Source organism: Papio anubis, chromosome 15, assembly GCF_008728515.1.
Source record: "Papio anubis isolate 15944 chromosome 15, Panubis1.0, whole genome shotgun sequence".
Lineage (NCBI taxonomy): Eukaryota > Metazoa > Chordata > Mammalia > Primates > Cercopithecidae > Papio > Papio anubis.
In genome coordinates this window covers 31164248-31232335 of record NC_044990.1, presented here as the reverse complement: position 1 = coordinate 31232335, position 68088 = coordinate 31164248, and the positions used below count along the sequence as shown (strand labels likewise).

The following is a 68088-nucleotide window of genomic DNA, read 5'->3' as shown; positions in this document are numbered from 1 at the left end:
TACTAGCACTGCATTTGCAAATTTACTTGAAATTACTTTTTTAAAAAAACAGGATCTCTATGGCTTCCTGTCCTTCAGGGTTCCTTCTAAGGTATGAATGCTAAGAATTTTCTTTTCAGCTGCCTATATTTCATCAGCCTAGATAATTAACCATCTTTTATACTAAATTTGCCATATGCTGACAAAGTCAAAGACCTGTAATAAACTAGACAAACAAAAACTTCCTCTTAGCGGGACTAACGCTGTTAAAGGCAAGTGGTTTCGTTTCCATTAAAACTATATTCCTGCCTGTTAAGTTACTGAGGTAACTCTAAAAAATTAAGTAGTAAAAAATATCTCCATGGGATGTGCCCTAACACAAGTTCTACTCTGCCTATTCAACCAGCACCATAATTTTTAACATTCACTTAGCACCTATGGGTAATTAAACAGGCATCATCTGAGAATATTCCAGTCGCTCAATAGTACCTCATTATTAATTAGTACTATGTCATGGCTCTCTCTGACTCTTCCTCTGCTCAGTTCTAGTAATATCTTAGCAGAGATAAAGTAGTGTTTTGCCCAAGTAGTTATTCCTATTTTGTTTCACTTCGACTGAAACAAACATTTGATTTTCTTTCATCACGTGCTGTCATATGGCGATATGGATTCAATAACTTAATCATAATGACCCCCAAGGTTAAGAAGAAAAAAAGGATCATTCAGCATCTCTCTTCTACCTTTTACTTTCCATGTTAAGAGGGAAACAAAACCTTCAAAGGAGCAAGCCAAGTAGCTTTTCCCCTTATCTAAACGTTACTGGAAATAAGGCATTAGAGGTGATTAGTGCTAATCTCACTTCTGTTCTCTCCTTTACTCCTTGACATCACTGTGTTCTACATGCAGTCCTCCAGGTCACCTGCTTCAACACCATCAGTTCATTCACAACAAAGATTTACTGGACCCTCTCTCAAACGTACTGATTCAAAATCTCAGGAGGAAAGTAATGAAGGTCTACATTTTTAAACGTAAGCTTCCCAAGTGAGGGTTACTCACCAATAAGCTTAAGAACCACTACCCTATATATTATACAAAATAGCTGCCCAATGTTATAATTTTAGTTGTCTTGATATCAGAAGGTCAGCAGAGGATTAGGGTAAATCAGCTAAGCATAGTGGTTCATGCTTGTAATCCCAGCACTTTGGGAAGCCAAGGCGAAAAGGATTACTTGAGGCCAGGAGTTGAGAGAGCAGCCTGGGCAACACCGCAAGACCCTGTCTCTACAAAAAAAATTTAAAAATTAGCTTAGTGCACTAGTAGTGTAGTCCCAGCTACTTGGGAGGCTGAGGCGGGAGGATCACTTTACTCCTGGAGTTGGAGGTTACAGTGAGCTATGATTGAGCTACTGTGTGCCTGGACAGCAGAGCAAAACCCTGTCTCTTAAAAAAAAAAAAAAGATTAGGATAAATAAGTTTTAAGAGAGAGTCTATCACCAACTATCTGAGTGAGTTACATTAAAAACCTGTTACAAACAAAAAAGTATATGAGATGACAGCACTCTGGAAAAAGTGCATCTGTAAAACCAAAGGTTTGGACTACGTAGTATTTAAGATCCATTCCAGCTCTAAAATCCTGACTTTGTTTTTGTCTCCTCATATTGACAGTGGATGGAATGCAAATACATGTTTGCATTCCAGAGGATAAGAGGTTTCAAAGCTACCTCTAGTCTTGGTAGATGGCCCATAAAAACATGCTCTGTTGATCTGATTTTAACAACTCTAAAAAAAAAATCCTATGCTACACATATTCCTAAGTCCCTGTTCACAACTGGTCATTCTCCAATCTTGCCTTGGTACTTATTCTGTTGTAACTGTACTTACATTCCAGAACAGGAAATAGCTTTGCTAAACAAAGATTAGACTCACATATGCCATTACCTATAGTTTAATGTGTTAAGAAAGGGCAGACATAAGTTGAATATTCAGGCTGAGGGCTTCTTTCCACCACCACAAGCTAAGCTCCATGAAGGCAGGGAATTTTGTTTACCTAGTACCTAGCACCTAGCTCAGTGTCTGACGCATATTTGGCAATCAATGAATACTTGCTGAGTGAATAAATGAATGAGTAGATGTCATGAACTAATTTCTTTTTCAGTTACCTGTATTATTCTATTACATACCTTAAAGTAAAAGCCCACTCAAAGAAAAAGTATATGGTTTTTGACAGCAAAGACTTCAAGGGCCTCAAGGATGTTAATACTGTTTAAAAATAAAGTATACAACCCTCATCAAAGAGGGCTTTCTAGTATTCAACCTCTCAAAATTTCTTCGGGGATTCCAGAAAAAAAATGGACTGGGGAGCAATTCAGACTTTTGTCTCCAAAGACTGGTATGCTTATAAATTGACTCACTCTCTGTTTCCAGATTGCCATATATGCTCAAACCTAATACCATGCCTGGCTTTTAAGATCTGGCCTCCCCTGTACTCCACCCAAGACATCTGGGCTCATAACTTTTTTATGAATGGAGGGCTAACCTAGTTAAAAAGTAAACTTCAGTCTGTTCCATTGAAAAACAAAACAAAACAAAACAAAAATCAGCCAGGCACGGTGGCTTACGCCTATAATCCCAACACTTTGGGAGGCCAAGGTGGGAGGACTGCTTGAGCCCAGGAGTTTGAGAGACCAACCTGGGCAATGTAGGGAGACCCCATCTCTACACAAAATTTAAAAATTAGCTGGGAGTGGTGGCACATACCTGTGGTCCCAACTACTCAGGAGGCTGAGGAAGGATTGCTTGAGCCCAGGAGATGGAGGCTGTAGTGAGCTGTGACCATGCCATTACATTCCAGCCTGGGCAAAGAGCAAGACCTTACCTTAAAAAAATAAATAAATAAATAAATAAATTTAAAAACTCAGGACACCCCTCCAAAAAATGGTATCTCAACTCCAGCCCGAGCAACAAAGCAAGACCTCATCTTTTTTAAAACAAATCACTATTCTACTTACATTGACAAATACATGATCCACTTTTAAGGGGCTGATTTAAAAAACAAACAAACAAACAAAAAAACAGTTTTAAACACTACAGTTTGGGATGAATAACTTCCAATATTTGAGTACATACTATGTGAAAGGCACTATGCTATGTATCAAAGATCCAAAGCTTAAGTAACACTGACCAAGACACACAAGGTAATACAGACACAGCTGCAACTAACCATAAAATATGTGACACCATGAGGTGTGATCATACAGGCATAAATGAGGCACCTCCACATCACAACTAGAGTGGCAATGCATTTCAGCAGAGGGCTTGGAGCAGGGAATTTCACAAGAGTACTGATATTTTAATTGAGGTCTCATAGAATGAATGGAAGAAAATAAGGGCATTCTGTGCAGTGATAAGACCATGAGCAAATCCATCCAATTCTGAGAGCCTGTTCTGTATGCACCAGGTGCTACACATACAAAGATGGAAGCCAGCCCCCACACTCAAGAAGCTCAGTCACACGGGGGAAGAAATGAATCAATTAATGTACTGATCTGACAAACAAGGAATAGATCAGCAATCTCAAGCATGCTCATGACACACTGTAGTTTTGGTATGACTCCATCAAAGGATCCAATGATGACTCAACCATAAGCAAATAACCCAATCCAATGCCACAAAAGTCAGTAACAGAGTAGCAAAAGACTAGGTTGCTTTCCTGGAGGTAGCATACAAATTCAGTTTTGACACATCAGTATGAAACTGGAGATGCCCAGGAGGGGCAGAAAAAGGAAAGAAAATACATAACATATTCAGATACAGCAGATGTCTGAACACTAAAAACAAAGAATACGCAATAGAGACTGTAAGTGTCCTTTAAAGAAAAAGTTTGACTATGTCTAAAAGATTTTTGTGTGTCTGGGAGCTTTAGTACACAGCAAAGCAGTGACAAGAGATGTGGCTAAAAATTTTGGCTGGGGTTGAATTCTGAAAACTCTTGAATAGCAGGTAAATGCCAGACTCACCCTTCTTTGAAGAATTTCAACACTAAACAGGACTGAGGGGAAAAATAAATCAAAGACTTTACACTTAAGTAGTATTTATTGATCACATAATTTGAGTCAGGACTTAGTTATTAAATCCTCACAATCCTGAGGGTTATCCAGTGTTATAAATAAGAAAAAAGTTCAGATAAGTCACTTGCCCTCAAAACACACAATTATTAAAGTATCAGAACTGGGATTCTAAGAGTCTAGATTCGTAAGTTACTCCTCCTTCCATTACAAAACAACAACTGTCTCTGTGGTGAAGTATAATTTTTTAAAGTCAATTGTTTTGAAATAGCAAACTAGTAATAATAATAATAAAGTCAAGGAAATGCACTCATTTTCTTAAGCATGTTTCATCCCCCACTGGATATATATCCTCGGCCTAAGCTCATTACTTATGAATGTGTTCACTTTTAGTCAATTCAAGTCACAGAAAAAGTTTAGAAAACAGATAATCAGTAAAAAGTGATAGTTGTGAGAACTCCCAGCTGAGAGTGAGCCCCTATTAATGTCTATACACTTGTATCTGCTGCACACTGATTCATTTGGGGTAAGAAGAAGATTGATGAACTAACTCATAAAAACGTCTATCAGCTTCTTGTCACTGATGGGAATAACAAGATAATCTGTGGTTTATAAACAGTGTGATTTTGTACCTTGCATTTTTTACAAATCCTAATAGTTTTACCTTCTGTTTTGAGCTTTGAAATTGAAATGAAAACCAGAGAATTTCGGAAGGAAGTCCCTTAACATTCTACAAACAGTTGATATTTTCTGCCACCATTTTATTTTACGACTCTTTATAAAGTGCTGCTGACAATACTTACATAACTAAGATCTCTGTAAGTAAAATTATTAAAATTTATTAAAAACTTTTCATGAACTCTTATGCTCTCCAAAGTAGAAATTCTATAAATTACAGTAACAATTGTTAACTGGCTGATATACTTTCCTCAGAGAGAATTCCAAATCTTGCAAGACTGAACTTACAACACAAAAAAAGCTTCTCTAGGATTTACACTTTCCAGCCTAGGATCTCTGATGTTATGTTACATGAAGCACTGCTCTTTGCACTTCACACACATAGATACATAATTCCAAAACCTTCAGACCAGATGAGTTTTTGAAGTCAGAATTTTGGATTTTAGAAGATAATGCAATATAGATAGACCATTAATAGTAATTCCCCTTTATCCACGGTTTTGCTTTCCACAATTTCAGTGACCCATAGTCAACTATTGTCCAAAGATAACTGTTTACATAAGTTTTATTGCAGTATATTGTATATTCTATTTTATTATTAATATCTTACTGTGCCTAATTTATAAACTTTATCATAGGTATATGTGTATAGAAAAAAATGTAGTATATACAGCATTCAGTACTGGGGGTCTTGGAATGTATCTGCCACAGATAAGGGGCAACTGCTGTATTTTGTAACAATTTCAGCAGGATCAGTGCTAGCATTCTATAATTAAACATTTAATATTTCTGCAGCAAAATCTGACTATACATATTATAAATTCAGGTTGGGTTTTATATCACTCGTCATACAAATGTGCGCGCGCGCACACACACACACTAACACACAAAACCTTAGTATTTTGAGCCTTTTGGATTAAGGTAACTGTGGAGTTACATGAATTCATTCAACTCAGACCATGAGGCATGAGGTGGATCCTATTATCTCCTTTATAAAGACACAAAAACTAAGGCACAGAGACATTAAGCACCTATCCACTGTCACACAGCTAGTAAGCAATGTAGCCAGGATGATCCCAACAGGATGGCTTCAGAGTCCACGCATTTAACCATTATGCAATACTGTCTTTTCATGTACCTAACAAAAGCATTAAATATATATTAATAGTATGCACAATTGTTTATTATTTAGAGCTTTTGTGGCTGCATTGTAGGGTACGGTTTTTAAGAAAACCCCATATAGGTATTAAGGACCATTTTCCTAACTCCTTCTAAAGAAACTGAAAATTACCTTTAGGTAAATAGTAGTGTTTCTGAAATATCTTTTTGTTATAACTGAATCCTTTAATCATAGGAAAAAATAAAGTTAATGATATAGGCAGAAGTCTCAATGTAAAAATAAAACCGAAAATTCATATGTGAAAGCATACCAAGTATCCAGAAGACTCAAGACAAGCCAAAATTTAAAAAAAAAAAAAAAAAAGGAAAAAAAAAATATATACACACACACACAAAATGCTAACTAACGTAAGTTAGGAAAAAGGAACTAACCTGAATTATTCTAATTTTATTGGAGAAATCAGTGATACACAAATCCTAACATGTCTGTAGGAATAAAACCTTGAAACAATCTCAGCATTTGTACAACGGAACTGGTATGAGAGCTCTCAAGTTAAAGGAAAAAAAGAATTTCACTGACATCACGTGCCAGTCTTCTTACACATGCAACAGTTGTTAAAGGTATACTGTTTCTCTGTAATCTGGATTTGAGAAAAACATCACCCTCTCAAAAATCACACTACTTCTTTGCATTACTTTCTGTATGAGGCAAGAGATTTGGATTCCTAATAAGCTTTCCTACTTAAAGTGAGGCTCTCTAGGAACATATCTTCCCAGCTCATATATAAGAATTAGTTCTTGGCTGGGCACAGTGGCTCACACCTGTAATCCCAGTATTTTGGGAGGCCAAGGTGGATGGATCATGAGGTCAGGAGTTCAAGACCAGCCTGACCAACATGGTGAAACCTCGTCTCTATTAAAAATACAAAAATTAGCTGGGCATGGCAGTGTGGCAGCACACACCTGTAACCCCAGCTACTGAAGAGGCTGAGGTAGAAGAATCGCTTGAACCCAGGAAGTGGAGGCTTCAGTGGGCCGAGATTGCACCACTGCATTCCAGGCTGAGGAACAGAGTGAGACTCCGTCTCAAAAAAAAAAAAAAAAAAAAAAAAAAATTAGTTCTTTAACTTGCATATTCTCTGCTTCCATTTCCAGTCAGCTGATTTGGTAATAAAAATCATTCATTCCACATCTGATGAGAAGACTGCAGTTGTATGGGTAATGGAGTCTGACAGGTCTGGGTTCAAATCCCAGCTACTGCAATTACTTACTAGTAGAGTGACTTAGGCAAAGAGCTTTACTTTGGCCCCATTATCTTTCTGATTTGCAATAATGGGATGCTATTGAAGGGCTATTAAAAATGAGATAGTGCCACCCAGTCCATAAGAAATGCTAGTACACAGTCACTACCACTATTTGCAGTAACGGGTTAGAATTGTATATGATTTTAGCTGACTTGGAGTGGCAACTTTACTAAGGTAGGAAGTGAGGCTAAGAGTTAAATTAATCTCAGAAACAAAACACAAGGATGGCTCCAAATAGTAACATTTGTAGGTAAATCAATATTTTCCCCACAAGTTCCGAAAATAAAATCTCTCGGTGTAAAATGATCTTACGATTTAAAAAATGCACAGATGGAGAATGGGAAACCGCATCAAAAGAGATGATCCCTTTTATTTAAAACTACGTATGACCCTTCCCTGCACAGAAACCAGCATTTTGTCCTTCTAGCTTTTATCATCTCTCTAGTTCCTCTAGGCAGAAATAACTTAAATCCATACTCTCATATGGTTACAGTAGCAGGTATGAGCAAAAGATGTACTTCTTTAGAGCTAGTTACAAAGGGTAAGTGGCTCTAGGAACTAAGAAAAACAACCACCACCTAGAAACCTTCTACCTTTTTTTGGAAATGTCAGTAAAGCTACAAGTTCAGAGAGATGCACACTAATCTGAACAAGAAAGATTCCAAAGGAATTTAAGTGCATTAGGCCGATTAGATGGTAAATTAATATGCAGTTTTGCTCTGGGTCAGAGATATATCTCAGAGATCAATAATCTAATCCAATATGTAGGTAACTGAGGAGGGAGTAGAGAAAGGTAAAATGGGAAAGCATAGCCAAAAAATATTTAAGTACTGAACTAAATTAACATTTCTATCTAAATAACTCATAATAGCATTGTGATATATCTCCATTTTAAACATTTACTTGAAGTTCATGACCGGGCCACTGTAGTGGCTCACTCCTGTAATCCTAGCACTTTGGGGAGGCTGAGGCAGGAAGATAACTTGAGCCCAGAAGTTCGAGACGAGCCTGGGCACACAGTGAAACCTGGTTCTACAAAAAAAAAAAATACATAAATTAGCCAGTCGTGGTGGTGCATGCCTGTGGTCCCAGCTACTCAGGAGGCTGAGATGGGAGAATCATTTGAGCCTGAAAGATCAAGGCTACAGTGAGCCAAGAAAGAAAATGTGGGCCAGGCACAGTGGCTCACACCTGTAATCCCAGCACTTCGGGAAGCTGAGGCAAGAGGATTACTTAAGCTTAGGAGTTGGAGGCTACAGTGAGCCATGATTGTGCCACTGCACTCCAGCCTGGGTGATACAGCAAGACCGTGTCTCTAAACACTTTTTTTAAAAAGGAATAAAAATGTTCTTAAAAGCTAAGTTATTAATGCAAGCTATCCTCTTTCTCCATTCCATTTCATTCCCTATAGAGAGAAAACAGATTGGCCAGTAAGTGTCAGTGCTAAAGACTGAGTTTGTTAGTTAGCAATCAACTCTGAATGGGTATTAAGACGTAAGACAGGAAATTATCAAAATTGACCTTGATGTTTCAAACTTGTGGTATAGATACCTAACGAGATTACTAGATAGCAGAGTTCAAAGCAGCAGATAATTCTCTTTGAAGACAGTGGGAGAATTCTGGAGTCATCAAGGTGCCAATTATTACGGAAATCAGAAGAGATGAAGTCTATAAGACCAAGAAAGATATGTATTCCAGGGCTAACCTTAAAAGGGAAAGGAAACACTTAAGAGGAAAAATATATACATTCTGAATAAACAAAAGGCTACTAAGAGCACTAAGAGAACCAAAATTTGAGAAATGAAAATTGGAGTCTAGAAACAAAGAGGGAACAATTAATAGCTATAATGAGATAGCAGAGAATAAGGATAGAGTTAAGAGGCTCTCAATCAGAATGAAGTTTTTTGTTTTAACTTTCTGGAGGCTTACAAGCTTCCATTATCTAAGCAGTACTTTAGAGTGGGATTCTTGAGCAGCAATCTAGCTTACTTTTCAAAATTCCCTTGACCTATAAATCTAATGTATTTGACAAGGTGCGTTTTATAATGCTTTCAGTCATGTGTTTTACAAACTCCCTTTAGACCAGCAAAATCTCAAATCCCACAACACTTAGCAAATCTAGCCAATAGGTAAGCATATTCTAGATAATATGTCCTTTAAAAACAACCAAAGATAGTATTATATTTTTTTTAAAAAGCAGCTATTTTATTTTTTTTGAGATGGAGTCACCCAGGCTGGAGTGCAGCAGCATGATCTTGGCTCACTGCACCCTCTGCCTCCCGGTTCAAGCAATTCTACAGGTGCATGCCACTACATCTGGTTAATTTTTGCATTTTTAGTAGAGACAGGGCTTCACCATGTTGGCCAGGCTGGTCTTGAATTCCTTACTTCAGGTGATCTGCCCATCTCTGCCTCCCAAAATGCTGGGATTACAAGCATGAGCTAAAGCACCTGCTCAAAACAGCTATTTTAGTAGTGTCATTTTTAATAAAGAAAAAGTTAAACGGCAAAAATACGCTTCTGTATTTAGAATCATGGACCTTTAATTATAACACTTAAGACTCTATGGATTATTTACAAAGGAACTAAGAAAGGCCTAAACCTGTTGAAGATTATGAAGGCAGCAATGACAGAAGATCTGCTAGAGCTAAGCATTCCTGTTTCTGGTGTAGTGCTGTACGTCCTCAACTATGCCTCTGCAGCAATAGCCTTCCTCCTCATCTTAGGATTATTGGTACTGAGAAAATTTAACACACAGAATACAAAAGTCACTATCCTATTTCCCTAAGGAGAAAACTTTAGAAATCCATCCAACCAAAAACTTAATTTTGCCTTTTCCTTCAGTGTTCAAGAACAAAAAATGTATCTAGTAGCTCTAAGTGGACAAAAGGACACATGAAAACTCTAGAATGCTTAATCAAGCTATAACAGGTTTGGGCACTATCTGGTATCACCCTACTGAAACTTTCCTTAGTAACTCCCCTACACCCCACAACAAAGGACTAGAAGGAAGGAGCTGAATTCCTACTGTTTTGGAGGCTGAAATGATGACCTGTTTGCCTCCCACTCACCCTGCTCTGATGGTACAGGGTAGTGCTTTGCCATAAAAATGTTACTGACACCTAACAGAGCTGAGACCAACCTCTGGGGTATTACAGTTGAGAAAATTATGGTGAGAAAACAAAGTCAGATCTACAGGTCATCCATAGCCTATACTTTATAACAGCTTAGACTGTAAACAATTTTAATCACAGAACACTTTCCTGTCCCTAAAGTGTATTTATGCTGAGTTCAGCATTCAGTCTTTACACAGTTCCTTCATGAATGTTATTTTTTCCCTGCTACATTTATAAGCTCTTTGAAGTTAATAATCATGTCTCTTACTTTTTGTATTTTCATGATATCTATATATTCTAGGCACAGAGTAAATAATAAACATATACACATTAATTTACTCACAGCAGTTACCATAAACCAATGAAACCAAAGTAATCATGGGGACGTGACAACAGAGATTTTCTAATAAAGAAGAAAAAAACACACCAAAAAAACCCACCAATGCTGTAATTTCAGGAATCCTGCTGTGATAAAAGAAGCAAGTGGAGTTGGGCTTTCCTAGAACCTTCTTTGCCCCACCTTTGCAGATTACCCTTAGTATAAACTTGCAGTGTGTTAAAACTCAGGTATCTATGTTTTATACAGAAATTTGCAAGGTAAGGACCAAAATATCTCAGTGCAATTAAAATTACAAATTCTTCCCATTAAAAGAACTAAATGGGAACTCCCTGTGATAATTTCTCAAAGTTCTCATTAAAAACTTAAGAAAAAGGTAAATAAACCAAACGTCTTCATAGAAAAATTGTATTTACAACTCCATTCAAAAGCAGTTTTTAAAAGCAAACACAATGTAACACTGAAGGTGAAAAATCTATGCTCACCCAAAGCTGCCAGATCTAATAAATTACTGACAGAATACTGCATCAAAAATAAGGCAATAACCCAAAATATACCATTAAAGATTTCTCCATCCCCACAACTAGATAGAATGAATCTATCTAGGAGCAAGTGATACGCTTTATTCAGTTTCACCATGTCTGAAATCTTTAAGGACAGAAGTGATAAAATGTTATCTTCATTCTTCATTAGACTTGAACACTTGAAGGAAAATAATTTCTAAAGCACAAAGAGGTAAAGAGGTATAATCTTTCAAAAAGATATTCAGTGTTCAAAATTCAAGAATGCAATATCAATACACAACGGGCATTAGGTGAATATACATAATACAGTGAGAGCAAATTAATTTATTTAGTACTTTTTCCATTCCATATCATCAGGAGGGTTGATTTCAACTTTCCTTTTACCTACATCAGACCAGTTGGTACTCAAAACTGTACCACCCGACTCCATCTGCAATGAAAAATTAAAATGAGATTAATTCCTGGACGATATAATCAAAACAGAATATTTTTCTAAAAATGTTCCAAGCATAGAGCCCCAAATATTGGCTATTATATACAGCTCAATATAAACTCTATACAATACATATATATAACAGATTACACACAAAATACATAGCTCAATATAAACTCAAAACAGTATTTTTATTTAATTTTAGGCATTCCAGAGGTTAACAAGTTAAATAAAATCTGAAAAGGAAATCCTAAAGTAGTCAGGGAGGTGCACTACATCCTTTGCTAATGAGCATAGACATATATGGGGAAAGACAACCTTCAAATGAAGGTTCAAATTAAACTACCTTCAATTATTAGCTCCCCCAAAACAGTGATTATTGTAATTTCTTTTGCTGAAGACCATAAAGACCAGTCAAAATAATCTCTTTCTATATCAGCTGAAGAGAACTTTAAGGCCTCTACTTTGTGCTCTCTTTGTGCCAAACACAAGCAAGTTTATCCAAAATTCTTTAAAAATCAAGGTACATATATGCAGGTATAGAAAGTCAGTGTCTCAGTGAAAAATTGGTCATTTATTTACCATCTACTGAATATACCACCCACTAACAACCCAAGAATATTCATTAATATATTTAAAAAACATCTGGACGTTTCTTATTTTAACATGATAAAAATCAATGGATTTGAACCACAGCAAAGAATAGTGCAAATTATTAAAATATAAACACTTAAAAATAACCAATTGGGTTAGTGGCCAATGTATACAGTTACACATCCTACACACTGGAACCTCAATGTAACCCCATGTCCGACACGCTCTACTGAGCTCCCTTACATGGGCTTTTTTGCACAGCTGTGAGTTTTTGTGTCCTTAGTCATCTTCCAAACATGAAATGTCATCACCTCTCCGTGGCTTTACTCTGACCTCTTATTTCTCTATTCCTGTAAATTGGTCTACGTAAGCCTAATTACACTTACATAACATGTGTCCCACTGCATTGTTGCAATTTAAGGTTCTGTCTTCTTATATCTGCTTTCCACCCTCGACTTCAACTAATGCTGAGAGCTCATTAAGGACAAGGAGTACATTTTACTAATATTCATATCCCAGTTCTAAACACAGTGGCCTAGCACATAGTAGGCTTTAAATAAAATGACTGAATTACATTTGACAAATCTGTATAATAAACTACCCCAAGGTTGAGCGTAGTGGCTCACGTCTGTAATTCCAGCACTTTGGGAGGCTGAGGCGGGCAGATCACCTAAGGTCATGAGTTCAAGACCAGCCTGGCCAACATGGTGAAACCCCGTCTCCACTAAAACTACAAAAATTAGCTGGGCGTAGTGGCACGCGCCTGTAGTCCCAGCTACTCCAGAGGCTGAGTCATGAGAATCACTTGCATCTGGGAGGCGGAGGTTGCAGTGAGCTGAGATCGCGTCACTGCACTCCAGCCTGAGTGACACAGCGAAACTCTCTCTCAAATAAATAAACAAACACACACAAACTACCCCAAGAGGACCTTCAGTTATAAAACTGAAAAAAAGTAGGTTAGTTTACAATCTGACCATATTCGCTGATGACACTTATTGTGCTCCACCCCCTGCCACCGCATCTCTAATAGACTGCAGGGCAATTTAGCATTTCCCTGTGATTATTTTGTATATGTTGGTCTTTTGTCCCAACAAGATAAGGAGATTACAGAGAAAGAGGTCTAGTTTCTTTCGTATTCCCACAAGGACAGAAGCCCCTGGTATAGTCCAGATCAATGTTGCTGCACAGATGGCTTATTTTATGGGTATACATAATTTGGTTATAATTGTCAAAGTTTCTATATGAAAATGATTGCAGATTCTATCTTTGATCTTTCATTTGATGTGACTTGACATCTTTGATCTGACATACTGCTACTTTTGTCTACCATACTTTCAAAAGTCAAAAGTGAGAACGACTTCTCCTGGGAAGATCGAGTAGATGTACTTTTCCTATTCTTCCAAGTAGTAAATCGACTAAACAGCCTAGATGCTACATATGAAACAAAGATAAAATGACTCTACAAGGGGACAGGTGCAGTGGCTCACACCTATAATCCCAGTATTTTGTGAGGGCAAGGCAGGAGGATTGCTTAAGTCCAAGAGCTCAAGAACAGCCTGTTCAACACAGCGAGACCTTATCTCTATACAAAAAAAAAAGAAGAAAAATAGCCAGGTGTGGTGGCACACACCTATAGTGCCAGCTACTGAGGAGGCTCAGGTGGGAGGATCACTTGAGCTCAGGAGTTCAAGGCTGCAGTGATTCATGATCGCACCTCTGTATTCCAGCTGGAACAACAGAGCAAGATCCTGTCTAGAAAAAAAAGTAAAGACACCAAAAGGTAAAGTGAAGACAGACCTACCAAGGACCTTGGGACTCAAGAAATGACGTGGTGGCAAATTCTGGGTTTTCCTTTTGCCTCATATATCCTAGACTTGGAGCTGAAGAAGCTGGAAACACCAAGGAGGACAAACAAGAAAAAAAAAGTCCCAACAAACCCCTGCTCTCTCTTGCCAAGAGATCAGGAAAGGACGCTGCCTAGGAAAACAGAAAACTTTCAGACAACAGGCCAGGCATGGTGGCTCATGCCTGTAATCTCAGCACTTCGGGAGGTCAACATGGGAGGGGACTGCTTGAGCTCAGGAGTTCAAGACCAGCCTGGGCAATATGGGGAGACCTCGTCTCTAAAAAAATTAAAAAAAATTAACTGGGCATGGTGGTGCATATCTGTGATCCCAGCTACTCAGGAAGATTACTCGAGCCCAGGAGGTCAAGGCTGCACTGAGCCATGATCGCACCACTACACTCCACCCTGGCGACAGAGGGAGACCCTGTCTCAAAAATGAGTGAATACATAGAAATAGATAGTAGATAAATGTACATCTTAAGAACCTAAAAAAATAAGAACAAAATGCACCTAAAGCAAGCAGAATAATAATAATAATAGAAATGAATAAAATGTAGAACAAAAAATAGGGAAAAAAATGAAACAAAGAGCTAATTCTTTGGGAGAAAAAATTCAATAAAATAAGCAAATCTAGCCGATGGGTAAGCATATGCTAGATAAGGTGTCCTTTAAACCTCTAGGAGACTAAGAAAAAAGAGAAAAGACACAAATTACCACTATAAGAATGGTAAAAAAGTATCACTATAAACCCTGCAGACATCAAAAGAGTAAGCAAGGCCGGGTGCGGTGGCTCACTACTGTAATCCCAGCACTTTGGGAGGCCAAGATGGGTGGATCGCTTGAGCTCAGGAGTTACAGACCAGACTGGGCAACATGGCAAAATCCCATATCTACAAAATAAAATAAAATAAAAATACATTAGTTGGACATGGTGGCACATGCCTGTAGTCCCAGCTACTAGAGAGGCTGAGATGAGAGGATCACTTGAGCCTGGGAAGCTGAGGCTGCAGTGAGCTATGATCATACCACTACACTCTAGCCTGGGCGACAGAAAAATGCCATCTCAAAAAAGACAAAAAACAAACAAAAAGAATAAGGGACTAAATAAACACTGACAACTTGGACACAATGGATCAGTTTATCAGAAACACAAACCACAAGTCACCCATATGAAATAGACAATTTGAACAGTCTGATAAAAACTTTAGGTTAACTAAATTCATAACTTTAAATCTCCTAGTAAAGAAATCTCCAGTTTCACTGGTGAGTTCTGCCAAATACTTAAAAAAAGTTAACACCAATTATACACAATATCTTCTAAAAAATAGAAGAGGATGAAATGCTTCCTAATTCATTTTACAAAGTATTACTCTGACGCCAAACCAAAGATAGCACAAAAAGTACAGACTCATATTCCTCATGAATATAGACACAATAACCCATAACAAAACATTAGAAGATAGAATTGAGAGATACACTATATGACAAAGTAGGGCTCACGCAAGACTGTCTCAATACTTGAAAATCAATCATATTAATAATATAAAATCACATTAACAGGCTAAGGAAGAAAAATCATATAATCCTATCAACACAGAGAAAACATCTGACAAAAAGTCAATGTTAAAAGTTAATGATAAAAAAATTTCAGAAAAATAGGAATACAACAGAACTTTCATAACTTGACAAAGATCATCTACCAAAAACTTACAGTTAACATTCTACTTAATGATGAAACAATAAATACTTTTCCCTTAAAATGGGAAGCAAGGGGGATGTCCACTCTCACTACTCTTACTCAACACAGTGCTGAAGTTGCAGCCAGTGAAACACAGCAAGAAAAGGAGATAAAAGGCACACAGATAGAAAAGGATGTAAGAAAACTCTATTTGCAGATAAATAAAACTTCCATATTTGAAGATGATTGTTCACATTAAAAAGTAACAATCCAAAAATATTCCTACAACTGAGTCCAGCAACGTCATAGAATACAAGATAAACATAAAATTAACTGTATGTCTAGATTCTAGTAATGAACACCAAAATTACATATACATCACTTTATTTTAAAATTTACACAGAAAGACAAATGAGTTAGAGTATCTAAAAACAATTGTGAAAATAAAGGATAAAGTAGGAGGAATGAGTCTGCCCAATTTCAGACTTATACAGCTACAGTTCAAGACGGTGGGACTGACAGAGGAACATACATATAGATCACATACAGCTCAATCTAACAGAACGGGGAACTTAGAAATAGACTCACACAAATATGCTCAACTGATTTTTGAGAAAGGTGCAAAAGTGATTCAATGAGAAGAGATAGGTGCCAGAACACTTGAACATACTATCCACCCCACAAAAAGGAATCTCAAGTTAAATCTCACACTTGACATAAAAATTCAAAATGCATCACAGACTTAAATGTAATATGTAGGCCAGGTGCTGTTGCTCACACCTGTAACACTAGCACTTCAGGAGACCAAGGCCAAAGAACTGCTTGAGGCCAGAAGTTCAAGACTACCCTAAGCAACACAGAGACCCCCCCCCGGATCTCTACAAAAAATTTTAAAAATTAGCCAAGCATGGCAGCATGGATGTGTAATCCCATCTACTTGGGAGCCTGAGGCATGAGGATCACTTGAGCCCAGGACTTTGAGGTTACAGTGAACTGTGACTGTGCCACTATACTCCAGCCTGGGTGACAGAATGAGACCCTATCTCTAAATAAAAAATAAATGTAATATGTAAAACAATATTGCTTTTATTTATTTTTTAAATAGGAGAAAGTCTTTGAGATCTAGGACTAAGCAAAGAGTTAACAGACTTGAAACTAAATGCATGATCCATAAAAAGCAGTAAATTAGACTTAATCAAAATGAAATATTTTGGCTCTACGAAAGACCCTGCTAAGAAAATGAAAACTACAAACTGGGAGAAAATATTTGCAAACTACATATCTGACAAAGATTGCCAGATGTGTGATCATCAGGGATCATGGAAGGGTAGAGGTGGGGTGAGTATGGCCATAAAATAGCAACATAAGCGATCCTTGGAATCCATGAAAATGCTTTCTGTATCTCTCTCTCTCTCTTTTTTTTTTTTTTTTTTAAAGAGATAGGGTCTCACTTTGCTGCCCGGGCTGAGTGTAGTGGCATGATCATAGCTCACTGCAAGCTTGTACTCCTGGGCTCAAACAATACTCCTGCCTCAGATGCCTGAGTAGCTGACAGAGGCACAACACCATGACAACAAGCTAGTTTTTAAATTTCTTGTAGAGACCAGATCTTACTACATGGCCCAGGCTGGTCTAGCCTCAAGGGATCCTGTGGTCTCAGACTCCCAAAGCACTGGGATTAAAGGTGTCAGCCACTGCATGCAGCCACGTTCCCTATCTTAACTGTCAATATCATGGTTGTGACATTGTACTATAGTTTTGGCAAAATGTTTCCATCAGTGGAAACTTTGTAAAAGGTAGAAAGAATCTCATTTCTTAGGATTGCATGTGAATCTACAATTATCTCAAAACTAAAAGTTTAATGAAAACTTTTTTTTTTTTTTTTTTTGAGAGGGTCTCTGTTGCCCAGGCTGTAGTTCAGTGGCACAAAAAATAACCCACTGCAACCTTGACTTCCCAGGCTCAAGAGATCCTCCCACCTCATCTTCCCAAGTAGCTGGGACCACAGGCACATGCCACCAGGCCTAGCTAATTTTTTTTTTTTTTTTTGGTAGAGATAAGGGTCTCTCTATGTTGCCCAGGCTGGCTTCAAGATCTTTAGCTCAAGTGATCCTCCCACCTCAGCCTCCCAAAAGTGATGGAAAAAAAAACTTTAATTAATAGTGAGGCTGGTTGAGGTGCCTCACGCCTGTAATCCCAGCACTTTGGGAGGCTGAGGTGGCTAGATTGAAGCCAGGAGTTCGAGACCAGCCTGGGCAACATGGCGCAACCCCATCTCTACAAGAAATAAAGTAGCCAGGCGTGGTGGTGTATGTCTATGGTCCCAGCTACTGCAGAGGCTGAGGTAGGAGAATCACTTGAGCCTGGCAGACAGAGGCTGCAGTGAGCCAAGATCACGCACCGCACTCAAGCCTGGGCAACAGGGCAAGACCTTGTCTCTAAATAAACAAACTGTGAAAAGCACAATCATGACCAATTACCACATATTTCTTAAGTGTGAAATACCTGAGCCTCAACCACATTAACTAAATATTAAATTATTAAATACTAATTTTAACTTTCTACTGTAAATATGAATGTCTTACAAGAGTCATATTTCCAGAGCTACTGGTATTAATAAAAGTCACATGATTACAACTGCAAGCTAAATAATCTATAAAGTTCTACAGTGATGAATTGTTACTAAAATCTTGAGGTCTAATTTAGGTATTTATGCTGCCCTGACAAAAAGCCTGAATTCTCTTAATCAAGAGAGTTGTTAAACCAATGAATAATGTGCACCTTCTACTTGCAAACACTATTCTGGAAAGTTTCACATCTGTATTCTTCATCTCTAACATTGACACTACATACGAATCTAGAAGGGACACAACAGAAGTTCACTCAGCTACTGTGATAAATCCAAGTAAGATGACTCCATATCAATCTAACTCACTGATAAAAAATACCTACTTAGGATAAACTACTTGTTTCTCATCTCTTCCACAAGTTTTCAACTTCCTCAAAAATTACTCTTAGAGCAAAAAGAAACGTTCAGACAGACCTTATTCAAAAAGTTCTCCCAGCTATAGTACACGCAATTTGGTCTCACATTACCAATTTTCTCTTTTAAAATATGTAAAATTTGCTCCCATATATATATCTTAAAAAGTTTATATTCTTACAAAGGATTTGTTCATGGCACGTTTCACTTCATCAGAACCATCTGAATAGATCTGCTGAAATAATCTGTTTAAAGCTGCATCTCCCTCCAACTTTTCATTCTTTTCTTCTTCTTTGATCTCACCAACCAATTTATCCCAATTTCTTGTATAAGGAGATGATGATGGATATAGGTTCTTTACATCTGTGAAGTAAAAAAGGCAGAAGTAATTAATCAACATATTTCAATTATGTCAAGAATATGTAAACTTTGTGACCATGTATATGGAACATCTTAGCAAACAGTTTAGGTTACTGAATTTCATGTATGCAGTTAAGTGTCTTTCTGGTATACACATCAGTAACAAAATTTACATTTCTAAAAACTGAGTCAGTTACCATATTGTAAAATCTGGGGATTTCTTTTGAGTACAATAACTCAATAAAGTGTAAACTTCTGACACATTATATAAAATTAGATTACATTAAAAGCAGATTCTTCATGCTGATAACAGGAGAAACTAGATGAAAAATATACAGAACTTTTATGTTTTCAGAAAAGTTGCAAAGACAGTACAAACAATTTTAAAAATAAAAGTTTTTTTAAAGGATACCTATGAAATCTTTCATAACTAAGATTTTAATAAATGTTAAAAATGTGGCTTTTTCTAAAGTATTTAGTATCTTTCAGAGTATAAATAGCCTGAAAATATAAATAATCATCCATGCCACTGCATACTCTCCCCACATCAAAAATATAAGATTATTTCAATAGGCAATAACAATAAGTAATGCCTAAATGTTTAAAGTACTACACTTGATGATCTGAAGTTCAATGTCCACATGCCATACACCTAGCAAATAACAGTATTTGTAGGGCACACTGGGGTTTGTAAACAGAGGCTGCTTGCAGCCAGAAAGGCCACTGGCCCAGGGGCTCGGGGTACTGCCAAGATTGCTCCAAGGACCAAAGGCATCAAGATCTTGGCACACAAATACTTAGAAAATAACTAGCCAACCTAGTAGCTATAGGAGCAGCTCTGTTCACTGTCCAATAAAAATATGACAGCCTCAAATGCGAGTCACATATATAATTTTAAAATTTCTAGTAACTACATTACTAAAAAGAATCAGGTGAAATGCAGTTTAATAATATATTTTATTTAACCTGATACATATCACATATAGTATCATTTTGACATGAAACCAACAGAGGCTGGGCATGGGGGCTCACGCCTGTAATCCCAGCACTTTGGGAGGCCAAGGTAGGACGACTGCTTGAGGCCAGAAGTGTGAGACCAGCCTGGGCAACATAGCGAGAACCCATCTCTATGGAAAAAAAAAAAAAAAAATTAGCTGAGCATGGTGGCACATGCCTGCAGTACCAGCTACTTGGAAGGCTGGGGTGGGAGGACTGCTTGAGTCCAAGAGGTCGAGGCTACACTGAGCCATGACAGTGCCACTGCATTCCAGCCTGGCTGACAGAGCAAGACTCTCTTTTTAAAAAAAAAAAAAGAAAGAAACCAAAAACAACAAAAAGAATATATTTTACATTCTTTTCTTTTTTTCATACTAAGTCTTCAAACTGTGGCATATATTTCACATAGCAGATCTCAATGCAGACTAGTCATATTTCAAGTGCTGAACAGGTAACGTGTGGCTAGCAGCTACTGTGTTGGACAAAACAGCTGTAGTCTTCAAAAAACCCAATTCAAAATTTCCCCATCAGCATGTATTAGGATACATTAATACTAATCTAAATGTTCCTCCCAATACTGCTCTCTATATCCCTTTTGTCAAAATAGCTGAGAAACTATTTAACATCCACTGTTTTTCTACGCTTTCTCTTCACTTGTAAACCGACTTTCTCCCTGCCCATTCCTCCTCAAAACAAGACAAAACGACACACACACCACCAACACAGTTTTTTTCAGGGCCAAATATATTGTTTTGAAAATCCTATCCACCTTCCTTCTACTAGACATCCTTCTATCTTTGTACATTTTCACTAGAAGCCAGATAAAACAAAAAAATGCATGCCATGGTAAGTTAAGAGCCCGGGAAACATGGATTTAATTAATCCTAACGCTGACTCCCAGGAAGCATGAGCACAGAGGTTTTAATCTCCATTTTACAGATAAGCAAGCTGGCTCTCAGATAGGTTAAGTGACTTGCCCTTATCTACAGTCTCCAGCTTGCAATACACAGGAATCTGACAAGCATATTAATTTCTTACAAAAACAGGACAGGAAGAATATCATCTTGAATATCTAAAGTGTTGAGTTTAGAAAAAACATGGTAACTATAACACTAAAAAACCTTGATCTTTAATCTCAGAAAAACTTTTAACACCTGGAGATGGTAGAACTACTACTGAGAGATGAGTAACCTCCCTGCTCATTCACTGTAATATCAAATAACTGGCCAGGCGCAGGGGCTCAAGCCTGTAATCCCAGCACTTTGGGAGGCTGAGACGGGCGGATCACGAGGTCAGGAGATGGAGACCATCCTGGCTAACACGGTGAAACCCCGTCTCTACTAAAAAAAATACAAAAAACTAAGCAGGCGCCTGTAGTCCCAGCTACTCCAGAGGCTGAGGCAGCGTAAACCCGGGAGGCGGAGTTTGCAGTGAGCTGAGATCCGGCCACTGCACTCCAGCCCGGGTGACAGAGCGAGTCTCCGTCTCAAAAAAAAAAAAAAAAAAAAAAAAATCAAATAACTACATAGATACTCATGTCGGCAAAGACTGTTTCCATTGTTAGAAAATGCAACAACAAGCAGTATGCAACGAGTAGACAAGGGGTTAACAGAGTAACCGGAACCAACTGAGAAGACCTAGATTTTAGTCCTAGACAATGAGAACTGCTGGATAATCTTGAGCTTAACTTTTCTGAGCCTGCAAAATGGGAGGAGTACTAAGGGGCTGCCTGTTATGCACGGCTGTTAGAATCAAGTAAGATACTACATTTAAAGTGATTATATTTTTTTAAACCTTTCAGCTACATATAAACCTCAGCCTCAAAATCTCTTGGAGTCAGTCCTAAAAGAAGCACATATATCTTTCCAATAAAGTAGGAAGCAGATGCTTAACTAAATACCTTAAATACCAACTAGATATACTTCAGTCCTTAGAAAGTATCTGTTGGTGTTAATACCCTGATTTTGAAAATTATACCATAGACTACTTAAGAGGTAATCACTGGACTAGTTAAGACCCTATCACCGGGGGAAACTGGGTGAAAGCTACATGAGAATCTCTTATTTTTGAAACTTCTAAACATCCAAAATTATTTCTAAAGAAATAACTACATACATACACACACACACACACACACACACACACACACACACACACACACACGAATGATCTGTTGAATAACCTGGTGTTTTCTAAAAGGTGCCACAAGGAATATGTGTTTTCTGTTACAGAAGAAAGCAGTCAAAATCAGAAAAAGTAGCTGAGACACATGTTAGCTTGTTTCAGTCATTAAATCAGACTATTACTTCTAATAAAAAGAAATTTCCCTCCACTCATTAATGAGGCTATTGCTATAAAACATAATCTTAGGTTGTAGTTCTGAGTGTGCTGTGAATTAGTCCATTACAAAAATTCTTATCTAGTTATTGCATATACTTAAAATTGACGTCAACACAAAGTTCTGTCTGTTTCTTACAGGACTATATATACAATGAAGCCTGGTTTTCTACTCTTTTCCTAGACTTTCCTTTGGCATTTATTACCTATTTGTGTTCATCTCTAAATTAGCAATAAGAAATGGGGTAGATACCGTACCCTGTAAAGCCCTGAAAATTCCAGGAAATCAGATGACAATATCAGTAGAAGGAATAGAAAGGAGTAAGTGAGAGAGGGAGAGGGAAGAGGGGGAAATACATCAGCTGAGTAAACCAACTTACAACCCAAAAAGAAACAACAGGAGGGGCCAACACACAAAAATAAACATCCTCCAACTGATGTCATAAACTTTACGTGGTAAACAATAAATCCCAACTCCCTCTGGGATTTTGCTGCCATTCATTTTATTCTTAGAATTTGAGACGTTAGAACTTTCAACAGAAAGGCTACTTTATATTCATTATGGAGCAACCTTATTATACTCAATGTATCTCATCTTCAGAACATAAATAATGAAAGCAAAAAGAATGTTCATTACTATTTAATTTCAGTTACACAACACAATATGAATACAAAGCTATCAAGGCCAGAAAACAAACCTGCTACGAATTGTTTTGGCGTAGGCACATCTCCTTGCCCCTCTAGCTTTTCCCATCTCACAGCCTCTGGCTTTTTCAGTTTAATTTCAATCTGGAGGAAACACCAAATAAAATCCATTACTCGATGTAAAATACACAAAACAGTAAAAAATGCAGTTTTCTTAATAGTATCTTTGACAGTTTCCTTAAATTACACAAGGTTAAATTTGAAGAACTATGAAACAATTTTGTTTCTACACTCAAAATTCACCCTTGAAAAAAAACAACATACTATACATAAGCTACAATCAAGAAGAGACTTGAAATACATATGCTTTTTTTCATCCAAAGCAATCTGAGCCAGGGATGATTCTGCCACCCAGGGGACATTTAGCTATGTCTGGAGACACTGTGGGTTGTCATACTGAGTTAGGGAAGAGGTGGTAGTGACATCTAGTGAGTAGAGACCACGGTTGCTACTAAACATCCTACTATGTACCAGGCAATCCCCCAAAACGTCAATAATGCCACTACAGAGAAATCTGATTCTAAAAGAATTACTGCATTTACATGTGCATTAACCTGTTTTACGGTGGAGAAACTTATTTCACTGTATAAACATAATACAACTAACGCTAACATTCTGGCAATCATTCATTCAACAAATAATTACTAAGCACCTGCTATGAGACAGTATAGTCTTCAAGGCTGTGGGAGATTTTTGTTTTATTTTTAGAGACAGGGTCTTGCTCTGTCTCCTAGACTGGAGTGTAGTAGGACGATCACAGCTCACTCTAGCCTTGAACTCCTGGGCTCAAGTGATCTTCCAGCCTCAGGTTCCCAAGTAGCTGGGACTACAGACAACTGCCACCACTCCTGGCTAATGTTTTTAAATTTTTTTGTAGAGACAGAGTCTCACTAGATTGCCCAGGTTGGTCTCAGACTCCTGGCCTGAAGCCATCCTCCCACCTCAGCTTCCCAAAGTGCTAGGATTACAGGCATAAGCCACCATGCCCAGCTGGATTTTTAAAATACTAAACACACATCCTCGACCATTTCGAAGTATGTGAGATACTTTAAGAAAGTTACTAAAGTTGTAAATAAGTAAATGTTCTAAAAGCTCAGGAGAAGCACACCTGACTGTGAAGAGGAAAGGCTTTATATGCCTTGAAGGGCTTTGAAGGGTAGAAGCGTTTGCAAGAGTGAAGGCGTAGGTCTGCAGAGGCACAGGGAATGGCCTAACTGGAGCACGGGTAGAAAGGACACTGCATCCGGGAGCACTGTGAAGACTAAGTTCACTTATTTACCGAAAAGACTAAGTTAACTTATTAAAATGAAAAGTTGGCCAGGTGCAGTGGCTCACGCCAGTAATCCCAGCACTTTGGGAGGCTGAGGCTGGTGAATCACGAGGTCAGGAGATCGAGACCATCCTGGCTAACATGGTGAAACCCCATCTCTACTAAAAGTACAAAAAATTAGCCGGGCATGGTGGCAGGTGCCTGTAATCCCAGCTACTCAGGAGGCTGAGACAGGAGAATGGCGTGAACCCAGGAGGCGGAGCTTGCAGTGAGCCGAGATCACATCACTGCACTCCAGCCTGGGCGACAGAGCCAGACTGTCTCAAAAAAATAATAATAAAAATACAATGAAAAGTTAATAGTATCCTAATGGTATCTCTTACTCTAATTAAGGCTAGCCCCCAGAGTCTATCTTTACCCCTAACACACACAATCACATAGCATTTTATCTACCTTTTGTTTTCTTTATTCAAATAATGCTCCCACCTCTATTTTAACAGGCTAAAATCAGCATTTTTAGTACAAATATTAAAGCAAGGACTACAATAAACATTATATGAAACACTTTAAATGAGCAATTGAATTAGAATTTTATATTCTCATGTTATTTTCCTATGAAAAGGATCACAACTTTTGTAAGCAGAATTAAAAAATCAAAAGGCAGACTTAAAAAGAGAAGCCTATTCACCCTTTGGTTCTTCTATCTTTTATCAGATGACTCATTTAAACTAGCAATTCCTGGTAATATTTATACCAAACGCATTCAGCAAAAGGACCTTCAAAATTTGCACCTTAAAATACTTTAACAAGTGCTAACATAGAGAAAACTGCCAGTATTTTTAATCACAGATAAAATGATGGTATATGTATGTGGCGTATGTGGTCTCAAGTGTTTATTTTTATTTTCTTTAGGAGCAAAGAAATGTAATAAACAACTGTTTTCGTAATAGGAGAAAAATATGAAACAAATGTCACTGGGATAAGAGCTAAGAGTAGTAATCCCGAATGTTAGGAGGCCGAGGCAGGCAGATCACCTGAGGGCAGGAGTTCAAGACCAGCCTGGCCAAAATGGCAAAACCCTGTCTCTACCAAAAATACAAAAAGTAGCCAGGCGTGGTGGCAAATGCCTGTAGTCCCAGCTACTCAGGAGGCAAAGACAGAATTGCTTGAATCTGGGAGGTGGAGGCTGCAGAGAGCCAAGATTGTGCCGCTGCACTTCAGCCTGGGCAACAGAGCAAGACTCTGTCAAAAAAAAAAAAAAAGTATAGTATCTTTGGTGTAATTTACTTGTTTAAACTCTACATACATAAAAACATATTTCATAAGAATTTCTAGAATTCCCTAAAGTAAACTACAATTAATTTTTTATAAAGTAATATACCACCAATATTTTCTGTACTCCGGTTACTTTGTCAATGCTATGGTATTTATTAAGAGGGAACACAAATCAAATAGATGGCAATGACACAGCAACAGTTACTGAAAAGAACTATTAATATTATCTGAAATTAAAATTGCATCTTCTTTAATTTTCAGCTCATTTAAAAAATGAGGGTCTGGAAAATACTGTGTACATCACCACATTAAACTTGGCCACAGGCCACCCTATATTCACACTTCATGTTCCTGTAACTATGAACATACTGTCTATAAAAAGTTCCTTGTTTCACCTGAAGAGCAGCACAGAGTAGCATTCGCATCTACTGAAAACCACTATAACCTGAATAACTGTGCAGTATGAAGAGGACTTTATAAAGCTAAAGGCAAAGCTCTTAGTAACAACCTGCTTCAGCTGAGACAAGCTGACCTCAACTTGAAATTACACTTAATACATTCATTAAAATAGCTGCATGTAATAAACCACTTAAAGTAGCTTTTTAAAAAAGGTAAAAGGGGCCAGGTGTGTTGGCTCACACCTGTAATCCTGGCACTTTGGGAGGCTGAAGTGGGAGGATCACTTGAGCCCAAGAGGTTGAGGCCACAGTGGGCCATGATCACTCCACTGCACTCCAGCATGGTCAACAGAGTGAAACCCTATCTCCTCCAACAAAAAAAAAAATAAAAGAAGGGAGGGACTATTTTCTATGAAATCCTTTTTACCCTTAATTCACTTGCAATGTTCGTACATGCTTTTAAAAATGAAGTTTTAAGTCTTGATGATTCTGGCACATAGGTCTAGAATTAGGACCAGTCCAATTTCAGAGGTTTTTATTGCAACCATTAACAAACCATTCTATTTTCATTTAAGTCAAAAATACTTTAAAAGTAACTTAAAACTTTGGTAGTTTGCTTGAATGTTGTTCTCATATGTACAGGGAAGGCTCTCAAGGTGCTAATATCCCAAAAGAGTATTCACAGTTTACACATAAGAATCCTTTCTGTGCTGGATCATTAGTTCTCAACAGTATATGTATTACCATCCACTTCTAAAGTCTCCTCTGCATAGCAGACAGTTTAATTCTTTCCAATGAAAGAAATTTCAGATTTAAAGAGATGTCATTACGCTTAAGCAGTCATGATATCCTGACACCACCATCTTAAGTGGTAAGTCAGATCCCACCTGCCACTACAGACTGACATGAAGGGATCTTTCCCAGAGACTAAAGAGCTGGGCCAATTTATTGGCAAACTTTTGAGACCCATACACTTCAAGACTGTACTCATTAAATAATTGTTCCTCTAATCTTCAGAATACAGTCTTCCCAACATACTCTTACTGAGCTGTTTGCACGTTTAATTGCTACATCAAATTCCTTTGTCTGAGAATAGCTCAGTCTTTGAACCCAGACTAATACATCTACCTTGATTTTACACTAAAATATTTCTATTATCATTTCTTAAATGCAAAAAAAATGCCAATGAATGGAGAAGACTGAAAGATCCTCTCCAAACTTCTAATAGCTCATTTCAAATATTTGCTGAGTAATGACTCTGTGCCAGAAACAATGCTGGTACATAAGGACACAGCCTCTGTTCTTAAATTAATCAATCAGGAGAGACATTCCCATAAACAAAAAGATTCCAGTATGTGTCAGGTGTAGTGACTGACCTATGTATCAGGAAATATCGAGTTATCTGAAAGGAAACATGCCAGAATTTCATCTGAGTGGTGAGTCTGAGTGATTACTTCCTAAACTCCTTTATCTTTTCCAGATTTTCTATGATACGCATTTGCTGAGTTTACAGCCTGAATAAAAATCGAAATAACTAAAATAAAACAATAAGAAAGGTACTAGTAACATTTATTGAGCTCTTATTACATATCCTGTGTGCTACATGCTTCACATATATCATCTTACTTAATGGAATCACCCTACAAAAAAAAAGACTTATCCATATTTTAGAGATGAAGGAGCCAAGATATGAAATAATTTGCTGTAAGTGCCTTTTTCAGCTAGGATTTTTACTTATTTCCTCAGAAACAAGCAGGGGTTGAGAATAAGACAAAAACAACCAGTTGTATAATTAGAAGAGTCACAAATAGGTGTCACTGGTTGGATGTATGATCACAAGCAAGCAACTCAATCTCAGGGAGCCTCAGTTTCTCCTATAAAATGAGAACAGTAGGCCCTGACTCATTTAGGGTTCTCAAGAAGATTAAATGACATTATGTATGAAAAGACTAAAGAACCGTGTCGGCAAATAACAACAGAATGATATTATCAATATCCTGATCAGTATAATCGGTTAAAAAACCTGAGCAAATTATTGAACATCTCTGGGTTAAGTTTCTCTACCTGTAAACTGGGGATAAAAATACCTACACCATGCAGTAACTATGAGAACTACATGAGATAATACACAATACAGTGCCTGACGTGATAAAACAGTCAAAACACCTATTCTAATTCTCCACAGGTCAAACAAAATGGGACTGACTAAATAAGCTACAGTATATGCATATGCCGAAATGCTTTGCTGTTGAATATGTAAGGATGTGATAAAAATATCAACAAAGTGTAGCTGTTTGAAAATTATGTAAATTATTCTTTTAAAAATGTATGAATATACATTACAAAATATACGAAAAGAATACATTCCAAGATCTACAACTGGTGATCTTTTTAAACTAATTCAGTTAAAAAAAAAATCAAATCTCACTATTATCACCACCACTGTATTAAAAAAGCAAAACAAAACAATAATTTTAAAAACTCCCATATTTATGTATTCAGACCAGCAGAAGCATCACGCCCAAATACCCCATTCCATTACATTATTACCAGGACTTTTCTTTAACATACATACATTCTTCTATGAACATTAAGAAATAGGATTCGCTCTAAAACTTCTCAAATTTTAGTGGGAGAAGAAAAAGGAGGCTATTTTGTTTCTAAGATATACATTTTTATTTCTCACAATTCCAGGCCTTCATATTTTATATTGTATACATTACTGTGACTAAAAATAAGAACACAAGAACATTTTCACAAGGACAAATTCACCCCAAAAGACTGAGAATTCTAATTCTTTCTTTTCTTTTGGAGACAGTCTCATTCTGTCACCCAGGCTGGAGGGCAGTGGCACGGCATGATCTCGGCTCACTGCAACCTCCATCTCCCAGACTCAAGTGACTCTCCTGCCTCTGTCTCCCGAGTAGTTGGGACTACAGGCACCTGCCACCACGCCCAGCTCATTTTTTGTATTTTTAGTAGAGACAGGGTTTCACCATATTCACCAGGCTGTTCTCGAACTCCTGACCTCAACTGATCCACCCGCCTTGGCCTACCAAAGTGTTGGTATCACAGGCATGATCCACCTTGCCCAACTTGCAAATCCTAAATCTTAAAGAGAAGGAAAATTAATTTTTAAAATGCATGTTTCACAATATGGGTGCCACTAAAGTCACAATTCTAAGACTGTGACCAGAGAATATTGTCATGAAATCAACAAGATGAAATGAAAGACATATAGTTTCTTAATTTCTAAAAAATTAATAGGCTGACATTAAAGCTGATATTCAGTAAAAAGTAGCAATAACTATCAGAGATACTGAAAAAATATGAATCCTGGCTTGGAAAAACATATTGGATACTACATTGTAAAATAGTTGAGAAATGCTATTTCATTAATTTCAGGGTTTTACCTCTTACTACTTTCATCACTAATTACGTATCACTCAAATTAGTAATATTTAACCACCACTGGTTATACATGGATATGCAACATTCAATCTTGAAGGTGGGAAAGAAAAGAGAATTCCCGAAAGCAAAGAAATTGCCCTTTTAAGCTGCAAATTTTACAGAATCTCTACTATTAAGCAGATTCTCCTCTGCAAAATGCATCCTTTCTCAATTCACAAAGGTCCAAGACATTAGAACAATCAAGATATCTGAATACATGAAAAGCAAATTATTTTAGTACTGCTGTCTCTTAAGTGTCCACGAAGTAAGCCTCAGTAACCCAGAGATTTTACTTTCAGTATTTTAATATCTTCCTCTACTGTATGAAAAAGGAAATTCAAAGATTTTATCAATTATTTCCCCAAGACATAATTAAGAAAACTTCTTTCAATTTGCTTCCCCCCAAATAGCTTAAGAGTAATCTAACAAGATTATGTGTGTACACACACACACACATACACGATACATAAAATATGGAGATTCCAGGGTCAGGACAAGAAAAATAATAATTCTTTAGAACATATCCTTAGAATCTAAGTTCTCCAATTCAAAACTTAGAAAAACCTAAGCAAAGATGCACTAGTTTGGTTGGCAATCAGAAGTGTATCTATGTCTTCTGGGTCAGGCCAGACAATTTACTTAACCAGGTAAACTTGGGGAAAGTATTTAAAGTCCATTAACCTCAGATTTTTTTTCCACCTGCAAAACTAAGAATAAAAATACTCTGCCAATGTCATGGGACTAAAACCAAAATCCAATTTTAATTCATTCACTGAACTAAGCACCCACTGTACAATGTACGTGGTGAGGGCTGCCAAGTTTGACAAATAAAAATATAGCATGAAACATATTTACATAAAATATTCATTGTTTATCTGAAATACAAACTTAAGTGAGCATCTTGTACTTTATCTGGGGATCCTAACTGGGGCACATACAAAGATACAAATAAAACATGCTTCTTATCCTCAAGGACTTGCATAGAAATGAGGGACATGAAATGTATACATAAACTATTATACAAGAAGGAAAAGCAGTCACTTAGTATTTAAAGAGGAAAGGGGCAGAAGAGGCAAACTGAGAACATAGTAGTATGGTTGAAGAATGGTTAAAATTAACAAATCCAAGACTCAAAAGAGAAAAAAGAGGTAAGAATGCTTAATTATCCTCGACTCTTGCCACACATCTGTGTATTTACCACACATGATATTCTTCCACCATAGGAGGTGGCTCAGTAATATAAGTTCTTAAGTCATTTGTCATTTATTCACACTCGATTTAAATAACTCCAAATGGACATGCATTAACTCTTTTTTTTTTTTTTTTTTTTTTTTTTTGAGACAGAGTCTCTCTCACTGTTGCCCAGGCTGGAGTTCAGTGGCGTGATTTCGGCTCACTTGCATTAGCAATCTCGATATAGACATATCAAAAAAAGTCAAATTCATAATTTTCTGAACTATATCCCTCTCAAATCTACCTATTTTGTGCTTGATTACTCAAAATAATTCTTTTATTAAACAAATTCTATACTATGTGGATAGGACCAGTGACAGACCAAAATCCTGGTAAGATTTCGTCCCTTTCCTCAATTTCTACTGTCCCAAGCAGCTATTTCAAAAATCTGCCTCATAATTAACCAGCTTTGTTCTTGACAATCTTCAAATAAATAGGCAGATCCTTTTTAACTAGATGCAAAAACTACTTCACTTTGCACTTCCTTCTCCAACACCCTGCAGCTGTCTCCTTTCTGCAAGCCCAACTATCATACTTCACGACACAGGCCAACTCCGATCCTGTTCCACAACAGGAAGCCTCACATGTCCTTAGAGCTTCAACCTAATAAATAGTAGCACAGTATGCTGCAGGACTTGTGTATAAAAAAGTAGTAGGCCAGGTGCGGTGGCTCACATCTGTAATTCCAGCAGTTCGGGAGGCCAAGGTGGGCGGATCACGAGGTCAGGAGATCAAGACCATCCTGGCCAACATAGTGAAATCCCGTCTCTACTAAAAATACAAAAATTAGCTGAGTGTGGCAGTACGTGACTATAATCCCAGCTACTCAGGAGGCTGAGGCAGGAGAATCACTTGAACCCGATTCAAGGAGGCGGAGGTTGCAGTGAGCCGAGATCACACCACTGTACTCCAGCCTGGTGACACAGCTAGACTCCATCTCAAAAAAAAAAAAAGTAATGGAAAAAGCCTACCTATATCATTTATTCCCATTAACTCATTTATCATATACCTTCACACAATTCTACAGCTGAAAGGACTCCAGAGTTCATTTTGTCCACAGCCCTCCTTTCAAAGGTGCTGAAAATTCAGTCTTATAGTCATTTTGTGCCTAGACTAAATTCACAGGGCAAGCAAAGATCCAGAGTCAGATTTTTAAATTTTCAGTTCAGTATTTTTCCTACTAAATTACACTACTATCTACATCTTTTGAGTGATACTCTCTGAACATTAATTCTATTGTATATCTCTACTTCTTTTAGAAACTATAAAGGAATCTAAAAACTACTCAAACTATAATTTATTCATTGTTCCCTCATTACAAAGTAACCTAAAATTCATTTTAATTAAAAAAAAAAAAAAAAGGCCGGGCGGGGGGGCCCAAGCTTTGAAACCCCAGCACTTTGGGAGGCTGAGACGGGCGGATCACGAGGTCAGGAGATCGAGACCATCCTGGCTAACATGGTGAAACCCCGTCTCTACTGAAAAATACAAAAAAAAAAAAAAAAGGACAAGGTCAGGACCTGGAGACCAGCCTGGCCAACATGGTGAAACCCCATCTCTACTAAAAATACAAAAATTTAGCAGGGTGTGGTGGCACATGCCTATAGTCCCAGCTACTTGGGAGGCTAAAGCAGGAGAACTGCTTGAATCCAGGAGGCAGAGGTTGCAGTGAGCCGAGACAGTGCCACTGCACTTCAGCCTGGGCGACAGAACAAGACTCTATCTCAAAAAAAAAAAAAAAAAAGATTCATCTTTATAGTAGTTTGTATTTTTAACTGCATGAGGTAGGGTGAGAAAAGTATTTGTACATCAAAACAAACAAAACTGACAAGTTCAAGAAAAGAGACACTGTCAGTATCCAAACTTAAAAGATAGGCTCATTATTGTATCTTTTTAAAAAATATCTTTATTGAAAAACATTGTATCTGTTTTAATAAGTGCACAAACACCACACAAGCTAAGTGGATTTTTATACTTTACTGTACTAGAATTTGAGAGGTAAAATAACCCTTACACTCAAAAGTTATCATTCTTCTTTTCCCTGTCCCTTGTAAATATAAAAGGCTGAAAGAATCTACAAGCTCATAACACATTGGTGATCAGTTCACTAGTATTTCTATAATTCTGAAAATATTACTAGCAACAAACCTTCTCAATTGTCTTACCTTTGTTGAAAGTACTTTAAACGTGCTCTGTTCTGGTATTATAGGATGAAGAAGTTCCAGTTTCAAATTGTAATCCTCTCCAGAAGGAAGTTTAACCAAAGCAGACAACTAATGAACACAAAATTACCATCACATTTTGCAAATGTATATAATGGAGGGTAAAAAACCTAGACAAAATAATTATAAATCTTCAATGTTACAAATTATTTTAAACATTACATATGGGATTTTAGATTTAAGAACCTCAAAAGGTTCTGAAAGATTTAAGAACCTTTTTTTTCCATCTGTTATCCTTGACATGAATTCTTATATATATCATTAAACAGCAGAAAAGAATAAGTTTCATAATATTTGTCATATAATCACACCTATTTGACATTTAAATCACAAGAAAACATACAAAAGCAAAATGATATATAACAAAAAGTAATTCATGTGCAAAACATACAGCTCTATCACTCTCTTCTAAATTATCTATTAAAAGGTTCTCTACTAAATGCTAAGAAATCAAGTTGTTAAAAGTCATACTCAAGAGGCTGGGCACAGTGATTCATGCCTCTAATCCCAGCACTTTGGGAGGCCGAGGTGGGTGGATCACTTGAGGTTAGGAGTTCAACAACAGCCTGGCCAACATGGCGAAACTCCATTGCTACAAAAATTCGCCAGGCACAGTGGGATGGGCCTGTAGTCCCAACTACTCAGGAGGCTGAGGCAGAAGAATTGCTTGAACCCAGGAGGAGGAGGTTGCAGTGAGTCTAAATCGCGACACTGCACTCCAGCCTGGGCAAGAGGGACACTCTGTCTCAAAAAACAAAAAAAAAGTCACACTCATTTAACATGGTTAGTCAATTCTAAGACATGTGTGATCACAAAACTAGATCTTTTTCATGAAGTACACCACATAAGTATAAACAAATCACATTATCTTACTAATGTAACGAAATTCTGCTCTAAATTTCAAATCTGAAGGAAAAAAAAGCACATCCAGCTATAACTTACCAACATACATATTCTTATCTCAAAGCAATGGCTTCAGATTTTACTCAGCGTTTTCCACATCATCTCAGGAAGAAATGACATTTATCTGATAAAGTGTTATAGATTATTCTGCAATATACTAAATTTACAAATAATAGTAATTAACATTGAAAAATGATTCAAAGTCTACTGACCTCTTTTTCTGAAAATTCCACATTTACATCATTCTTCTGAACATTCTTGATCATAAGTGTAATAACTACTTGAGATTCGGTTTGATACCAGTCATACCTATTTAAAAAAAAAAGAAACTTAAATAACACTTCTAATTTTCTTAAAGCTATTGTCAAAACAAAAACTAGTCTGATAAACAACAAGAGCTCCATCTGGAGGAAGAAAACAGCAAAGCAGCTATTGATTCACAGAAACAACTTTACTTAACTAGTTTTTTATGCTCTGTACTAAAGGAAAAAAATGGTAAGGTAGATGATGCTCACACCTTTCCAGCAGACTTAAATACTTGCATGATTTTCTGGGTTCTGACTCATCTCCAACACTGTTGTGCTTAAACTAATATAAATATTAAAGATGCCATTTATTTTAAACAGCTAATATTTACATGTCATTAACAGAGTTTTTACACTCATGTCATCCAAATACTAAAGATAATCACTTAAATCCCTATTTTACAGATGATAAAACTTAAACTCAGAAAGGTGAAGCAATAAGCCTGAGTCAACACTCCAAGCTCTCATAACTAAAGTTGGAAGCTGATAGACTTGAGCACAGGAAACAGGGGCAAATGAGCTAAAATTAAAATCATATAAAGTTTAACTATGTCAGGCACAACACCATATACAACACTTTCCTTCAATTTCAAGATACATGGGAAGACTAATGGGTCTAGATTCTAATTATGTGCACCTTTTGTACTGAAACTCTAAGAGTTTTTTCCTACTAAATTACACTACTATCTACATCTTTTGAGTGATACTCTAAAAATGTGAAGAGTTTGAAACTCTAAAAACAGAGTTTCAGTACAAAAATAGGGAATTCTCACTTTCAAATTAGACTAGATTAAAAACTCCCTGAGGGCAAAACTGTTTATCCTGTCACTATTATATTCCTAGGACAAAGCACAGTGTCTGGTACAAGTAAATTAAGTCAGATGTTGGATTATTTTATGCTCTGAACACCTTATTATTTCATAGTTATGTGCCCTACCCCTGCTGCTGCCGCCAGGGCAAGTCAAAGTTCCTTATCTACTAGGTACTTGGAGTTTTATCCTGTATCTCCCCACAATCACCATGAATAGATTGTTTTTAACATTTCCAGGCCATTTTAGGTAATTATATCCAAAACCAACTTGATTAAAGAAATTAACTTTAAGAGTCTCAGTTTCCCTTTGCAATTCAGTAAGGATGCAAAGCTACAGAGCAATGGCTTGTGTTTCTGTTACAGTCCTAAGAATACAAGCTGTACACAGGCTAATGAATAATTAAAAGTCAGAAACTTGCTAGTTGCTTATTCATTATTATAATTGCTGCCCTCAGCAATTAACTTTCAACTCATAGAGAATGTTCCTATGAAAAATTTGCTCCAAATACAAAAGGCAGGGTAAGTTACAATTCTGTTAGGTCTACTACTAACTTGTTTATCTGTGTAGTACCATAAACTTAACTGGAAGAGACGCTCCTTAACATATGCAAAAGCAACATAGTATGAAATCAAGTGAAGCAACTTTAAAGATGAGAAATGATTTGAATTTAACTTAAGTATAAATATTATTTCTTAAACAGCCTTAAAATTAGCTTTACATAAAGCTATTACCACAATCTTAGAAAACAAAAACTTAAAAATCACATGGTAAGAATTTACTTACTATTAAACTACAGGGTTTCTTCTTCTTTAGGAATATCTATCATGCATTGTTTTATGAAAAAGAAACACTTACTTGATTTTTGACTGGTGAGTCCACTGGGATGCAGATTGATTTCGGCAAGTTGAAAGAGAAAGATTTTTACAAGTCAGTTTAGCAACTGTATATTAAAATGCACATATTATTAATTTATCCAACACTGCAGTTATTTTGATACAAAATAACTACATGAAAATTTTACTCAAAGTATGGTAATTGTAATTGTTAAATACGACTAGTTTTCAAAAAAAATTAGAATGTTCAGCACTTAAAAAAATCTTAGTTTCAATTTCATAAAAGATTTTTCCTCTAAAACAACAGAGCTTTAAATAACAGAAAACTTCGAAAGGCATGATTAGAAAAGGTTGCTTATATAAAATGGCCAGTTCTAAGATTGAGCAACTCCCTAAACTAAAACAACATTGTTTTAAAGAAACAGAGTATATTAGCCAGGTTTGGTGGTGTACACCTGTAGTCCCAGCTACTTGGGAGGCTGAGGTGGGAAGACTGCTTGAGCCCAGGAGTTTGAAGCTCAAGTGCACTATGATGGCACCACTGCACTCCAGCCAGCATGACAGGGCAAGACCCTGCCAATTTCCAATTTTCTTTAACTTTTGTCTTAGACTATCACAAAAAGCCCTTCAAGTGATTCAAACTGTTTAACCTAAATAAATGCAATAAGGTTTTAGCAACAAAAAGATAATCATCCTGACCATACTAAAACACACGAAATCAACTTTAACCACACACTAAATTCATTAAAATAGGCCAATAATTTTCATGACTGGAAACTTCTATATTCATCAAAAAATGATTTTATTTCAGTTCCTAGAGGAACCAGCACTTAAATGAAATTACTCAATATTTAATTATCAGACAGCTCATCCTGAGTCTTGTCTCAAATATATGTGGTATTTGAAATTTAAAATAATAAAAACATGAAGAATGAAAACTGTGGACTTACCACCTCAGATTCTGAGCCTATTAAAACATAAAAAGGAAACATTTTCAGGTAACAGTGCATTTATAAGCAAATTATTTATATGATTCCTATAGCACAAACATACTGATTAAGCAAGCAAATTCTACATACTTTTCAACTAAAGAAAACTAACCAAAAGACAGTGGTTTCATTTTGCATTCTGAATTCATCTTAGACTCCTTATAATTTCTTACTGATACACCACATAAACAAATCCACCCTAATCTCCCATTCAACATAAGAAGCTATGCAAAAACCAGTGTATCTTTGGAAGTCCACATCTAAGGAAACATATACTATTTAAAAGAAATTATAAAGGTAAAAACAAATTTGTTTAAACTGAAAAAAATTCAGATGTTTATTTCTTTTTAAACTAAATACCAAGGGAGACCCACATACCATTCTGAGCTTCTTGACACCTTTTAATCCAGACACTGAAATTAGCATCTGCACCTAGAAAGAAAAAACTGACTATAACATCACTCATCTGCACAACCTATTAATCAACAAATACTTACTGAATACCTACTATATCCCAGGCACTGTTCTAGGCACTGGGGAGTCAGCAGTGAACAAAATCTGTCTTAACAGACCTTATTGCCAACCCTTCTATAGTTATCAATATACCAATAGTTTAACATTTAGTTGTTCATCATGAAACATTTTGATTTTTAAAAAATTTTAACTACAGTCAACCTTATTAATTTCACAGATAAAAATAATCTACATTTCCCCCAATCTCGCTGCTCTTAGAGAAGTTTCCTCACACACACAACAAAATTAGACGTAAATCAAACTCTCAATATGCCATCAGTTAGGGTGGGGAGGAGGCTTGGTAACTGGGAGCTGAGTTGAGGTCCAAAAGCCCTTCCCAGCCCCAGCTTGCTCTTCAATGCAGATACCTATTCAGTCCACTATTCTCTCAGTGGCTTTATCTGTTACCATGCCCTTCCTACCAACACTAAGTATCCTTAAATTCTGTGAAGTTTGTCATATCTCCAAGTTACACGGCAGTCGAGGGGCTATAGGTGATGTATTATATATTTACAGATAACAGTGTAAATGAATGCATAAACAAATTATTCATTTCTGGAGACACAGAACAATGATTACATTTAAACAGTCACTGTACATAGTAAGATATGTTAAAAATATTAAAAGTACTCTAAAGAAAAGCTTATTAATTCAAGTTAACTTCAGGGAAGATTAATTTGAAAATTTTAAGTTAGAAATTTCTTAACAAAAATTTCTACTTTACTAATATATAAAAGAAATTCAACTATACCAGCCTTAATAAAAATTCTAAATACACTCTCTCACACACACTGTATTCCAGAGAACTATTATATCAAAATCTTAGATTTGAGTAACCTATTATTTTAAATAATCAGTAACTAAAACCAACCAATCTATCACACAAAGAGGGGAAAAGGTGAAAATTCTTTACCCTGTCTGATAAAAATAGAAGCCTAAAAGCTTAACTTAACTTTTTCCCAGATTTTGGCCGGGCATGGTGGCTCATAGCTGTAACCCTAGCACTTTGGGAGGTCAATGCAGGTGGATCACTTGAGGTCAGGAGTTTGAGACCAGCTTGGCCAACACGACGAAACCCCGTCTCTACTAAAAATACAAAAATTAGTCAGGCATGGTGGTGCATGCCTGTAGTCCCAGCTGCTCAGGAGGCTGAGGCAGGAAAATCACCTGAACTCTGGAGGCAGAGGTTGCAGTGAGCCAAGATCGCACCACTACACTATGGCCTGGATGACAGAGTGAGACTGCGTTCCAAAAAAAGAAACAAAAAACAAACAAACAAAAAAACCCCAAAAAACAACAAAAAAAAGTCTTCTGGATTTAAAGACAAATTTATTTTTAAGTGAAATATCCTCAATAGCAATTTTACCAAACAGGTCCTCTTCTGAAGGCCACCTCTGAAATAACTAAAAAATAAATGTCAATGGCATGATATTAAGATCTTACTCAAGAAAAGAATTCAGGGGCCAGACACAGTGGCTGGTGCCTGTAATCCCAGCACTTTCGGAGGCCAAGGCAGGCAGAACCCTTGAGTCCAGGAGTTCAAGACCAGCCTGGGCAACGTGGCGAAACCCCATCTCTGAAAATAATAAAATGCAAAAATAAGTCAGGTGTGGTGGCATGTGCCTGTAGCCCCACTTACTCAGGAGGCTGAGGTGGGAGAATCACTTGAGCCCAGGAGGTGGAGGCTGCAATGACCCGAGATCGCATCATTGCACTCCAGCCTGGGCGACAGAACGAGACCCTCGCTCGCTAAAACAAGAAACAAAAATGAAAATGTAGAGAACGGTATGACTCATGTTTCTTCAAGATTTTCACATATGTATCAAGGCACTACATAATTTGACTCTAGAATTTGCTAAGTATCAAAGCACTACATAACTTGACTCTAGAATTTCCTAAGAGTGCAGATGCCCTGTTTGCTGACTGAATAGCCCTAATTATTCATGTACCAAAACTGGGATAAGCAAGTTTGAGAATAAGCCTTACCACCCAGACCTCTCCTTTTTTAATCTGTAGCTTCCATTTGCATAATCAGTGCTAAAATCCTTTTTTCTGAATAGGTACACAACAGAAAAGCAAACATTCAAAACAGTAGAGTAAGAATGTAACATAAAATACTAAGAGTGAAGTTTCTTATTTTCAGCACTACCGACATTTTGGACCAGATACTTCTTTGTTAGGTAGAACTGTCCTGGGCATTATAGGATATTTAGTAGCACCCCTGGTTTACACTCATTAGATGTCAGTAGTACATCCCCCTCCACCATTCATGATCATCAAAAATCTCTTCAGACACTGCAAAGTTTCCCGGGAAACAAAATTGTTTCCAGTTAAGAACCCCTTCTTTAAGAGAAATGTGATAAAACTCTATCATAACATAAAGATAAAATGATAGTACAAGTAGGATTATGTAGTTACCAATTTTCTGAGATTACTCACAATCTCTTAGTATTTTTTAGATTTAAAAATTCTTGGCTCTCACAATTTCTGTATGTCCAGATATCCCTACCACTGTGATACTTTTCATACATTTCCCTCAAAAATGTAACATTAAAAGTCACAATACTCTCAAAACTGTGTTTCTTCTGTACCCTCTCATAATTTATTCAAATATACACTTCACTTCTCCATAAAAACCTTTAATGTTAAGATTTCACATCTCAGCAATCTGAATAACGTAAAATGAACAGACTTCTGACCAAGAAGGCAAATTAAACTTTCACTTCTCCATTAGAAAAAAAAAAGCCAGACTAAGTAGAGACAGCATAAGTGTTTCCATAGAGTTTTTTACTTCTAATGGTAAAGTTCATCTGTGATTTAAATGCCAAAAGGCTAATTTAATCAGTTTTAAGTGATCTCATATCTGCAATCAATATGAAATGTAATTAAGATGAGAAAAACAGGTATTGGGTTTCTACAATTAACCTGAAATTAACATTACCAAAATTCAGCTTTGGTATTTAAGACAGAAATACATAAGTTTATTAAAGTATAATTTTTAATACTTACTATCTAACTTTTGTCCTTCTGTAAAAGTTTCTAGGGCAGCAGCATAGTTTTTTTCATGGTATTCACATATTCTGCATGAATGTATTTAAAACAAATTAAGACACACAAAAAATCTGGAAAATAGCCTTCTTTCTAAATAAAGAAACTTAGTATTTTCTACTGTTGAAATAAAAAAATTTATTTTAAATATATGTTAATAAACCAAGAGACTTTCTAATATACTCTTAACATCTAGTACAATTCCTAGTAAAATTCAGTTTTGGAACTCACTTCAGAAAGAATCTGACTTTAATTACACAAACTTGCTTACTCCAAAATATAATTATACAAAGGAATTAAAGAAGTTTCTTAAAGAATAGTTATACTTATCAACAGAAACAAGATGGGACATAAAGTACACAGATATAGAGCTTTCACAGCATTAAATGTCACCTATTTGGCTTGGCAGAATAGGATGCTGTCCAGTCAATTAAATATAGTAAATTCCAAATGATTAAAAAAAAAGGAATGTGAAATCTATCAGCTTCATCTATACCTTTCAATTACTTCAATCATCCCTTTTAAAATTTATTAAGTATAGATCTCATATTATGTATTATGGTTAACAAAATAATAGAACCATAAGTTGTATTTAAAATTGAATCATATCTCTGCTATATAACGTATAAATACAGAATTTTACAACTTATATAAAGCTTGCAATGAACTCATTCAACAAATTAAACACCTACTATCTATACTAAGCTCAACAAGAAGAATAGCTATTGCATACCCTTTTCTCAACATAGCAGTGGAATTATTTGGATTGAGTTTGAGAGACTTCTTTGCATCAGCAACAGCAACTATGTAGAAAAAGACGGGTTTTTAGTCAGTTATTTACAGATCCTAGCAAATACATATAACATATAAATCAGTTTTAGATTTCTAAGTTTTCAAGTTGGTAGAAATGCCAAATGGTTTTAAATTAGGAAAAGCTAATACAAGATAGAATTCAAATAAATTATTACTCTTGTATCTTCCTTTTGGCTTAACATTTAGCTTCCTTCTTAAAGCTCTTCAGTCAATGAATACAGCTGTGTCACAAAATTCACCTCCTTGTCTCATTAACATCGTCTACGTAATTTTACTCAAGGTATTCGGTTTTACCCTATTCAGATTCTTGATCAGAATAATTTTTTAAAGTTACAAAACACAGAAATATATTACTTTTTAAATATAGGTGGTCTTGTTATGTTGCCCAGGCTGGTACTGAACTCCTGGGCTCAAGTGATCCTCCTGTTTTGGCCTCCCAAAGTGTTGGGATTACAGGCGTGAGCCACCATGCCTGGTCATTCTTTTTTATAAAAAAATACAAACAAGCATTTCATTTTAATACTCTGTCAAATAGTAAATGTGATGCTATTTTTTATCAGCATACTCAGTAACTATGAATGAAATCTGTATACATTCTCCACCCAATGAAGGAAAAAGCGACATCCATAAAATTTAAATGGGTGTTGCTCAACGTGTCTGTCACATTTGAGCTACTTTACCTTGTATCAAAGACCAATTTAAAAATTCTCAAAGACAACCTTTAATTTGTCATGGGTAAAATGTGTAAGTAACTTATTAAAAAGGGCAATATACTTTATAAGAAAAGTTACCACAGTAATTCCCAAGAAGAATGTGACAATAAGCTCTTTGACAATAATACTGTGCATCATCTGGTTTCTCTTCCAAAGCCTTAGTCAGCTCCTACAAAAACAAACATGTTGAGTGTCAGTAAAAGTTTGTAAAAAGCCATCAAATTCTAATTAAAACATAATTTTTAATCAAGTAACTTATTGTCAGAAGCTATTTGGAGGAAAGCTAACAGGGATATAACCTTGGAGTTTTTCCTTATAAAAGGATCAGTATCTCCCCCACTTCTCTTGCCCCTCCTCCCAAAAATAGACAATCTAATGTAGTATCTGTGTACCATAAAGTATTTAGTTCCTGGTCGACAGAACTCAATAAATGATCATTATTATCACCTCATATATTCTTAAGAGTTTAATTGTTATACATTGACCATTACAGATTTCCTCCTCCTAATCTGAAGAAGATTCAAACACCACATAGAATTTGAGATTCCTAGAAAATGTGAAGCTGTGCAATAAAAAAAGACTAGAAGTTAAATCTAGCACTCAGGGAGGTTAAGACAATCAATACATACACAACAAGCTTACCTGGCCCTCTCCTAGCCTCTATCAATAGCACACAATTCTAATAAAACCCAACTAAATATTCTGTTCAAAGCCCAGGCACAATCTAATAGATGGCTATGTCAACTATCAAGAGTTAACATTAGAGACTGAAACTTTTTCAACCCGTGCAGTCACAACATATAGGTGTGGTAGCTGGAAAAACAATGATGCAAAAGATTACACAACTTGGGAGATCAAGGACAAGTGCAGGAACACTTTTATTTTCTGCCAACTGACTACAAACTCTAGGGATTTGGTAGTTTTCTTTAATGGTAAAATTATTTCAAGAGCCACATGTATCATTGACTTTGCTTTAACCTAGTAGTGTGACTCTCACAAAGCAACATGTACAGATGCTCCTCAAATTACATGGGGTTACAATCAATCAACAGAAAGTGTGGCTCAAACCAAGAAAGCAAAGAAGCTGTAACCTGCTACTTCAAGGGCCTCACTTTGTAGGCTGTAGACTGTATAAGGAATTTGGACCTTAGGTGTGATGGAAAGCCATGGAAAGTTCACTGTAAGAGCATGGTCCAATTTACTATTTTTTAAAATGTCATTCTGGCTGCAGTCTGGTGAATACATTATCAAATCAGGACTGGAAACGGAGACTTCTTAGGAAACTACTAAAGTCTAGGTTAGAAAAGGATGTTAGCCACAGAGGTGACGAAGAGAAATATAGTAAGTTGGAACATATTAGAAGCAGCGAGACTTGCTAATGGGAGAACATGTGAGATAAGATAAATTGAAGATGACTGCAGGGTGCTGGGCTTGCCTAGATCTGTATGTGGCATCCAGTAACCATTCAATGAAAAGTATTGGTTTTTCTCCTTGCAGATTTTTTTTCAGACCTTTCCCTGGTCTCTACTTTGACCTCATCTTCTTTGCCACAGAATACAAAAATATTTGCCTCTCTAGTCTTAATCTTCTCAAAGTCACTAATAACCCCTTATCAAATCCAACTGATTCCTATCTGACTTGATCTCTCTGTGGCCCTTGACAATAATAACCAGGCCTTTCGGCTTACCATTCTGTTGCCTCTTAAAAACTAATGTTCTCCTTGGGCTCAGTACTTAAGGCTTCTTCCCCTCTAGAAACATTCTTTGATTCCTTAACTATTGGGGGGCTTCACATATGTGTTGATGCATGCTGATGACTCAAGTCTATTTTGAGCCTAGACAGTGCCCCTGAGCAACAGCAGCACATAGTTTTCTCTAGACTACCTGAAATGTCCCAGGGGCAACTCATGTACAAATATTCACAATCTAAAACTACTTTCTCTCCTCAAACCTATTCCCCAATGCTGAATGCAATCTTCTAAGTGCTATCATCCTAAATGCTATCTAAATGAATAGCACCAGTTCCTACTACATTCCCCCAGCCAGAATCTCAGGAGACATCCCTTATATTCCAATTGTTACCAAGTCCAGTGCATTTTACATAAAACAACTCCCCTTCATGCTCTCAATCACTACCCTACACGCAGATACTATTCTTCGATCCGGTCAGCACCACCATCTTCCTGCTATCCACTATCCCTTGTTCCTCCTCCAATTAACGATCTATTCTGCTTTTAAAGTAGGTTTTGTAATTCAGAAAATTTCATTTTCCTTTCTCCAAATTCTTGACACATCTCCATGATCATGTAAAACTGAAAACCCTGTGCTGGGATTTAATGCCTTTGATGGCCGGACCTCACTGTCACCTGGACTGGAGTGCAATGGCACGATCTCAGCTCACTGCTACCTCTGCCTCCAGGGTTCAAGCGATTCTCCTGCCTCAGCCTCGCGGGCAGCTAATTATAGCTGCCCACCACCACGCCCGGCTAATTTTTTGTATTTTTAATAGAGACGGGGTTTCACCATGTTGGCTAGGCTGGTCTCAAACTCCTGACCTCGTGATCCGCCTGCCTCGGCCTCCCAGAATGCTGGGATTACAGGTGTGAGCCACCGTACCCGGCTGCACTTCTAATTAATTGCCAGGTGATACTACTACTGCTGGTCCAAGAGCCACACATTAAAAACCAAGGTACTAATACTAGCCACATGACTATCCTAGGCAATTCTTCTCCTAGGTACATACAACCAAAAGAAATGCATGTGTTCACCAAAATACACGTACAAGAGTATTCACAGAAGCTTTATTTATGCTAGCTAATAACTAGAAACCCAGATGTCCACTGTTAGAATAAATTGCGCTGTACTTACAGCTATACAACATATATTTATACAATGGAATATTACACAGCAACGCAAAAGAACTACTGCTTCACACAATATGAATGTATACTCACGTAATGATTAAAGCAAAAACAGAGTGCCTACATTCAACAAAGCACCTACTGTATGATTCTGTTTATGAGTAAAGAACAAGCAAAACTAATTGATGGTGATGGAGGTCAAAACAGGAGTCAGCAGGACAGTAAGAAGAATTACTGGCTCAGAAGGAGCACGAAGGAGCATTATGAATGGAGATACTCTGTATCTTAATCTGGTGGTGTAAACATATGTGAAAATTCATCAAACTATAGATTTAAAATTTGTGTTATTTACACATATCATATATGCCTCCATAAACATTTTTAAAAGTACAGTAAGATGGAAAGTGACAATAAAATTCATTATGTTAACATTGTTTAAAAGCAACTTTTATATAAAGCGGATTTCCAAACGAAGCACTAGGTCTAACAGGACAATAACAAATGTAAATTAAAAGTAATAGCTGTCTAGCTAATACAAGGAATTATGGAGAAAAATTATCAGTGATTTCTGTAACATTATCCCCAAACTGATCCCAGAAGCCTTACTCCCAGTATCTAAAGGTCTATATATTTAGGTACAAAAAACACCTGGACCCTAAAAGGCCTTATAGGACCTGGCTCCTAGTTTCCTGTCCAACCTTATCTTTTAATCAAATGGGCCCTCTAATAAAAAGAGCCTTTTTGTTGCTTCACATACAGGCCAACTTCATTCCTACCTCAGGATCTGCACTGGCTCTTGGTCCTGCCTGGAATACTCTTCCCCCAGAGCTTCCAAGTTATTTCCCTTGTTGCTTCAGATCTCAGCTCAAAGATCTTCTCAACGGAGGCTCTAGTACCATGTGGCACATTTCTTATAAAAGTCATAGCTAGAAAAAACGCTGTCTTGCCTCAAAGTGTTAAACACAACAACAAAACAGGTTTCCTCTTCTCTGTGATGTAACGCAAAAAACAAACTCCTGGCTAAATTCTGTGACCCACACCATCATTTATCTTTAGGTTCTCCTCTAATTCTTATTATTTAACTCTTGCTCTTTTACATTCCTTTACAGCTTTATGGTTTGTCTTCACTGCACACCTACAAAAAGTGATTTCTAAGTTAGCTAAGTATATAACGAAGACTTTAACCCATAGCAATCAGCGCCTTTGCACACTGCCACTCAAAAACAATTTTTGATGTATTATACAAATGAGTGAATAATGAACTGTGATAAGACATCTGGAAAGTTTCAGGGACGTGAAGGAAAAGGTTTTTGCTCCAATAAACCGACTTCATACCGACACTTTTACATAAGAATGGCAAGAATGATTGTCAAACGAAAAAATTAACTTCATCGAGCCCAGAGTCCACTTTTCTAGTCACAAATGTCATTAAAAAAACAAAAATCCTTTCAGCCCAGCCCAGAGCCCACTTTTCTCTTCTAGTCATAAATGCCATTTAAAAAAAAAAAAATTCTTTCAACCCAACTACAAATGCCAACCATGCTCCCAAGAAATACAGGTTTTTCTCAGGAGCTGTAGGGAGTGGAAAGGCCGAGATAGGAGTCTAGGGTAACGCGGCTACCGTAGAACAGAGAAAGGAGACCCAGAATCTCAATACCGGGGCTGAGACGCAGCATCAACAAGAGCCTGGGTCCCTGTCCGGCGGTGCTGGGAGAAGGCGAGTTAGCCGGGCCCCGAAGTGGCCCAGTTCCCCTAAAGAGAGTGGAGGAAGCAGAAATGGGCTCTCTCACCTCTAACGCCGTCTGGGGGTCCTCGTCGATTAGGGCATCCGAGAAGCTCTGGAAAAACCTGTCAGGAAAACAACGACTTCAGCACGGCTCACTAGCCAAGGAAAGGGGGATAAAATAAATAGCAAAGGGAAAGAAAAACACGCACCTCTGGGATGTTGCAGTTCCTGCTGCAGCCGCCGCCATCCCTCGTAGTCACTGTTGCTGCCGCCGGAGTTGCTACTATCGCGGTTACCACCTCCACTACCGCCCAAGGGGGAAACTTCTGGAGAAACACCAACCGAGCTTCCGTCCTAAATAGCCAACGAGCAGCCACGCAGCGTGCTGCTAGCGGAAAGGGAGGCGACACGCCGGCGCGGGGCCAGCCGGGACAGTGGAGGACCGATTCCTCCCAGCCCCACCCCGGCCCAGGACCAGCGCTCCCAGTCCCCGCCCCTCGCAGCCATGGTTACTGAAGCCTGGGGCGTACACGTTCTCCCTCCCTTCCACGGCGCCCACGCCAGCGGGCACTCCCACGGAGCTTTCAGTAGTAGTTTAGCAGCACTTTTGTAACGTACTGTCATCCCTCAGGAACGTGTGGCGGTTAGGGGCGTTTGTATGTCCGTTAATAACGCAAGCTACTTCGAGCTTCCATTTTCCCTAGTTTTTATCATGGCTGCCACAGGTAGCCAAGTCCTTTCGCTTCCATTACCTCATTCGCGGCTGCGTTGTCGCTTCCGGGAGCAGAGGCCCGGATGACGCTTGGATTCCCGCGATCTTTGGGCTGGGAATCCTAAACGGCTGGGACTCGCCGGAAGTCATTCTGCCCTAATAGCGGCAAAAAGCCTTCTGGTTCCTGGGGCAACGCGCCAGGCGGCCCCACAGCCCAGGATTTCTTTAGTGGGCTTCCCAGACCAAGAAGGGAAACCTTTTCCATCCGAAGGTACTGAGGGGAGGAAGGTGGCCTAAGTTATCGCAGTGCCGCTTTGTTTCCCACGCCAGTCGGTCAGCCCTTCCTCAGCGCTCTTTACGCTTGCAGATCGGATGGAGAAAGCTGCCAGCATGTTCCAGGGATGGGGGCAGATTGAGGAGCGAGAGGGAGTAGTGTTTGTCTAACTTTATACCAGTACCAAACTGTGTTAACTTAATGTAGTTTTATAATAAATCTTTAAGTCCTGTAACTTATTCTCCCAAGATTGCTTTGGCTCATTCTACGACCTTTGTATTTCTAGGTGAATTTTGGAATTAGGTTAAATTAAAAAATGGGACTTTTGCTGGACTTGCATTGAATCTATAGATCTGTTTGGGGAAAACTAGTATCCTAACATTAAGTCCTTCAATCCATGAGTATCATTCTACCCCACCATTTATTTAAGTGGTCTTTAATTTCTCCTGGCAATGTTTTGTAGATTGCCCATATATCTATATTTTAATGCAGCTGTGCTTGGATAGATTGCAGTATAGAGATGATACATATCTTTCATTAGATTTATTATGTTAAATGGCATTTTGACTTTTTTATATTCTGCTTGTTGTAAGAATAAACAATATTGATTTTTACATACTGATCTTATATTCAAGCATCTTGCTAAGTTCCCTTGTTACTTGTAATAATACTGTGTAGATTCTTTCGGAATTTCTGCGATCAAAATCTTGCAATCCACGAATAAAGATGGTTTAACTTCTCTGTAACCTTTATACCTTTTATTTGTATTTATTTTTGCCTTTGGTTGCTGGCTAGTATTTCCACTATTGAGTAAAAATAGTGATAATGGACTTCCTTGTCTTGGTCGTAACATCAGGAGGAAAGCATTGAATATCAAGTGCTTTTTCTGCCTTTATTGAAATGTTCATTTGTATTTTTTAATGTTACTGTGAATTACACTGGTTAATTTTCAGATGTTATCTAAATGGCCAATTGTTCTTCTGGACCCACTGACTTGGGATGGCACTATAAGAAGAGAGGCAGAGCCAGTGAAGGAGACAAGGTTTATTCAGGACTTGCATACGAGGGTGGTCCAGTGGTGGGCTGGCCTGGAGAACTGCTACCATTTGTAAAAAGCATGTAGTGTATATACCATTTTCACTTAGCACCCTCCTAGCAACCTCCATTTAACCCAAAAACAAAGGGCCTTGATTTCCTGTACAGCCTAACATACGGGCCAGGGATGTGGATGTCCTTCATAGATAAGGAGTGAATCTCTGGGTTGGCTATTCCTAGATTCCTCAGCCCAGGACTCCAAACTTAGGTTCTTCTTAGACCACAGGGTTAGTCTCAGGTATGCTCCAGTTATGGCTCTGCACTAATGTGTGTACACCAGCCTCTGCCATGCACCAATACACATAAATGTATGGCCTCTGAAAGGGTGTATTCCAAGACCTATAGGCCCAACATGAGAAAAAGTTCTATATGTTATGGACACTGAAATCAATGAGATACCAAGACTACCACCAGAATGGCTTAAATTAAAAGGACTTCCAATACCAAGCATTGACAAGGATATGCAGCAACTATATCTTTCATATATTGCTGGTGAGAGTTTAATCATTTTGGAAAACTGTGGTACTATATGTCTGTTCTTGCATTGCTATAAAGAAATACCTGAGACTAGATAATTTACAAAGAAAAAATGTTTAATTGGCTCTTGGTTCTGCGGACTATACAAGAAGCATAGCAGCTTCTACTTTTGCAGAGACCTCAGGAAGCTTCCAATCAAGGCAGAAGGCAAAGGTAAAGCAGCCATCTTACATGGCAGGAGCAAGTAGGGTGGGGGGAGGTACACATTTTTAAACAACCAGATCTCACAAGAATTCACTGTTGCGAGGACAGTACCAAGGGGGGTGGTACTTAACCATTCATGAGAAACCCACCCCTATGATCCAGTTACCTCCCACCAGGTCCCACCTCCGACATTGGGGATTACAATTTGACATGTGATTTGGGTGGGGACACATATCCAAACTATATCAGACACTACTAAAGCTAGTTATACATAGACCATAACCCAATAATTCTACCACTGGGCATATACCCAAGAGTATTTATTATTTATGATCATGTAGAAGAATATTCATTGCAGCATTACCCAAGGTAGCAAAAACTGGAAATAATCTAAATGTCCTTAGATAGGAGAAAAAATATTATATAGCAATGAGTAACAATGAACGACTACTACACACAACGATATGGATGAATGTTATATACATTAAGTTGTGGTAAAAAAAAAAACAGAGTACATCATGATTGATTCCACTTAGATGAGAGGTATCATAAGGGAACTTCCTGGTTGTCAGGGAGGGTGGGGAAAAGGAGCATGAAGAAATCTTCTTGGATGCAGGAAATGTTACATATCTTGATCTGGCTGGTAATCACAGCAGTGTATTCAAACATAAAATTTTATCAAGTTATGCACAAGATTTATGCAGGCTGGGTACACACTCACGCCTATAATCCCAACACTTTGGGAAGCCAAGGCAGAAAAATCACTTGAGCCCAGGAGTTCAAGACCAGCCCAGGCAAGGTGGTGAGATCTCGTCTCTACAAAAAATAAATAAAAAAGCATTAGCCAAGGATGGTTGTGCGTGCCTCAGCTACTTGAGAGGCTGAAGCAGGAGGATCACTTGAGCCCAGGAGGTTGAGACTCTTACCGTGTTACTGCACTCCAGCCTACATAACAGTGTGAGTCTCTTAACAACAACAACAACAAATTGTTCACTTTGATTTTGCAGATTCGTTTGAGAAGAAATGGTATCTTTCCCTTGTATTGCCTCTTCCAATCCATGAACGTAATTGCTTGCTTCATTCAGTTACTCATATCTATCTTTCAGTAAAGTTTTTATAATTTTCTCCATAAATTCTTGGCATCAGTTTATTGAAATATTGGGAGGAAGGAGAGACAAATGCTTAAGAAGTCATTAATAAAATGTTTTCGGCCGGGCACGGGATTACATGCCTGTAATCCCAGCACTTTGGGAGGCCGAGGTGGGCGGATCACCTGAGGTCAGGAGTTCGAGACCAGCCTGGCCAACTTGGTGAAACCCCGTCTCTACTAAAAAATACAAAAATTAGTGGGGCCATGGTGGCAGGCGCCTTAATCCCAGCTACTTGGGAGGCAGAGGCAGGAGAATCATTTGAACCCAGGAAGCAGAGGTTGCAGTGAGCTGAGATTGAGCCATTTCACTTAAGCCTGGGAGACAAGAGTGAGACTTCTCTCAAAAAAAAAGTTAAAAAAAAATGTTTTCATATGCAAATGACATAACTAAATATGCCAATGTACTTAGCTTTGGTAATTTAAAGAAGGGGAGGAGTAACCATGCTGGATTAAGTGGGCATTTATTGAAGGATAATTCGTCTTCAAACTGAAGAGTGAAAATAGTCATCTATACTGTGTTACTTAACATCTTCCTAGGAAAAGGATCCTTTCATTTAAAAGAGAAAACCTTCCCAGTCTAACATTGAAGCCATCCTTAAGTGTATTATACTTGATAATTTCAAACTGAATCTAACAAAATCTCTTATTTGTGTCTTTTTCACAATAAAGCTTTCCCAAAGAGAAGTTTTTTCAAAAAAAGAAAATTTTAAAAAGATTTGTGCACTTTACAAAGTTTATATTTCAATAGAAAAAAGATTTAAAACAAACTCAGTAATAATCAAAATTTAAAATGCTAAAAGCCATGACATTTATAGTAACATCAAAATATTAAATACTGAAAAAAATCTGACAAAAGATATGCAAGATGTGCACTGAAAACTAAAAACTTTTGCAGCCAGGCACGGTGGCTCACGTCTGTAATCCTGGCACTTTGGGAGGCCGAGGTTGGTGGATCACCTGAGGTCAGGAGTTTGAGACCAGGCTGGCCAACATGGCGAAACCCTATCTCTACTAAAAACACAAAACAAATTAGCTGGTTGTGGTGGCAGGTGCTTGTAATTCCACCTACTTGGGAGGCTGAGGCAGAAGAATTGCTTGAACCCGGGAGGCAGAGGTTGCAGTTAGCCGAGATCGGGCCATTGCACTTCAGCCTGGGCAATGGAGCAAGACTCTGTCTCAAAAAAAAGAAAAAGAAAAAAAAAACAACATTGCCGAGAGAAATTAAAGAACACTAACAAATGGAGAGCTCCTCCAAATTCATGAGTCAAGAAGACTCAATATTGTTGAGATCTCAGTTCTTCCAAAATTGACCTATAGACTCAACATGATCCTAATCAAAATCCCTAGTTGGGCATGGTGGCTCATGCCTAATCTCAGCTCTTGTTGGGGCTGAGGCAGGAGAATCGCTTGGAGGCAAGGAGTTCAAGACCAGCCTAGACAATAGAGACCCCATCTCTGAAATAAAATACATTCAAAAATCCCAGAGCTTTTTCCTTTTAGAAGTTGACAAACTGATTCTAAAATTCAAATGGGGGAAAAATTCAAACGAAAATGCAAAGGACTTAGAATAGCCAAATCAGCTTTGAAAAATAACAAAGTTGGAGAGATAACATTACTTGATTTCAAGACTTGTCAACCTTGTGGTATTGGCGCAAAGATAGATTAATGCAACAGAGAATCCATAAACAGACCCAAACCATATGTAGACAACTGATTTTTAACATAGGTCCAAAGGTAATTCAGTGGAGAAAAAAAGAGCTGAAAAGGAGAGACTTTACAACAGATTGGATATACATGTGCCAAAAAGTGAGTTTCAATGTATATCTTGCACCATGTAAAACAATTCACTCAAAATGGATTATAGGGCTACAACTCCTATAAAACTTCTAGAAGAAGAAAATCTTTGTGATCCTGGGTTAGACAAAGATTTCTTAGCACACCAAAAGCATGATCCATAAAAGAAAAAATTTGTAAATTAGACTTCACCAAAATTTAAGAGATTCTACACTACGAAAGTATTTGCAATCACATCTCTGATGAAGAGTCTGCATCCAGAATATCTGAAGATCTCTCAAAACTTAGAAACTGTAAGTCAATAGGGAAATAGAAATTAAAACCACAACCATATACCACTACACACCCATTTAAATGGCTAAAATGAGAAAGACTGACCATGTCGGCAAGGATGTAGAGCAACCGGAAGACGCATACACCACTGGTAGGAATGTAAAAAGGCACAACCATAAAATGACTTAGACCGCTGCTACACAATTAGCACCCAAGAGATATGAAATAACATGTTCATGCAATGTTTGTACAGGAATGTCTGTTTATAGCAGTTTTAATGGTTAACAGTTGAAAACTGGAAACAACCCAAATGTACATCAACAGGTGAATGGATAAACAGTAGTACAGCTGGCCGGGCACAGTGACTCATGCCTGTAATCCCACACTTTGGGAGGCCGAGGCAGGTGGATCACCCGAGATCAGGAGTTTGAGACTAGTCTGGTCAACTCTGTCTTGTCTAAAAATACAAAAAAATGTGGCATGCACCTATAGTCCCAGCTACTCAGGAGGCTGAGGCAGGAGAATCGCTTGAACCCAGGAGGCGGAGGTTGCAGTGAGCCAGGATCACGCCTGAGTCACAGAGCGAGACTCCGTCTCAAAACAAACAAACAAACAAAAAACAACAGTAGTATAGCCAGTATAGCCATACAATGGAATACTGCTCAGCAATAAAAGGAATGAAGTATTGCTACACACTACAACATGGATGAATCTCAAAATTATGCTAAGTGAAAGAAACCAGACAAAAATAGTATACTTTGTATGATTCCATTTATATAAAATCCTGAAAAATTTTAAAACTCATCTGTATGACAGACAACAGATCAGTGGTTTACTGGGTGGGAGTGGGGGTTGGAGAGCAGGGTGGAATTTTAAGAATAAAAGGGGCATTAGGAAACATATTGGGGTAATAGGTATGTTCACTATCTTGATTATGGTGATGATTTTACGAGTGTATACATATGTAACACTTCAAAATGTACACTTTAAATAATGTGTGTGGTTTGCTTTATGTCAATTATAGCCCTATAAGCTTTTTTTTTTTTTTTTTGAGATGGAGTCTCACTCTGTCACCCAGGCTGGAGTGCAGTGGTGAGATCTCAGCTCACTGCAAGCTCCACCTCCCGGGTTCACGCCAATCTCCTGCCTCAGTCTCCCAAGTAGCTGGGACTATAGGTGCCCACCACCACATCCAGCTAATTTTTTGTGTTTTTAATAGAGATGGGGTTTCACCGTAACCAGGATGGTCTCAATCTCCTGACCTCGTGATCCGTCCACCTCAGCCTCCCAAAGTGCTGGGATTACAGGCGTGAGCCACCACGCCCGGCCTAAAGCTATTTTTTAAAACACATTTAGAGCTGTAGATAAGAGTTGATAGTCATAAGCATATGGACGGTGGTAAGCAACATGAGAACACTAGCACAAGGAGGCCAGGCATAGTGGCTCACACCTGTAATCCCATCACTTCGGGAGGCCAAAGCAGGAGCATCCCTTGAGTCTAGGAGTTCGAGACCAGCCTGGGCAATACGGTAAAACACTGTCTCTACAAAATACATTAGTCAGATGTGGTGGTGCATGCCTGTAGTCCCAACTACTCCTGAGGCTGAGGTGGGAGGATTGCTTGAGCCCAGGTCGAGGCTGCAGTGAACTGTTACTATGCCACTGCACTCCAACCTAGGCAACATAGCGAGACCCTGTGTCAAAAAAGAAAAAAAAAAAAGGCAAGAAGAAAATTTAGTTTTTTCACTTAATAAATACTGAATCCCTACTATGTACAGATATTATGTGAGGTATTAGGGATACTAAAATGACTGCAATCTTGGTGCTTAATAATCTAGTGTTGGAATCACACATACCAACAGGCAGTTATTGCAGTGTCATATATGTCTAAATGGGAGAGAGTAAAGGGTTCTGTGAGAGCAGTCAGAAGATTCTGAAAGCTCAGAGGAAGTAATGTCTCAGCCGAAGCCTGAAGAACCTATAGGAGTTAACCAGCATGAGATAAACTGCTGAGCAGAGTGGGCTGGAAAGCAGAGGTAGCCCAGTGATTTGGGAAATACAGCTTCAGGGATGTTTATTTGCAAAAGCCCCTTCAAACCCTCTATCTAATTTGTTAATATGATTTTGTATGTATTTTTCCTAAATAAATCCCCTCCCCACTCCCACAACCCCACCAAATTGTGTAAATTTTGGCCCCACAAAACCTGGCTTTGTCCTTAAGTAGGTCTTTCTTTTGGGTTACTTAGAATTCAGCTCTTTCTTATGTTTGGGGAATTCCTTGAGTCTTCCCACTGAGCCAGTCTCCCTTTATAAAAGCTGAAAATGCAAACGACTTAAGTTGAACTTGTACATACTTTAAAATTGGTAGCTAGTTAACAACAATAAATCAAGGAAGGACCTTAGTGTATCCTCTCCAGATGCAGTAGCACATGTGTCAAGATTAAATTCCCAAAGCAGCAGATAGTATTACAAAGCACAGTGTGTCAGTGCTTGGCAACAGCGGCTACAATCTCCTCACCCAACCAGTTATGCAGTATAGTTCCAGGATTTATTCCCAGCCGTGTGGCTCAGACTGATGCTGATTCTCTAGTCCTTTTGGCCATTCTGCGAGCAGCACAATATTCTTCTAATACAATTTATCTTATGCTGAAAACCAGAATCCATCTCTGTTGCTTACGACTAAAAATCCAAACTGACAGACAATTTGGTATTTGGAAGTGGAGTACTACCAAACAGACCTGGAATGGTGTGCAACTGGCTGAGTGGAAAAGGCAGGATGGAGGGCAGAGACACAACTGTTTCGGGCTAGGAAACTAGTGACTCTGATGAGACAGGACACCAAGGTCACACAATCAAGAAATGTACTCTAAAGCTGAGCAGCCTTAGAAAGAGTCTTCCCAGTGCTCATATTAGATGTGGCTGTTGAGGACAGAACACCAGAGAGCCACAGCCACCAGTTGAAAAAGCAGCCTGTGTATTCCACCAGAGATCTTAGACATGAAGCTGGATAGAGTATCTGGATGAGATTCTGGTTGATTCTCTTTGGGAAGCAAATACATTTTTCATATGGGCATGAACATTTTTCAGTGTATGTACAGGAAGGACAAGTATACCTAACAGTAGGATACTTCACTTCTCCTCCCTTCTTCCTTGCTGTGGAGCCCCAATTTTGTTTCTCCTGCACATGACTAAGTCATTTGTGGTAATCCCACAATCCACACTATTGGGATCCCCAACCCCACAGTGGCCATTATGGCCAACAATATGGTTTATGAAGGGGTATATAACTAATCTAGCCATTTAGGCCATGCATGAGATATCTGCTCAGGGATTCTGGGAAAGGTCTCCTTATTGATAAACAGAAACATAGAATAAATTACTGCAGCTACCTTTAGCAGTAGCCATCCTGGAAGACCAAACCAATATCCCAAGGAAAGTTAAAGCAGAAGGATGGAGAAACCTGGTTCCTCAGTGTTACCACTGAGCTCCTGAGTTAACCAACCCAGAAGCCTCCAAACTCTTGACTTTTTGTTTTGTGTTATTTAATAATTTTCAGTTAGGTTTTTCTGTTTGCTTCTTGCAATTGAAAGCATTCTTATTCTAATTGCTATTATGTCTGGGAGTGTAGAATTTGATCATAAGGCTGGTGAAATAAAGAAGAGGTGAGACCACATAGGGCCTCAACTCCATTTGAAAAGACTAAAAAAACCACTGAAGGCTTGACATAATTAGACCGACACTCCTGTTGCATTGGGGAGAACAGATTGGAAGCGGACAAGTTGAAAGCAGAGAATAAGAACAGTGACCTTTAGACAAAACTTGGGAGAACTCCAATCTTTGAAAAAGTCTCTGAAGCAACCCAAAGGGAACATTAGGAAATTATTTTTTACATGGTAAAAGGGGGAAAATATTACAGAAGCAGGAGGATAGGAGAGTTGGGCACTTCAGATTGGGCAAAACTGAAGGCAATAGAGGGTTTAGAAGAAAAGTGAGTTATGAAAGGTTATCAATTGATCAAGAGGTCCAGGAAGAGAAGGAAGGATGGGATTCAGCAATATGGAAATTGGTTACTCTTAGTGACCTTTGCAACAACAATTTCAGGGTAATAAGTCAAATGCAATACTACAGCGGGTTAAAGAATAAATGGAAAGTGAGGAAGGCAGCAAGTTTACAGGTTAAGGACAGTGACAATAGCATCACAGGTCCTTCCTTAATAAACAATGTTGAGTTAATGATTTGGTGTGGAGAGGCCAAGTACTGAGAGCCATGTCCTATTCAGGAGCTGATGACTAGATTATGTTAGGGCTACAGAGAGTCAAGACGTAATATAGGGACAGATCATGCTGGTCCTTGTAAACCCTGTTCAGAAGTTTGCATATTCCTGGTAAGAAATCATGGTAACTTAAACTAAGGTAGAAACATGAAGATGAATGACACATTAAAAGCTTTTGAGGAGGTAAATTACCTGGGCTGCATGATTGATGGGCTGTGGATATCAGATGTGACTGAGCCATGGAAGTAGATGAGATTCTCAAAGGAGCATGTGCAGTGGGAAGAAAGCCAAGAATGGAATCTTAAGAAATACCAGGACATAAGGCAGAGCTCCCCAACTAATGTACTATGAATGGGTTATGGCTGTGCCCAAAATACTGATCCCTTTCGTCTAAATGGATGGTGAGAGTCACTGGCTGGTCACACGCAGCAGTAAGCAACTTCACTGGTTAACCCCAGTGTGTCTCTGGAGGGCAGACATTATATTCTGTCAACTTTGTACTACAAGTTCCATGACTATGTGGAGCCATCCTTGATACCTTACCCAATACATGTTGGTTAAATGAATAAATGTAGAGCAACATTGAGGGACAAACTTAAAATGATAGGTTGGGGCCAGATCAGTTATTCTTAAACTTCCAAGTGTACATTAAGATTACCTAGTGCTTTTCAAACTTGAATGTCTATATTATTCTGATTCATTAGGTCTGGAGCAGGGTCTGGAGTTCTATTTTTCTAAAATGTTTCCAGTGATGCTGATGCTAATTTGGGACCACTCTGAGTAGCAAGAAATAAACAATACTAGTTAAAAATACAACTGTACAGCTTTCCCATGAGATACAAATTCAGTAGGTATGGGGTGGAGCCAAAGAAGTCACATTTTAAGAAAAACATCAGCTGGGTGCAATGGCTCACGCCTGTAATCCCACCACTTTGGGAAGCCAAGGAGGGGTGGATCCCTTGAGCCCAGGAGTTGGACACCAGACAGGGAAACATGGTGAAAACCCCTTTCTACAAAAAATACACACATCTATTAGCCAGGTATGGTGCAGGCCTGTGGTCCCAGCAACTCGGCAGGCTGAAATGAGAGGACTGCTTGAGCCCTGGGAGGTGACACTTGCTGTGAGCCAAGATTGTGCCACTGCACTCTAGACTGGGTAACAGAGCAAGACACTATCTCAAAACAAACAAACAAAAACAAACAAACAAAAAAACAAGAACAACATTAACTCTGCAATAGTTGGCCTAGGAACCCAGTTTGATGGAGAAATTTGAACGTTAAGCTAAGGATTCTGGACTTTATCCTACAGGTAGCAAGAAAGGCGTTGAGGTTTTCCATATACAAATACTACGTATTCCCAAGGGATATTATTTATTTATTTATTTATTTATTTATTTATTTATTTATTTATTGAGACAAGGTCAAAAAGAGAAGAGAACAGAAAAAACGAGAGAAAAATAAAGGAAGGCCAGGAGTTGGCAAGCAAAGACACACTCAAGAGTGCTTCTCTTTGCTTCCTTGCCCTCTGAACTGTTCAATAAATAGTGAAGAACACAAAGCTAACTGCAGTATTTATTTCAGACCTGCTGCTGCTCTCCAATTTAAAAGCAATACAGGTTCCATTAAATTTGTCACAGTTGAAACTGGTAAAGGTAGACCTCTACAGGTGCTTCTCAACTTACAATGGGTTTATTGGGAGGGGAAATTATCGTAAGTCAAAATGCCTTCAATACACCTAACCTACTGAGCATCAGAGCTTAGACTAACCTACCTTAAACGTACTCAGAAGACTTACACTTATCTACATTTGAGCAAAATCATCTAACATAAATTATTTTTTATTATAGAGGGCTGAATACCTCATGTAATTTATGGGAACAATGTCCTAAACATGAAAAACAGGATAGTTGTATGGGGACTCAAAGTTCGCTTTCTTCTGAATGTGCATCACCTTTGGAACCATCATAAAGTCAAAAAATTTTAAGTCAAACCATCCTAAGCCCCAGACCGTCTGTATATGAAGTGCTCCCTAAGGGGCACTATGCCAGATACTATGCCTAAGTGTTTTCCAACTTTCTGTACCACATTCAAAAGGAGCATCTTCATAAAGATGTTACTGACATCATGGAAAATATTAGTCCTTCCTTTCTTTGCAGCTGACAGGATTTTTAAAAGAAGCTCTAAACCACAAGCATATTCCAGCAGCTGTTTGTTCTTCCTGGTGTGAGTTACTTCCTCCCTCTGCCACCATCGCTTGTATTCTGGTTTGAGGAAATATTAAGCAGCACAGTAAATCGGTCTGTTTTCAGAAATTGCTTAGTCCTGGAATTAATACATTTTACAAAGCAGGTTTGCTTTAGCTCCTTAAGATTTGGTTACTTAGAACAAAATCTTCCCAATTTAATAGCCAATTTGCATACATGTATAAATACATGAACTTTAAAAGCACCTTCAGGATTAAGAGGGTTTTGTTATCTGTTTTTACAGAATGTAAAGCTGATTACCTCAGCAAGTTTTAGAGCAATTTTAAGAATAGTAATAACACAAGAATCTTAAGATAATACATTCTTTAGAACCAAGAATCTAAGGATAATACATTCTTTAGAACCAAATGTGTAAATGGTTAAATAAAGGATGTTTTAACAACATGGTCTCAACTGTGGAGGTATCATCATCTTTCAAAGCTACCTGCAAAAAAGGGACAATGTCCTCACTGGCTAGTAAAAATCAGAAAAATTTAAGAAATTCTCAGCAAATTTCTTATCTTTTAAAATACCCATGGTCATCCCCTAAGAGGGTAAATTCACGTGTCATTAATAAGCAAGTAAGTGAGTTCATAAGCCATACTAACCTCCAGGATTTTTAATTTCTTGGTAGGGATAACGGACATTAAAAGGAAGCTTATACTTTCCTATTAACAAGGAGATTTATTTACAACAAATTTCTACTTCAAAACACTTCCAAGCATATAACAAATACCATCCTTAAAAGAGGGATTCCCTATTTGATTGTCTCAGTTTATTAGAATATGGATAGTCTTTTCATTCTAAATAACATGTCCTTTGTTTGCTTGTTTTTGTATAGGAATTATCCTGGAATCTGATCACGCTGGGACCCTACTGATGGCTAGGCACTGCGTATCTTCGTTATGTGCCATTTCCATTCATTCCTTAAAATATTATGAAACATTGTTACAAACAAAAGAATATCATGTATAATTATAATATGGATAACACATATTATAGTATAATATATACAACATATAATAACATAAAAGCATGATGAAATGACCACCTGTGAACCTGCCGTCCAACTTGAGGAACAGAATGATAGTACTGTCGAAGTCCCTGGGTGTCCCTCTTCAATTACTCTGCCTTCCTAAAATACCATGTTATGTTGATCATTTTCTTTATAGTTTTATCACCTTTAGAGCTAACAAAGTATATTCAAAATTTGGTTTTTGAATTTTATAAAATTCTATTATATTGCATGCATTCTGCTGCAACTTATTGTCTTTAGGACACCGTGAAGATATCGACAGAGTGTTTTGAAATTCATCTAAGTATCTACACTCTAAAAGTGAATATCTGACAGAAATAATCTCAATCAATGAATGTTATAAACCCCGGCAATTAACACTTACCTGCTTCATTGTCAATCGGGAACTCTCAGTTTCCCCTCTTTTGTCCACTGGATCAGCACTGCAATCTCATTTTAAAGGGGTTGTTCATATTCTGTGGCTAACTGCTTATCAAATTCCATATCCCAAAGTGAAGGTGATGTGTCTATAATAAGACATTTTAAATAAGAACAAGTCAATGTAAATATCTTTTTAAAAAATGTTATAACCAATCCTGGATTGATCGTGTATTTTTCATAACTTGACACTCATAATTACAGTATATAACAAAAAGTTACTCACTGAGAGATAACAGCAACAAAAATTATAGTAAAGATTATAACTAGGCTGGGCACAGTGGCTCACACCTGTAATCCCAGCACTTTGGGAAGCCAAGGTGGGGAGATCAGGAGTTCAATACCAGCCTGACCAACATGGTGAAACCCCATCTCTACTAAAAATACAAAAAATTAGCTGGGCACAGTGGTGCGCACCTGTAATCCCAGCTTCTTGGGAGGCTGAGGCAGGATAATTGCTTGAACCCGGGAGGCGGAGGTTACAGTAAGCCAAGATCGGGCCACTGCACTCCAGCCTGGGTGACAGAGCGAGACTCTGTCTCAAAATAAATAAATACATACATACATACATATACACACACATACTACAACTATAATAATGGCAAGCTTAACTTTGGTTTTACCACAATGTCAGGTAATCACTACCCCTTCTACTGGAAAAAAATAAATAAATTTGTATTTTGTTTAAAGGTATTTTTGTGAATATGAATATTTTTATACAATATGTGACTTTGATTTTTAAAATCTAGGCTGTTTACTTTTTACTCTATCAAAATTAGTCACTAATGTACTACTGTTCACAACCAAAATTAGATCAACAGAATAACAATAAAACTGCTAATGAACACTGAGTACTTCCTTTTTGCTTAAATGTTTTTTATGCATTAGTACATTTAATCCTCACAATCAACCCTATGAGTTGGCTAATTACCACCATCACATTACGTTTCAATAACTTTTTTACTTTTGAAATTTCTGATCATCTTCTGAGAATGAGCCATATTCCCACCAGTTACTGCTGCTGGGAACATAAAATGGTACAAACATCTTGGAAAACAGCTTGATGGCTTCTTAAAAAGTTAAAAATACGTCTATTATTCATCATAGTTATTTCATTCCTGGATATTCACCCAAGAGATAATACATGTCCATACAAAGACTCGTACATGAAAGTTCATGGCAGCTGTCTCTGTAACAGCCAAATGTGGGTTGTAATTTGGGAAACAATCCAAATGTCCACTAACAGGTGAATAGGTACAAAAATGTAATACATCGGCAGGGCGCAGTGGCTCGCAGCTGTAATCCCAGCACTTTGGGAGGCCGAGGGATCATGAGGTCAAGACGGATCATGAGGTCAAGAGCTCAAGAACAGCCTGACCAACATGGCGAAACCCCGTCTCTACTAAACATACAAAAATTAGCTGGGCATGATATGGCAGCTACTCAGAGACTGAGGCAGGAGAAATGCTTCAACCAGGACCCAGGAGGCGGAGGTTGCAGTAAGCCTAGATCGCGCCACTGCACCCCAGCCTGAGCTACAGAGCGAGACTCCGTCTCAAAAAAAAAAAAAGTAATACAGCCATACAACTGTATACTATTCAGTAATAAAAATGCATTAGTAGTACATGGAACAACATGGATGAATCTCAAATCATTAGCTGAGTGAAAGAAGCCAGATGCAAAAGAGTTCATACTGTGTGATTTCATTTATGTACAATTCTAAGAGATGCAACCTAATCTATTTTAACAGAAAGCAGATCAATGGTTGCCTGCATTGTGTGCCTGTGTGTGTGTGTGTGTGTGTGTGTGTGTGTACTGTAAAAGGATATAAGGAAACTTTTAAGAGTTATGAAAATGTTCACAATTGAAAGTGGCAGTTTCATGGGTGTATCTATTTGTTAAAACTAGTCGAGTTACATACTTTAAATGTGTGCAGTTTGTTGCACACAAATAACTTAATAAAGTTGTAAAAGGAAAACGAATATCAATATCTATCCCTTGGCTACTTTTTTCCCTAATTGTTGGTCCTTAATTAATTTTTCAAACATTTTTTATCTTTCTGGGCTAGAGGTATACATTGCATATGATTTATCCTCCAGCCTACCTGTTTATACACTTTTGTCAAGCCTACTAAAGCATGTCAACAAATGGCTAGCTCATTTACTCTTCCACGTGGGTAAGCCTTATTTTATCTATTTGCTTTTTCTGAATCTGTTTCTATGAGCCTTTGTGTGCAGAGATGTGTCTAACCACATGCTGACTAGTAGATATTAAGTATTTTGGCCTAGATCATCTGATACTGAGTAACTATTACAATTGTTAGCCACATTTACAGAGCAATCACATCAATAATATAACTATCTCAGTTATCTTTTACTTGGTGGACATTGACCGACCTATGTCTTTTCTATCATCATTAGGATCATCATGTGTTTACACTTGCTAATAGTTGCAAACATTTATTAAATGTGTACTATGTTCCAGGCACTGTGCCTCACACTTCTCAGATGACCTCATTTAATCCTGGAGATGTATGTACCAACCTTTATTTTACAGCTGGGGAAACGTAAGTGCAGCAGAATCGGAATTTGAATCCAGTTCTACACAACACCAACACTCTTTCTGTTAAGCTATACTGCCTGTCGACTCTAGGATAACCAGTAGGGCCTATGACTATATCCTTTGTAGCAGTGTAAGAATTTAGTGGGGAACAAGACGTGGGAATCATGGAACAGAATAACTCATTCAATCGGTCAATAAAAAAATTACTGAATGCCAACTATATTTCCAGCATTCTTTGGAATGGTAATATAACAACAGTGAACAACTGCTAAATTTAAGTTTCCATATTTTGCTATTCTTGTACTTAACTGGAAACAAAATCATTCTTTAGACTCATGAAAGTATAGCACAAACAGTACCTTCATTAGAGTAAATTATTACATAAATTTGTGTGCTACTTTCCTCACTACAGTATAATCATTTGATACTGTTTTATAAAATACATAAAATTTCAATGCCTCCTTGCCAACTAACTTCAGTTTTAGAAATAAGATTATTTTAAAAAGCAAGCTGGCTCCTTCAAGAATCCAAGTGTCTCTTTTGGCTGGACAACAGCAGCTGCCCTGACAAAAAATTCCTTTCTGATGCATACTTAACGGACACGATTTGAACAGGGGAGAGGTGATTCATTGTCCCTATGCATTTTGCATTTCCTTTTTATCATACACAACAGAATGCAGTTTTTGTAATACAAGGGGGTTGTTCTTTTAGCTTCACCTTCAGTTCTAATGAACAAACATTAATTGAATTAACTACTTTCCTTTAGAGATGTATATTTTATAGTACAGTTTGTTCAAAAAAGAATTTAAGATTTAAGATAACTAGTTCCTGTGATCTGTAAGCCACATGAGTAGATGCTACAGGGTATACAGTCATGAATGAGATCTAGCCTCTAATATAGTTTATTAAATAGGGGGAAAATCAGAAGTTCATATAAGTAACTGGTAGAAAGATTAAGTGAGCCATTGGAGGCTGGCCTAGGAACTTATCTATCACATATAACATTTTTCCCCCCTTTGAGAGGGGGTCTCGCTCTGTCACTTAGGCTGGAGTGTTATGGCACAATCGTAGCTCACTGTAGCATCGAATTCGGGGCTCCAGTGATCCTCCCACCTCAACCTCCCAGGTCGCTAGGACTATAGGCATGCACCACCATACCCAGATAATTTTTTTCTATTTTTTAGAGAAAGGATCTCACTATGCTGCTCAGGCTGGTCTTGAACTCCTAATCTCAAGCCACCCTGTTGTCTCAGCCTCCTAAGTCCATATACAACATTATTTCTACCAAAATCCAAAAAACTAACTTCTATTCATAGAAATGCTCATCACTTACACTCTGGGGAACATCTGTATTGAGTTTCTTCATTTATATTACTAGTAAACCAAATTTAATGTCAAGCAAGAGGACACTCATTTCTCTTTTAGACTTAAAATGGTAAATTTCTTACCCAAAGAAAAGGGGAAGAACAGAGAACAAAGACCAACCATGTGTTAAGAAAAAAACACTACAAGTCTGTTATATTCCTTCAATGTTCTTCCCATCTCCTGAACAATCACTAAATCACTTCAATAAGTTATTTTATAAATGCTAGCTCCTCTTCTAGATAGCAAGCTGCCTAGGGGCAGGAACCAGTATATCTTTATGTAATAGCATAGAGATACGCTGCAAATGATAGGTGATTAATAATGTTCTAACCCAAATTAATGGCTAATCTGGACCTCTGGATTCATGTAATTGGTAGTACTTACCTCCCATTGTCTCACAGAATGCAACATTTCAAGGGGAAAACCGAACCACAACTAGCAATATCAACAACTGTAGTGTGGTATGTCTCCCACCAGGTTACTGAAGGGTGTATATGTGTTGCTTGAACCCTGAAGGCTCGGCAAGGGAGCCAAGGCCATAATGCCTAGCTGAGGGGCAGGTGTCCCTGAGAACCCAAATATCCCAGGGCATACCTCAAAACATATCAAGCAAAACAGTCTCATCGTGCACACACAGTAGGCAAATAGCCAGAATATAAGCTTAAAAACAGCTTAGAGATAAGAGGCAGGTTGACTCCAGAGCTGCCTAGAAAAGTCCAGTATGTAAATCCTAGTAAACTCATCTATTCATCAAGCTGGACTTGCCCAAATTATTCTTTGGTCTCTCGATGCCTTCCCAATTTGGGGGACGTTACAGTCCCAAGTTTTCCTTCTAACAACCGCCACATTCATGATTCGAATCCAGACCAATGACAGGCGGGAATATTAAAATATCCAACTATTACACCATCAGAACACTAAGGACATCCTGAAAAGATGGAATATTTTTCCACCTGAGAAATAGTTATTCTTAACAAACCTATTCAGGTGCTTATCTTTAGTAACTGCTATAATGTTAAAACTATTACGTCTCTTCCCTGTGAATATATTTTTCCAAAAAAATATATATATATTTTAATGAATATAAACTGTCAACAAAAATTATGAAAAAAAATTCAGTGAAATATTATACGTAAAAATTAAAAATAATTCCACTGATGCACATCAAACGTCTTAGCTAAACTGCCACATTTTTAGGACTGATAGACTGAAAACAGAAATGTTCACTTGAAGTTTTGCTTCATAATACAACAAATCAGTTACAGCAATTTAATTTCCAAAATATCTAATTGAAAAGATTAGCTTAATTTGCCATAATTTTTATTTGTTCCCTTTTATATTAAGTTTTAAAAACTCCATGTTGTGAAAAACTATAAAATTATGCTAAAAAGAAGCTGTTAAAGTCAACATTTGTTTTTAAGGGCAGAAAACACTGCAATGTTTAATTACAAATTATAATTATAAAAGATTGCATAGGTAAATCACAACATTCCCTTTCATAAAGCAATCATTCTGTAAAATAATTAACTTTCTTTACATGACTATTTTTAATGATTGAAATTAATATCAGTTAATAGGTAACATTTTCTTGCACACTTGATAATCAACTGCTTTATGCATCAATTTACATATTTACTTGGATATACTTACTGGCAGATTAAAATTCAGTTTATAAACTGGAGGGTTATTTTTAAAAATTTTAACTTCTTTTTTTATAGACTAAATTACTTTTCTCTACTAAACAGAATTAACTGGAAAAAACGGAAATATCATATGAACGTTAAATAATGTGATCTCAAGTCATACAAGTTTTCCTCTAGCAGGTTCCCAAGTTACTTGTAAACAAAGGCTTTTCTGCTCCAGAACTTTCCTCAGTCCTTGCATTCTTCTCCCTCAACTGTATGTCCGGTGAACAGGATGGTGGATTAAAGCAAGTCACAGTAGACAGGGAATGCCTTGGTAAAGCACTGAACTTCAAGAGAGGAATGTACAACAAAGAAAGGGAATGGACATTTGCTGAGCACCTACTATGTACCAGATAGTTGATACGTGTTTCTTTTCTATTCCTCAAGAAAGCCATTTAAGCTAGGTTTCACTTTCAGCATTTTATAGCTGGGGAAACAGGCTGATGGAGGCTATAAAAGGTGCCCTGGTCACAGAATTAGTCAGTGGCAGTGCCAACATTCTGAGGCAGGCCAGTGTGAACTGTCAATTTCCAACAGAAGCAATCAGTCCAGGCCTGGGTTGTCTGGGGTTGATACCCTAGACCCTGCCCAAGTCATAGCAGCGGGAACAACTTGGCATCACACCACTGCTTCCCCTTACTCCCCTTTAGCTGGCTTCTTAACACACTGAAGGCACAGGAACCCCTTTCCTACTTGTTTTAGCTTCTCCTTTGCCACTTAATTTTCAAAATATTAAATATCTAATATTAAAAATCAAATATGCCATCCCGATGTAGTTGCACAGTATTATATGCAATACGAATAAGTTCAATTTTCTCGAGTATTAAGTGACTCAGTTAAATATTCTAAAGTAAAACTCCAAGAACACTTTCTACTTTATTCAACAATATCTAACAGATACTAAATCACTTTAAATTAGTAATTCAAATAATATTCCAAAGTCACCATAAACTCTTGAACTTCCTGTGTTAACTGCTGACCACCTTTTCCAACTTTCCTCTATAAATCAGTAATTTAACACCCAGGAGTTAACTCAAGTGCCTGATTTTACTTAAAACAAATCTACGGAATACACAATGTATTGAAAACACTCCAATTGTGAGCATATCCAAGTATAAAGACAGGTTAGGCCAGGTGAGGTGACTCACGCCTGTAATCCCAGCACTTTGGAAGGCCGAGGTGGGCAGATCACTTGAGGTCAGGAGTTACCAGCCTGGCCAACATGGTGAAACCCCATTTCTATTAAAAATACAAAAATTAGCTGGGTGTGGTGGCACGTGCCTGTAATCCCAGCTGCTGGGGAGGCTGCCAGGGGAATCACTAGAACCCAGGAGGCAGAGGTTGCAGTGAGCCGAGATGGCGCCACTGCACTCCAGCCTGGGCGACAGAGTGAGACTGTTTCATAAATAAATAAATTAATTAATTAATTAATTAACAAACAAATAAATAAATAAATAAAAGACAAGTTAATTTTTGTCAGGCCATGCCAAATATCTGGGTCCTCCTTCGCAACTACCACTTTCAGGGTTTAAAGGAAAGAAAGAATAGAAACTTTATGTAAATACAGAACAACTTTAGATTCTAAAATAACTATGTAAGACATGGCTCGGCATCTTTAAGAACTTCAAATCAGTAATTTCAAATGGCCACAAATAATCTACCATTTTAAGGTATAGGGTGCAGTGGCATGATCTTGGCTCACTGCAACCTCCGCCTCCCAGATTCAAGCAATTCTCCTGCCTCAGCCTCCTAAGTCCCTGGGATTGCAGGCGCTCACCACCACATCTGGCTAATTTTTGTATTTTTAGCAGAGAAGGGATTTCACCATGTTAGCCAGGCTGGTCTCGAACTCCTGACTTCATGATCTGCCTGCCTCGGCCCTCTAAATTGCTGGGATTACAGGTGTGAGCCACCACGCCGGGCCTACGCCTTTCTTTCTTTTCGTTGATGGTGGGTCATTTCTAAGGTGTAACAAAAGCTAAGCATGTACAGAGATATAAAGGGTAAATGAATACACGGTATTAGGCATTTATATTTAAAATGAAAAATAATGTTCCTCACAAAATATTCGTTTGTTCAGAATTCAGTCAGCTCTACTTATTCTTTGTTTTGT

General features: G+C 37.7%; 1 protein-coding gene across 2 annotated transcripts; it reads right to left on the bottom strand.

Annotated features, from left to right (window-relative positions):
- Positions 1–11406: 11406 nt before the first annotated feature.
- Positions 11407–47051, bottom strand: SUGT1 (SGT1 homolog, MIS12 kinetochore complex assembly cochaperone). 2 transcript variants are annotated; one of them, XM_003913916.4, is made up of 14 exons: positions 47034–47051; positions 46625–46741; positions 46480–46537; positions 41908–41998; positions 41037–41106; positions 40265–40335; positions 37121–37174; positions 36704–36720; positions 35776–35798; positions 34016–34112; positions 32844–32951; positions 23046–23136; positions 18836–19017; positions 11407–11550 (listed from the first exon to the last, which is right to left on the bottom strand). In XM_003913916.4, exons 2-14 carry the CDS (start codon positions 46660–46662, stop codon positions 11449–11451), a joined length of 1002 nt encoding a protein of 333 aa, XP_003913965.1. In that variant the 5' UTR covers positions 46663–46741; positions 47034–47051; the 3' UTR covers positions 11407–11448. The 2 variants fall into 2 exon arrangements, with proteins under 2 accessions (XP_003913965.1, XP_031511730.1); XM_031655870.1 differs by lacking the exon at positions 47034–47051 and having other exon boundaries at positions 46625–46759.
- Between the last annotated feature and the right edge of the window lie 21037 nt (positions 47052–68088).

What these genes read in the sequence shown, in the direction of transcription:
- SUGT1 (XM_003913916.4), bottom strand. Translation starts at nt 46,662, where the DNA reads ATGGCGGCGGCTGCAGCAGGAACTGCAACATCCCAGAG. An exon ending in TGGAATTTTCAGAAAAAGAG is followed by an intron (nt 32,952 to 34,015) that starts GTCAGTAGACTT and finishes TGTGTTCATTAG; the next exon opens with TTGTCTGCTTTGGTTAAACT. An exon ending in TTAAAGTACTTTCAACAAAG is followed by an intron (nt 23,137 to 32,843) that starts GTAAGACAATTG and finishes TGTTTCCTCCAG; the next exon opens with ATTGAAATTAAACTGAAAAA.